At 38.7% G+C, this 57,268-nt stretch overlaps 4 protein-coding genes across 10 annotated transcripts; 2 read left to right on the top strand and 2 right to left on the bottom strand.

The window, feature by feature from the left end:
• Positions 1-7,765: 7,765 nt before the first annotated feature.
• On the bottom strand, positions 7,766-18,513 carry RB195_017222 (uncharacterized protein; the record flags this gene model as incomplete). Of its 2 annotated transcripts, XM_064184121.1 has the most annotated exons (13): positions 7,766-7,875; positions 11,002-11,091; positions 11,153-11,242; positions 15,106-15,281; positions 15,425-15,543; positions 16,403-16,462; positions 16,522-16,611; positions 16,951-17,048; positions 17,145-17,208; positions 17,254-17,451; positions 17,659-17,994; positions 18,279-18,442; positions 18,504-18,513. In XM_064184121.1, the coding sequence occupies 13 exons, from the start codon at positions 18,511-18,513 to the stop codon at positions 7,766-7,768; spliced, it is 1,605 nt and encodes a 534-aa protein (XP_064040001.1). The 2 variants fall into 2 exon arrangements, with proteins under 2 accessions (XP_064040001.1, XP_064040002.1); XM_064184120.1 differs by lacking the exon at positions 18,504-18,513 and having other exon boundaries at positions 17,145-17,451; positions 18,279-18,440.
• Positions 18,514-20,371: 1,858 nt separating this feature from the next.
• On the top strand, positions 20,372-31,904 carry RB195_017221 (uncharacterized protein; the record flags this gene model as incomplete). Of its 4 annotated transcripts, XM_064184118.1 has the most annotated exons (29): positions 20,372-20,384; positions 21,414-21,540; positions 21,598-21,773; positions 22,768-22,908; positions 23,837-23,924; positions 23,993-24,075; positions 24,162-24,211; positions 24,731-24,828; positions 24,894-25,073; positions 25,228-25,306; positions 25,604-25,708; positions 25,853-26,020; positions 26,071-26,244; positions 26,335-26,508; positions 26,589-26,665; positions 26,774-26,834; positions 26,900-26,971; positions 27,093-27,197; positions 27,622-27,707; positions 27,944-28,052; positions 28,110-28,197; positions 29,205-29,234; positions 29,656-29,975; positions 30,259-30,395; positions 30,458-30,614; positions 30,828-30,956; positions 31,013-31,111; positions 31,184-31,312; positions 31,602-31,904. In XM_064184118.1, the coding sequence occupies 29 exons, from the start codon at positions 20,372-20,374 to the stop codon at positions 31,902-31,904; spliced, it is 3,558 nt and encodes a 1,185-aa protein (XP_064039999.1). The 4 variants fall into 4 exon arrangements, with proteins under 4 accessions (XP_064039999.1, XP_064039998.1, XP_064040000.1 ...); XM_064184119.1 differs by lacking the exon at positions 29,205-29,234; XM_013436566.2 differs by lacking the exons at positions 20,372-20,384; positions 21,414-21,540; positions 21,598-21,773; positions 22,768-22,908; positions 23,837-23,924 and adding an exon at positions 23,584-23,654.
• Positions 31,905-32,245: 341 nt separating this feature from the next.
• RB195_017220 (uncharacterized protein) lies at positions 32,246-35,212 on the bottom strand (the record flags this gene model as incomplete). Of its 2 annotated transcripts, XM_064184116.1 has the most annotated exons (5): positions 32,246-32,800; positions 32,860-32,922; positions 33,913-33,998; positions 34,057-34,070; positions 35,058-35,212. In XM_064184116.1, 5 exons carry the CDS (start codon positions 35,210-35,212, stop codon positions 32,246-32,248), a joined length of 873 nt encoding a protein of 290 aa, XP_064039997.1. The 2 variants fall into 2 exon arrangements, with proteins under 2 accessions (XP_064039997.1, XP_013292018.1); XM_013436564.1 differs by lacking the exon at positions 33,913-33,998 and having other exon boundaries at positions 34,057-34,146; positions 35,063-35,212.
• A 9,171-nt stretch (positions 35,213-44,383) lies between these two features.
• RB195_017219 (uncharacterized protein) lies at positions 44,384-56,572 on the top strand (the record flags this gene model as incomplete). 2 transcript variants are annotated; one of them, XM_064184115.1, is made up of 26 exons in its annotated part: positions 44,384-44,533; positions 49,238-49,345; positions 49,451-49,471; positions 49,505-49,536; positions 50,731-50,939; positions 51,018-51,144; positions 51,201-51,312; positions 51,504-51,603; positions 52,084-52,211; positions 52,525-52,566; positions 52,627-52,630; positions 52,715-52,861; positions 52,976-53,068; positions 53,224-53,325; positions 53,536-53,637; positions 53,718-53,829; positions 54,124-54,232; positions 54,624-54,765; positions 55,096-55,146; positions 55,210-55,277; positions 55,346-55,531; positions 55,643-55,757; positions 55,821-55,905; positions 55,960-56,072; positions 56,156-56,319; positions 56,375-56,572. In XM_064184115.1, the coding sequence occupies 26 exons, from the start codon at positions 44,384-44,386 to the stop codon at positions 56,570-56,572; spliced, it is 2,820 nt and encodes a 939-aa protein (XP_064039995.1). The 2 variants fall into 2 exon arrangements, with proteins under 2 accessions (XP_064039995.1, XP_064039996.1); XM_064184114.1 differs by lacking the exons at positions 44,384-44,533; positions 49,238-49,345; positions 49,451-49,471; positions 49,505-49,536 and having other exon boundaries at positions 50,753-50,939; positions 52,525-52,630; positions 55,096-55,277.
• Positions 56,573-57,268: the final 696 nt, after the last annotated feature.

The following is a 57,268-nucleotide window of genomic DNA, read 5'->3' as shown; positions in this document are numbered from 1 at the left end:
CACCAATCGATAATTGATTAGATATGAACGTGGTATTGATTTATTGCCGTGTCGATGTATTAGTATAACTGCACTGAGATGAGGATGAGTAGGCGACAAGACGCGATCGCCACGTTCCAATTAGATGCACACCAAAACCGCACAACAAACACAAATGCACGGTAAGAGGAGCGCGAAAAGACGGTGCTAGACGAAGAGACGCAGACATGCGGTGACTTTCAAATCACCGCCCATCACCCCAGCAAACTGGACAGGTGGAATGAAAACATACGAAGCGGATGTGCGCGGCCGTCGACGACGACGACGACGACGACGACGGAGACGATAGGTTGACAAGGTAACGGTACGCGTAATTATACCGACAACAAGAACTACGTCGATCCCTCCTTTTTCCGCCTTGGATGGCATCATAATGGGATTTTTAGTGTCGCGGATGCGTCCAGAAAAGTATGAGCTGAGATGAGCGACTTTACATCGGAGGTGAACATAAATAGTACAATTAGCAACAGTATTCTTACGATATCTGAAGTCATCTGAAAACGAAAACCAATCAATGGAAGTGAATGTGGTTTTTGCAAAGAAATTGTCATTGTCAACGACAATTTGTCATACTTTTCTGTGCCACAAGGTTGAACTGAAAAGTTTCAGTTCTCCTTTATAATAAATCAATTCAATCAATAATTATTATAGATCAGAATCAACATCAATTTGCACCACTAATTGTCAACTGATGCTACTTACTACTTTATAGATAGTCTGTGCAATTTAATCTCACCTTACATTTTCGAGGGATGAGTTTACAGTAACCTGAGGTGAGCTTACACTAATCTAAGGTGAGCATGACCTGAATGATCAGACCTGTCGACAATTGAGGCGACCCGGAGAAAATCCATGTCTCAAATTGATGCTAACTATTTTTCCCACAGAAAATTCATGGCCCGTAGTAAAGAAGTATTTCTCACAGAAACTCATATCAAGTTCGACTTACGTGAATACTCCAAATTTTTTTTTGTCATCAAATTTTCCACATTTTTTTGAGTGTTACCGTATTTTTTCGTTTAAACTCCAACTCGATATGGTTGGAGTTATTCTTTCGTTGGCGAAGGTTTATATTTGAGTTTTGTAGTGTGTGCTGACAATCCAGCAAATTGAGCCGAAACTTAATCGATTTCAACTGACAGCACATGCAACAGTTTTTTTTTTCTTAAAATGATTCGATGTTGTTTATTTCCAAACTGATCAAATTAGGTAAAAGTCAACTAATTTGAAACGTTGTTCCCACGCAGAAGTTTTTTTTTCGAAATAATTCAACCTTATTTATTTCCAAACTGACCAAGATGCATGGCAATCGACTAAGAATTGTATAGTAATCAATCAATATGAAAAGTTAGTCTTATGATTTAATTAATTAATTAATTAATTGAAGGTGAGCTGATACAGATGTGAAGAGCAATGGGGACAGCACAGCTGAAAGAATTCGGCTGGATGGATTCGACAGTGTGTAACTCAAAGAGGTCGGCAGCGTTTAGTGATGCATAAAAAGAGCTGGTAGGAAAATTGAGGTAATAAATTAAAGGTGTTATGAGGTAGGCAGGTAGCAGGGAATGAGGTCTGTTCATGAAATACCATGGAAGCTGAATAGATGACGGCGCAAGATCACCACACAGTTACCGTAGGACTTTGTTGGAGAGTTCAGGGGAAGATAATTAAGGGGAGAAGGGAATTGACGGGAAATGAGTGGAGTTTGGAAAATACTTGGAATTCGTCTGAAGTGAGCAACTAAAACATGAGAAATTTCTCCGAATATGTGACCCGAAAGTAAATGGAAGTAAATGGAACCGCAATCGGGTGAATCGGTTTGCATGAATCGTTTTCTGGGCAAATCCCATTGAACGTCGGTGAACTGTCACAAATACTGTGACGCTTGACAATCGAAGCAATCGAGCCGCTTGCAGAAAAAGAAACTGCACATCTACGTCGCGCATTAAATCTTTTTTTTACAGTAACCCGGTATGATCCCCCCTCCCCTCCCCCCACCGAAATCGAACCTACAGCCATATCATCATCATATATGGCAGATATATGTACGTTCACGTAAACGTCCCTAGGATGGGGCTCTTTTTTCTACGAACGAACAGGTTTTCTCTGCTGGAGACGAAAACGATTAAAGGAAGAGGACGGCCACAAAGTCAAATATATCAAAAATACACGACGCTGTTGTTTTTAGGAGTGAAATTGAGAACTTCCCAGGAATGGACGTGGTCAATACAGATGATGTCACGAGAGCGTTGATACTTGAAAGGATTTTCCGATATTTGCCGTCAGCTTAAATGGGAACTGTGTAAACAAAGACAAACACCAGACTTCTGGAGCTAAGAATGCACTTTTCAGCGAATCTCTGACCATAGAAATAAGGGAAAGAAGAGGGATGCTCGCTCGGGAGTTATACGGTAGCACGCTTCGTTCTGCATGAAACTTATAACCATACTGATACCAGTAGACAGGTAAATACCAATAAAGAAAATATGAAACAAAACAAAAACAGAAAAGGGGCATTTAATTCAATAAATTAATTCCCCGATTTTTTTTACTACGTCACTATTTTTCGCTGTGAAATAATTTGGAAGATTTGACCAACGACATAGACGAAGAATCCGCCAATTTAATTGAAATAAAAATTAAATTATAAGCATAAAGAATAAATAAAAATAAACTTAATGAATTAAATTAATTTGATCGAAATTTATTTCTTTGGTCGGAAAGCACAGAATTGATCGATCGCATCTGCTTGTGTTTACAGTCAACCACGCCACCTCACTTGTCATTGGTCCTTTTCAACGCCGACCAATCACAGACAAGCCAATCTTGGTGGTAGTAAAATGTTTCTTTTTAGACGTGAACCTGGCCAACTATTCAAAATTTTCCATAACGAGTATGAATTAGTGGTATATTGATTATAGGTACGATTATATTGTTGATCATATTGATTATATTGATTTGTTTGATTGTATTGATTATAGAATGGATTAATCAATAATCTAACTCCGATTTCATGACAAAGAAATGGAAATGGAAGAGGATCCAAATAGCCGAAGATAAAACTTGTGCGTGTGTCTGTGTTTGTCCTCATGTTTTTCGCGTAGTAAAAACACACACACACATACGAACCAGTTAGTCGTTCCGGGACCATCATGTCTAGCACGATAAATCGTGTTACGGTGGCCACGAGAAGAATACATTACCATAACGTACTAATACGTTCTACATAGGCTTAAACTCTTAAAAAAAATACACCAAGAACATTTTGTAGCACGGTGAAGCGCTCTCAAAGAAAAAAATCCTGAAGAAATTTTTTTTAGAGGAAATTTCGAAGAAACTCTCCCAAGGATTTCAAGGCTGAAACTCGCTAGCGATTTAGGAATACTTTAATGTTAGCAACTTATGAAGAGCATAGAGAGGAGTTTATAAAAAGGGGCGCCGAGCAATGGGCCGAGAAGAACCTCGACCGATTTACGGAAACTTCTCAATTTTTTCCATTAACCAACAGAAATTTCTAATTTTATTCTATGCAAGGGCTTATTTTCTGTAAAAGGTTCTTAAATATTTGATTCTAAATAAATAAATAAATACTTATAGAATAGAACTTTTTTTTTACTTAAATAGTCTTTTTCAAGGACTGAACACTTCTGCGACGAGAGCAACCTTTTCCAGTGTATTCACTTGCGAGGAAAATTTTCTCGATTAACCTTAACTAAGTACACATTTAGCAGTAACAATGATAAATACGTGTACTTTTAATGTTTTTTTAATAGACAACAGATTTAATTGGATTAAAAAAGGTGAAAAAATACTGCTGGGACCAAAATTGGAGTGAAAAAATTAAATATTAAACTCCAGAAAAAAAAATTTAAAAATACTGTAAAGAAAAAAAAGAGGAAAATTCTAATCTGTGTAATATGAACGCTCGGAAAAGTTCACATAGCAAAGTACTAGTAAGTGATTGGCCCAGCATAACAAAATGAGGGTTCTCGGGCACTTAACACACTACCTAACAACTCATTTCGTGATAGAAACTCCGTGGAAGTGGGCGTGGCAAAGTCCCATTAGAGTTGATTAATCGCGCCGAACAGCAACAACCGCAGCCGCAAGCGTAAGAAAAATTGAGGATAAACGGTGTGCGCTGCACACATGCTGAACCTCGATGACCATGCACAATACCCGTGCGGATTCGGTCGTCGTTGCGAAAAGTTTGCGCAAGCAATTCGTCGACGCGTCCAAAGCCTGTCCGCCTTGAACAAACGGATGCCCCCAGCGTTTGTTGCCACCCCGCACTTACGACCAATTTAACCGCAAGAAATGAGACAATTGTCGGCATAATCGGATCGAATTGATCGATAGCAATCAATAAAACAAAAAATATAATTATAGATAGAATACTAGTAGTAACTGTGAAGAGCACTTAGACTTAAATTCACATAGTGGGAAATTTGCAGGATTCTTCTTTCTTTTTGTTTTCTTTTTCCTGCTCAAGACAATGGAAAAAGTTTTATGCTGATTTTTATTACTAATAATATTACTAATACTAGTACCATAGAACTGTTGGTAATTCGGGTCAAATGATATCTAATAACTGAGAAAAAACCCTCGGGACCCCTACACACGAAGATAGCGAACTGATTGGAGTCACTTATGAGACGCAATACATCACTGATTACTGCTGGCACTATTTATATTTTATGTTATTTATTTATTTCATGTATTTATTACTTATTTGAAAATGCAGCTCCAAGGAAATTTTAAAAAATATCTCAAAATGAAAAGAGATCCAGGTGTTTCAATAGAATGAAAAAAAAAACGTAAAAAAAACAGAAGAAATGGAAACAAGGGCCGTGGGAATCAATTTGCACACTTCAAGAAGGAACAAATATTCCTGGAAAAACCCATTATTCTTTACGACTGGACCCTGATAATCATGTAATTTCAACTTCACGAGAAGACGCAGAGGAAAGAAGGTGTGCAGAGAAGTAGAGACTGCATTGATTTCTTCTCTTATTTTTTTGATCATCTCTCAATAATAACTACGCCGCAACCTGCAACTTTGCCACGTCCCGTGTCACTAAACGGAAGGCTTCCCAAATCTTGTCGAAGCGTTACACAGAAAGGAGAAGAACGTAAAAATTAGCGCACAGTTACACATTCTTTCATTTTTCTTTTTTTTTCCCCTCCTATCTCTTAGAGTTTTTCTTCAAGCAAAAAAAAAGTGAAGAGAGTTGCATAGAAAGACGTTGAACTTTAACGTAGTGAAAAAAAATTCAACTGTAATTTTCCAAGGACACATCCGTTTCTACGGTTCATGCGATTCGAACGTTTGTTACAATGTTAGAACGCATCAATTTCCCATAAATCTATTAAAAAGTGGTGGATTTTTGTCATTCTAGAATACACTACCAATACATGATCAATCAATACTGAGATCAATAACGTACCAACGTGTAGAAAAGAGATTACAGATTACACTATGTAATGCGGCAAATGTGCTGTTCAAGCGATAAAACTGATAAACACCACCACCATCACCGGAGATGGAGTGACTGAGGAGAAGAAACGGAACAAATGGTGTGATAACAGAAAAATCCTACAAAATATTAGACTAACCGTCCGGGAAACATTACAGTATCAATGCATGGAATATGGTCAAAATCCGTAGAATCATCAAAGAAGATATGGAATACGTATTGCAGTGAAGTCAGCGGCGCAATCCCTGGGTCCAAGGAGACCACCAAATCTGCGAGCGGATAGATCAGATTGATCAATAAAGCGGGGGAACCAATTGATCTCATTGATCAGTTTGATCTATCTGCGTCATTTCCATCAACCTCATCCCTGATTTTAAACTTGAGCTCAACCATAAATGTCTGGAAGAATTGGAATAGGCATCAAAGCGCTTCAGGACCTACATCGCGCGAGAATAGATTAACAACCCCAGGAAACTAATAAACCAGGAAATGTAAATTTAGACCTCTGCAATTTCTAGAAATCGCCAAAGAATGCAAATGCTACATATTGCACTTAACTGAGGTGAACAACAACTAAATGATGCACTTTAAGGATTTAAAAAAGAACAGCAAAAATTCTTTAGTTACGGTAACTCCCAAGTAGTAGAAATTCCTAGTCTTCAAAGCTCCAAAGATTAAGAAAAGGAAAAACTAGCGGCAAGGCAAGAGAAAAAGCGAAAAAAACAAAGAAAAACAACAGTAAATCGAAAGAAAAGAACCGTAATCGAGAGAAGACTACTAAGGAACTTTCACATGTACTTTCGTCATAAATCGATACGAATCGCTCGATCACATTTGGAAAAAGTGTGATCTGCACTCGATCTGCACTTAATTTTCGCTATCGTAAACTTATCACGTTCCAGAATTCCACCATTCACAACACATCGAGGCAAACCTTAGTGTTCTTGCCGGCTGATTTGTATTTGAGGGAGTTTAGATTCAACGAAAAATAGAAAGTGATCAAATCTAGGATCCCTCTAGGATGAGAGCGATCTGCTACAGTTCAATGGTGTATCCCATATAAGAATCCTCGAGCCCTTTTAATGAAAAAGTGTTGAGCCAGGATCAGCTGGAATGAATAAGCACACTAATATTGTATGGCTCAAAGAATTTCAAAAGAGGAAAAGAAAAAATATTCTAACGACCATAATGGCCGTAGAAATCAACACATTTCTGGCTACAAATAAGGATTGGAGAACTTCGCATAAAAGTACGTCTTACTGCAGGTGAATATATGAAATGACGCAAAATTCGTGCAAGAAACAAGCAAGAACCATGTGCTCCACAACTTTTCTCATGCCTTCAAGCATAAATATAAACGCTGAACATTAAAACAAATAGTTCTTCATTCAGCAAGAAACGTCGTGAGTGCATTCATTACGTTATTCAATAAATTGCTTTCCAGCTCCTCACAGTATTTTCAATTTTTTTTCTTATTCAACAAGGAAAATATCTAAATTAAGGATCTAGCCACTAAAGAAATACAAAAAAAGGGCAGTCAAATTACTGTAAAAGGTGCTGAGTTACCGAAAACTACAATGCTCGCCACAAAAATGTAGCGACTACGCAAATAAGACTCAACACTGATACGAATCGCAACCGCATGGAACACCCCATCGTTGACGGGGCGGAGGCGGTCAGCCGTACGCAAATACGTCATTCAGTACGGTCAGACGCAACTAACATTCTTGGCTCCACCCAATGACAAAAATCTTTTCCAGGATTAAAAACATCAAGATCTAACTGGGTACTAATAGTTTCATTAAAAATCTCAAGGTAACAACAACAGTAACAAATCGATATAGTAACATTAAGTAACACTGAATATCCATGTCATCACTATACTACTAACAATCGATGAAGGTGTGTTTGGATGGACAAAAAGAGAATAGAAAGGAAAAAAATTTGGTACAAAAACCACCAAAAAAAAAAGAACAAAATTGAAGAAAAACAGTGGAAAAAAAACACCAACCGATACAATGGCGTGAAACACACTATCATGAGCTAGGGCTACAGAGACATTTTTCCACGTGGGACCGTATCACAAACCCATCCGCACAAAATGCCTTATTTCTTCACACGTTTACATAACTGAATCATCGCAATGCTCGTAAACCTCACATATAACCACCATAAACGTGCGTTTCACGTCACGTCAACATTCGAAAAATGAATGAAACTCGTACAATCAACGCTTGACCACGCCCACCCTAAAATTTGACTATCTTTCTCGGCTTTTTCCGTTGTTCTTTGGGCTCCTCATCCGGGATATCGTCCGCATCCGCTGATGACATCGCTGACATCGCTTTGATTGTCACTTCTGCAAAGAAAAACATCTTATGAATGGAAAGTGGATTGTACGCAAAGGAAATCGTCGAGAACAAATTATGGCGATCTTGTGATCGAATTAAATCGCATTCCCGCCTTTCAAGAGTCTCAGTCCTCTTGGATCATTATTTACACACTTCTCAAGTGCACCTGATCAACAATAAGGGCAACAAGCTAACGGCCGAGCACCTTTAATCAATCCAATGCGGTGTGTAATTATCCGGGTTAAGTGAGGTCAGTCGAGGTAGAGGACGGTCCAAGAACACCCAATGTCCATGTTCTTCCCGGCAACAAAGAAACTTCTCAAATTCCGGTCAACGAACAAAGAGTCCAAGTTTATCCGACACCATCTGACATGCAAATGTGTGCTGTTCCTCACGCCTTGTGAATATAACTTCACAAACAGGGCCGATTAACTGCAGCTGTGCTGTATTTACTAACGTTCGTTACAGGACAAGTATGTTAAAAGTATCTTAAAGACTCGATTTTTTCTTTCCCGAATGAAAGATTCTAAGATTCTAAAGATTAAAAGTTCCAAGAGGGACAAAAACTTAAGAACAAAATCCCTAAATCCGTTGTCGAAAATGCGAAACTCAAAGGTGTCTGAATCTTTTCTGCATTTGCAGACTTTGAATTTGCGACACGTACATATTAAGGAATTGTCAATAATCCATAGTGATCTATTGAAATTGTTCATTAAAAAAATTTACCAGATACAAAAAAAAACCGACCAAGATACCCCCTCTCCCAGGAAAAAAATCCCGGAGTCAGGGAATAACTTTTAATGACTGCTTGATTCTTTAAAATACCAAAATAAAAATCACCATAATCAGTAGCTTTAGCAAACTGCTTAAACAACAAAAAGCTACCAATTTCAGGCACGTCACTTTTCATTCCATGCTCCAGGAAACATCTGTGATGATTTCGATCCTAATGAGTGAGTCACAAGGCATTTAGACACAGCTGCAACCGCGTTGATGAAATTTCAAGCAACAGCCGATCTGACCGTGTGCGCTGCTATTTAACCCAGTAATGAGCGAAAATACTGTAATGTACAAAACAAGCACATCAACCAAGAAGTACGGTTACAGAACCCACGAGAATTTCGATCCATGTTGCAGGCTGCCTGCGTGATCATGGACAAAATTATTGATTAACTGGCTGATGTACTGCAAACATCTATGAACACTTGCGATTTCTTTTTGAAATCACCATACGATGGTTGCGGGTGCAAACGAACATTTTACTTTACTTCTCTCGTGTTTGAAGGTGAACCAGTCTTTCAAGAGTTCCACCTTTACCGTAATTCTACTAATTTTCAAATTCTATTTCTTAGATATCTCATCATCTTTTACTACTCTACCGCAACTGGTACCTTGATGCAGGCGAACCGCCGTCAATTAACGGCAACTCTAACAAAAACGCAATAAAACAGCGCACACCACGTACTCGATCTTATCATTACCGATGACCTCGGCAGGTTCGCCACTGCCTGCTGATCCTTCTTACAATTTGGACGCGGCATTGACAATACATGTTAGATTAGGGATGCAGTAATCAAGAGTAGTCGAATCGGGTATAGACCATAAAATTCGCCTATTCATTCGGAGGAACACGAATCTTACCGCCGGGGGGTCATCGTGAGCGGATGAGTCATCCACGGCACGATGTCGTTGAGGGCCATGAATAGCGCCATGTTAGGCGTAACGCGATCATCATCGCGAAGATGGTGGCTAAACGTACGCAAAACACGAAAGATAAGGATGTGGAGGGACCCGCTCCACAGCACGTCAAATTATATGAGGGATTGCCCGCAATTGCAGACATCCTATTTATTTATTTATCTTTAAACTAATTTGTTTATTTATTCATTTACTACACTCAGGGAGTGCCAAAGAGAACAAAACAAATGCTTAACAAACAGTACCAAGGCAGAGGAGAAGGCAAGGGGTTAGTTAAGTGTTGAAAAAAAAAGAATATTAGAGGAAAATCCTTTTTGGATTCATCGACATCATTCAATAGTATCGGTATGCCTCTCGAATCAATTTTTCTTCAAATTTACGTAAAATATGATGTGAAGTACGTAAAATATGACGTGGAGACAAATACGTGAAAACACAAAAATGAAAACAACCATAACCTCAATAATCTTTGCAACTCTGAATGCAGAGTTTATTTCTCCTTCAATGGTTCATGGTCAAATCTCAACAGGAGCCATAATTCAATAAGAAGATTTAATTACATTCATATCTTTCGCCTTATTAGGATCTTGGATAACTACCATTTCTATCACTATTTCATATCCATACAGTAAAAAAAATGCAGAAGAAAATGAATGTAACATATATTGACTAGTTTCCTTCAAGTAGCGATTGTATTTGCATGTGCACTCTCTACATGCATGCATAAACACCACTACTCTAATTTTGCGCAACATTTACACACACCATAGAAGCGACAGTCTCTCAATACCCGAAGTATAAACACACAAAATGTCAACTTTGCACTCAGATTCGAGAAACTTGCAAAAACTTACTCTTTCGTAACTAAATAAACATTCATAGAAAAAGCGTTAGTTTCCCAGCAGAAATTACTTTCACTACTTTCTCGTCTACCTTCAAACTCTGTTTACATAGTCTCCTCTATATTCATCTGCTTGTTTACCTACGAAACTTGTTCAATAGAAGGCCCAATGACATGAGCAACTAAGAAAAAGTTCGTAACTCTCCGAGAAAAAACTAAAACTCGTAAGAGAATTCTTCTCGTACTTACTTTTAACAAACAATTATTGCCTCTTCCGGTATACATATCTCCAAAAACTCGCAAACACCCATCGTGGCAACATCGCTCGCTAACAAATTGCTGACAAATACGTGTAAACGACAAAAGTCAACTATAACCTCAATAATCTTTCAAAAAAAAAAAACAGAAAGAGCGCATATTTGGCAATCGTTTCAGCATTATAAAACTCCTTAAGACACTAATTACTGTACAGTAACAGGTTCCAGTCTAACCGATTGATGATTACCTCTACTCTACCTGGAAAGTATACCGTATACAAGCCATAAACACAGGTTTCGCCGCAGAAATCCACAAACACTCCACTGGATCAACTCACTTCGTTCATCCTTCTTTTGCTTTTGCGCTGCCAACTCGGGACAGTCGCGTTTCAGATGTTTCGTCGATCCGCATACATTGCAACCGCCACCTATGAAAGAAATCCGGACGTTCAACGGATAACATGTATGCTATGAGAAACGACCACCCACCGTCCGGATAGATCCCATTCGCGTTCTTCTCGCAATCTCTTGATAGATGGCCTTGTTGTCCGCAAACAAAACAGGTAGCGTAGGGAAATCCTAGAAAAAAAAAACAGAACAGCGTTGAGAGACGAAGAAAGTGGAAAGACATAACATGATGTTCTATGGGGGGATGTAAAAGGAATAAAACAAATATAAAAAGAAAGGGAAAAAGAGAAATCAGGCAACCGACTAAATAAATGGATGAGAATTGCTGAAGACCTAATAGACTGAAACTGTGCATCTTAAAATATTTCAGCATTGGGAATTTGAGAATGTCAATGCTTTATTTTCATGTGAATATTGCTGCTGTAATAAAAAAAAAAACTCACTAGCTTTCACTGTGCAAAAATTAAAAATGAGAAAAAAAGACCACAGTGAGGAAAAGGTGGGTCCCACTTTGAATGCAACTTCCTAGCATCATTACTGACCCATTTTATAAAGCAACCAATAGCGAAGATGCACAACGAATCACATTTAAGTGTCGCTTGAAAATGTACTTCTAATATAGACTGTTAAAAACTTCCTCATATTTTTGTCCATCCTTTTGTTTACTGGTGTTGTGAAGTAGTCGTAATATAGCGAATGAATGAATGAATGGTGGATGAATGAATTAATGAATGAATGAACGTGATTTTCCGACGGTTCTCTCCTTCAAACAGTCCCCCCTAATATGTAACAACAAACAATCCCAAAGAAAATCTTATCTCTAGAACATGTGGGTGTCCTCCATTCACGCTAGAAAAGAAGAAGATAATAACAAAATTCGCAAAAAGCCACACTGATCACGCATGGTCCAGAAGCCGTCTAGAACACTCCATTACATCCTTCAAAAATGTGATCCCATACTATATGTATTGATGTGTATTTACGTATGGTGTGAAATGTTAGTTTTCACCATTCTTCTTTTTGCGCATACTTCTTCTTCGAGCATCCCTTCACAGCCATTGTAGAACTGGACTCATACTACAGAACAGAGAGAGAGAGAGAGAGGGAGAGAGAGAGAGAGAGGGAGAGAGAGAGAGGAGGGGAAGGAAGAGGAAGAGGAAGAGAAGGAACATGGCGGGAGTAAGACGATCCTATGATTAAAAATAAAGCCTTGGCTTTTTCTACTTTTTTCAGCAATCTCCCTTTTGTCATTTAGCATAGATTGAAAAAAATATATATAAATTACCAAATATAGATGTATAGAGACATATTCATCCGACAGAGCAGTTTAGATGAGCTCGGTATGAAGAAAAGATGACCTCCTCCTTCCTAGAGTTTATCCAATTTCTTGAAAACAATTTTTTGAAACTTTAGAAGTTTTCCACATAAAATAAAACTAATCTTTGTTTAAGAGTGATGTCTATGTAAACGAGATTAGATCAGCAATTTCTATGCTGCTTATTTAGCATGACAATGTAATACATTATCCCACGAAGAACACACACAGAGCACGTGATCGTTGGGGACCTTTCAATTTTCGTTTCGTGACAACCGCAAACAGATCCGTGCCGAGATATATAAATATATCTTCTACAAAACAAAGAAAAAACAAATGAACATTCTTCTTTCCTTTGCAGAACCACCTTGCACTATCTGTTGATAAAACCACGATATGTTTGCTAGCCGCGATGACCTTGACGCAAGCCAAGTCACTTGCGCACTGAAACAACATCATTCCCTCATAGTGTCCTTTGCTCCGAACGGATACCCGATCTTAGAATCAGATAACCGCAATCACGGACCTCATTCGATCGACCAAAAGGTTCGGCAGCGATCAACCATCTGTAGCCATTCATGCACAACATATGTGACAGTCGTCTCCCTTATCGGGATGTGAAAGAAATTCCCAGGCTGCCAACAATGATTCAAGAAATAGAAAACACCTATCCAATCGATTGAAAGCAATATCAATAAGGAATTTGCTAAATTCATTGGAGCTGTTTGCTGGAAGGATCAACCTCTCTTCCTTGATATCCGTTGCTTTCATCGAGATAAGAAGTTTTAAATCCAACCTCAAAAATACTGAAACAGGATTCAAAAAAGAAAAGTAACTCCATAGATTCTGGTCTTTTAAAACCCCACATAACCTACCATAACATTTTCAAATCAGTTCAGGATCCAGTAACCAGTCTCATTTGTCTGATGTCAGTATTAAATGCGCAAAAAGCGACGTATAACCGCTAAGCGACCGCTGAAGAAATCCGACAGCGCCTCGTAAAACTGTTCATTTTGGGGGGTTGGAGAACAGGTTCCATGCGACTGCGCTAGCGCATTACATAATGTAGAATCGGATTAACGAAATCACTACGACAGTGACACCGGCTTCTAGCATGCGCAGCTAACGTCGGATAGATTTACAACCGGAATTGTTAAGATGCAAATGTTTTCAAACCAAGGGATCGTTACACGCTTATCTTGTAATATAACGCAAAAAGAGTTTTTCTTTCGAGCCTTTGCAAATCATTACAATCAACCTCAAACCAGAATTTTCCAGAAACCAGTCTCTAGATGAAAAATAATCACAAAAGATTGGGTTCAACATTTGTCTGAAGCTACTGTTGTGAATGATCGAAGCTCTAGACTAGGAAGATTCCTTGTCACTAGTTCCACGTCACTTTTTTTAGTGATCTTCGGGAAAAGTAAATTGCTGGGAATCACCGTCAAAAAATTTTAATCAATGATAAGTTAAAATTAACGTGACCCTTATTTTATTTATCTTTCGAGCCATGAACTGGAGCCATCTCTAATTCTAACCAGACATTGTAGGTTTTAGGTTAGAACTGGACTATGCTGAAGACCACAGGATCACCGAGGAGAGGGTAGCGTTATTGCAATTGTTCTTAAAGCCAACCAAACCAGAAAATGAACCTTGCAAATGACATCTCTAATGTTTCGCTGAACATTGATCAGATGCTATTCCTGGGCGAGAAACACGGTTTCGAATTCTTCGTCAAGTTGCTACTCTCTAATTTTGTAAGCCATAAACTCGACTAAAGGGTGAACAGCAAACGCGGGGTCGTTTCCTCTACCGCCTAGCAGGCCGCACCTCTACTACGAAGTGCGTCTGAAGCCAGGATGTGGAAAATATCTTATACTTCCAAGTGATGGAAGGTTTCTTACCTTCTTTTCACTATAAGAATATATAGTCGGGTCGAAACGACATGAAGCACGCACGCAACTGCGTACGCAGCTTCTTTCGAGTCGCTTCGGTGCAGCGTAGCGCCTAGGAATCTGGTGAGGCCCTTGCTTACACCACCCATCGCTGCAGTTTGGGACAGTCCCACCTCGGCTCCAACTGCTGTCTTCACCGCGCCGTTTCGAGCTCGTACGCAAATGCAGCGCAACTACACTCATAATTCATGCCCTTTTAACGCGACTATACATCTGTAAGATGCGACGTGGCGACTACGGACGAAAAATTGCAGAAAACCTTATAAAAAGGAACTGCGCTATACCTATACCGCTATATCGATCAATATCAATCGAAAATGAATTTCCAGTGGCAGCGATGACTGGTTGTTTTCTTCTATGTTTCGAGAACACTGCACATTTCCATGCAAAATGAATAAAATTCGGTCAGAGTTACCAGAAGAGAAATGATAGAAGTTTGTCCAGAACTTGTAGAAGAAACACACATCAAATTGACATTACAAAATCGTTCCCGTCAGATGAAAACCGATGTTTTCTCATCAATTCACATGGTCATGGCATCAAAACCTATTGTATATTAAATGCGAAAATGGTTGAACAGGTACGCTGGCAATCATGGTTAATAGAAGTGCAAAAAAAATGAGTGAAGAGAAATTGGAGAGGATGAATTCTCAAATGAGGTGATTCACGCTTATAATGTTGATGAGAAAACAGAAATGAAAAAAGTGAAGAGTCCTCAAGCAATAAGAACGCACTCAGTACTTCCATGAACCAGAATTCCTTACCTTTAATATTCTTTCTCGGACATTTGTATATATTATGCTCCGTAGAACCACATTTGAAGCAGATTCCATCGCCATGCATTCCGGACAAATTCCCGACAGCATGATCATCCTCACCACGACTGGGACAATCCGCTAAGACGTGACCTTGTTTACGACAATGGAAACATGCCTTATTGCTGGAAGAATAAATGACTCAACACTGAGAAAAAAACAGTAAAGCAATGAAGATAACAACGCAAAGGAATAGCAGTACTTAAAGAACAACTGCAGCAACAGCAAAAATACGACCAGTTGCAAAATAATACTGCGAAAAACTCACATCTGTTTCGTAATTTGTCGACCAATTCGACGTTTTTCCCGAATTTTCCATCGTTTTATGATTTCGCCAGCATCTGTACTTCTTATTTTGCCTTTTCGCACAAGATCAGTAACAGTTTTCTGAAAAAAGCAAATCATAGAGAAAATCATTTCAAAAAAAGTCCACAATGTTTAGAAGGTTGACTTAGGAAGGACTAAGAATTGAATGTTGTCAGCCAACAAAACCTCATTTGATTATGAACCTATCCTCATTGACGAAAATAATGTGACTTGTTAGGTTTGGGAGGGAAATTCAAGCGACTTCTACGCGAAGAACAATGAGTTTTATCAGAAAGAAACATATCGCGGAACAGACACTCACTTAATTTCTAAAGTCGGCGGAAAAACAGCTTTTGAGCAAGAATCTTCAAGTCTAGTAGAGTTTATTTTAAAGTGAAAGAGCACTGCTAATTGATACTATAAATTGCTGGGCACAGACAACGATGCATAGCTGGCGTTGTCTTTCGATACAATAGAAAAGATCCAGTTCATCATGTCAATAAGCTGCAACACGCTACACATCCGACCCTGAACGGGCTACGAAACTCTGCCTCTTCCGCCAAAGTTCTCGGTCCTCTCGCTAACAGATTGCCACTTCTTCAAACACTTGGACAACTTTATGGACAAGAAGTACCCCATGAACCAGGACCAGGTCGAAAATTCCTTTCACCATTTTGACGAGTTCAGAAGCCCTGACTTCTTTTGGTCAGCAATTAATTCACTTGTATCTCGTTAGCAAAAATGTGTTGAAAAAAATGGTTTTTATGTTTAATGATAAATCTACTCCGAGTTGAGAAAATTTGTTTATAAGATATTGGACAATGACCTGCAATAATTGTCGAACAGCTTAATAAATGGTCAAAAACTTCATCCAAACAGCAATAAACGATTTAAAAAGTAAAACAGAGGAAGATAAGAAATGCTAAATAACCAAAAATACCTTTAGTTCTTCTAATGTTCCTTCCATTTGAATAAGTTTCTCCATGTTTTCAGATTGCATCTAAACAAAAGTCAAGTGAGATTAATGTCACATTTTCTGGAAGAAAGCTAGAGTCATACCTTTCTACGCTTCTGTTGCCGCCACATTCTTAGCACAGCCATGAGTTCACCTTCCTCGATTTTTCCTTCTTGAATGATCATCTCACGCGCCTAAAACTCAAAGAATGAAGAAGGCTCAACGATTACCAAGCGTTCAAATCTTCTTGATGCATTTAATCAAGACATTCGAAAAAAAAACAGGAATCCAAATTGAATTACTACGGGGATGATATGGTCTTTTAACTGCAACCTAGCAGTTCTACAAAGGTACAACCAAATGGAAGGTTTATGATATAGCATGAATTTTTCTCTAAAAATCCACAAAATTCAATCACAAAAACTTCAGCTGATTTAAAAAAGCCAATATTCTCCATGGACATTCACACTCTTACTCGTTGCAGAGTACAGCAAGAAAAAAAAGAATAACATGACAGAGGTGATAAATTGTACCTCTCTTTCCTTTTTGACTGAAGCCAACCGCTCCAGCAACTCCTTGTACCTTTCCGAATTCTGCAGCTGTGAATTTGGAACCGAACTTGATTGTTGGTCTAGAGGACAAAAGTAAAGTAACGATGATAGTAATAATGAAATGAATGGTGAATCACATAAGAAAAGGAGACAATGTCATGTAATAGAAAGTTAACCTTCTCCAGAATCCTCTGGCTGTCTCGTGGAACCATTCATCATCATCATCGCCGTCGTCTTCCTCTTATTCATCTTCTTCTTTGTTTCAGCAGTATTTTTGTCGAGTACCTTCTTTTTTTCCTCCTGTTCTTGAACAACAACCTTCTTCATTTTCTTCTTTTTCTTCATCTCCTGTCCGAGTAATTCCGTGTTTTGTTCCTCGTTTACACCTTCCTCCTCTTCGACGGGTAATGACGGCTCAGAAGAGGACTGTGCAAGTTTCTTCGGAGAAATGTTAAGATTTGAATCACCGCTCTTTTTCACTTTCTGAAAAATAAAAGGAAATTAACAGCAAAAAATGCAGATGGTTCATAGTGTACATTTGTGTTATTTGTTTCTTATATACTAAGACCATACATATATGGATAACCTTTAAATATTAAATATGCATTAAATAAATAAATAAATAACACACAAGGTTCTAACAACAAAACCCAAATATGGAAAAAGGTCTTCACGAAAAAAAGAGCAAACCTTTTTCTTCTTTTTCTTCTTCTTAGTGCCCTCGCTGCTTTCAGCTACATTCTCAGTCTGAGCCTCAACTGCTCTCATCTCGACTAGTTGCTTCAAACCGTTCGTAGCAACCTCTTCTACAGCAGCTCCCGTCATCAATTTTTTCTTCAGTAATTCCTTCTTCTTCTTTTTTAGAGCCGTTGGAGTGGATGGTTGCTGGGACTCCGAAATCTTTTTCTTCTTGGGTACGATCAGATCTTCTAACGAAGCACATTCTTCAAGCTCACGAGCAGCTTTCCGCTTCAGTTTTTTCTTCGAAGATACCACGGTTTTCGGTTGAGGTTCCTTGGGTTCTTCCTGAAGAAAACAAAATAATTCCCAGAGAATAATTAGCTATAAGAGAATGAAGGAGGAAGGTATACATATGAAAACACCTTCTATCTAGTCTCAATCTCACTCAAATAAATTGTGATTACAGCTTGCTTTGCTGTATATGGCCAAATAGAGCAATGCGAAAAAGTTGGAACGATAAAGTTCTAGCAAACACTCGAAAAAAAAAAAAACTTGTTAGGGCTGTTTTATAGTCCCAAGAAAAAATCCAAATGTTCAAAATTGGTGCATTTGACACCGAACAAACTTACATTCGTCTTATCTCCATTACTATTTTCGTTTTCTCCCAAGATGTTCTTCTTCATATGAGCAGACTTTTTGGATAAAATATGTCCCGCTTTCACATTCTTCTCCTTATTCTTCCGCACATCAAACTCAAAATCCGGTTCAATCCCACTGTCTTCGACTGTCATACCTAAAATACGATCGATATCTAGGAGAATAAAATCTTTGCAACTAATAATCCAAAAAAAAACCTAGCCGCATAGATAAAACCACAAAAAATACTCGAAGAAAGTGGAAATCCGGGCGCCAGATTGAAGGATATCATCGCTGCATCGGCACTGGGTCTCGCGCAGATTTTGACGTCTTCAACTTCTGGGGCCTTGCCAAGTCTGACGTTACTTTTCTCTGGATGTCACTCATGAATAGTATATGTCCAGTTTCGGCAGGTGTTCTAGACTATTCTGGCTGCTGAGTGCCGCATTAGAATGCTGTTCTTCACCGTCAAATTTATTCTCGATCTCTATTTCATTGTATGGTCGTCATTTATTGTAGTGTTGCGTCAGTTATTTTTCCTATATTCTCTCTGAATATCCACAAATGAATTGCCTCACTCTATTAACTCAGTCCAAAAGTCGTGTTTTCCTACAGTGGTTGATTCCATCTACAAAAATTGGGTTTTTCTGCATCTTGCACTTTTTCTACATGCATAAAAATGAACTCTTCGTTTGTAAGTCGTAAATTAATAGTTCTATTCCAAGTGTATCCTGTTGCCTTTCATCAGTAGTTTTCACAAACCTTCTTATCATTGCCTGATAGAGTAATTGGAGACGAAAATACTCAAGAGAATTAATACAGTACTGCTTGACAGACCTTGAAAATTATTGTGCTGTGTCAAAACGACCTGACACGTGGTGCAATTGCGTAGGAGATTGCGCTCACAGGAAATACTCGCTAAATCTAGCTGGCCGCGCAGCCAAGTGAGGGTCCCACCGCACCATTTCGAGCTCTCTTGCGTAGGTAATTGAACTGAGAGTTTGATCCGATTGTATGCTATCTGAGTTTGTCAATTTCTTTTTTTCATGTGTTGCGCGCAGAAATCAACTACATACGAAGCATCTTACTTTTATTTTTCCGCAAAAGATAAGGTCGACGACTATTAAAGTTTTACCTAATCTAGTTGAACTTATTGAACTTTGAGTCAGCTTGCTTAAAAAATTGTTCGGGGGAGGTGGCATTCCTCGAAACGTTTGAAGACCGTAACTGAGGAAAACTAACGATTCTGCACAGTACTGACTTCATCTTCAATTTTTTTTTTGCTTTACGTGCCGAAGAAAAACTTCACGTACGAATAAAATAGGATAATTGAGCAACTTTTATCTAACAGTTGATGCTGACCAATCCTTTGAAGATCGGAAGCGTCTATAACAATTTTTAAGTTGTAAATTTCAAACCTGCTTTAGTTTTAGTTTCGCATATTGGGCGTAGTTTCATAGTCTGCACTGAAAGTATTACAGATATTGTGTCTTGAGATATTTGGCTAATCACTTTCAACTCAGAATTGTCAGTATTATTGCATAGTTTGTATTCTTATTAATAATATTTGACTTGTACTTCCTTTATTAATAATATTTAGTCAATATTTCTCAAAAATACGTAATTCAGAAAGTTGAAGGAAATGTGGCGTACATTATTTTCAGAACTTTATTTTCAAAGGTAACGTATGCATTTGAGGAAATTGGAAATATGTTTAGGTTGACTATTGATTTATTGAGTAGTGTGAAATATATTATTAAATAGTGTAAATACTTCAAATATGTAGTAGCTAATATCCTACATCATCTTATCGCTAAAAAATCCGGATCAACTATGTTCCATTCATTCATTCTTTTTATAGTTGTCGTTTGACGCTCAGATCATCTCAGTGTACTGACTATCTATACACAAATAGTGGTCAATGAGGAAATCACGCTGTTGTGGTTCAAAGAACCTAATGGACTGCTGTTAAAAAAATATGCATGTGGTGTAACCAGCGATTCCACTTGATCACTCTCAATGTGTCAAATAACGCTAAGAACATCGGCAAGCAGCATCGAGCAATTTCCGCCAGCTCTATTCCGAGATGAGAAAAATATGTGAGTAATCTCTTGTTGCATCCATAGAGCTGACTGAAGCACTGCCGAAGCTGTATAAACAATGTAATGAACAGGACTAGCTGATTTAATATAGAATTGAGCAACTTCTCTTGCTTAGGATCCTGGTTGGTTTGCTGAATTTGTTTATTATGTCTTTGTTTTATATCATTTTATCTTCATATCTTCGTTGAAAGATAGACAATTCGAGGAAAATGTAGTTGGGGAGAGGGTAACGCACTCAAGCGCGCTCTTTTTTTTTTTTTTTTTGAAGGCTCTATCTCGGTTTTTTCTTAGTAGCTTTAGCTTACATGTCGTAGAAAAAAAAAAAAAAACTAAAACTAATGCTTGGGTTTTAGTGAGGCAACTAACTTAGGTATCCACTTCCAAAAATAGTAGTGCGCCCCCCCCCCCCCCCAACTATATTTTACGCGGCAATTCTTCCTGGATTGATGTTAGAAGAGATTCTCTGCTCCTTTTTTTCAGTAAAAAGGTAAATTTCTGATTGCTTTTGAAGGATTCTTACGCTTTTCACTAATTACGAAAGTACAGCTGAAAGGGTATGGAATGTCTCTTGTAACAGCCTTCCAGAGCTCGCATAGACAGGCTGTGCATTCGTAATTAATTGCTGACGTCACATGGCATGTTTATCCGAACCACCAAAACATCGGTGTCGCATTCAGCAGGTGGCTTCCAGCACCGCTTTGATTATCTCCTAGAAAAATCGTGTAGTGGGGAATTTATTACTAAAAGAAGTGCTAACGTTACCTATAGTGCTTAAATATGTACTGAAATTGGTGTAAGTAAGGTGGTGTAGTAGTAGGTGTAGTAATCTTTTTGAGTGTAGAATGAATTTCACGGTTTTTCCTTTATTTTCTTCTTCCTTTCTTTTTCTCTCCAGTCATTATCCAACAGAGAACCAAATGTCGATAGTTGCATTTGTTACGAAACGCTATCTGTTTCTATTTTTAGCTTGCCGCTTTACCATCACTACTCTTTCTTGTTCCTGTTTTTCATAATTTATTCCTCTAGGGCGCCATATGACGAATACAACATCAAATAACGAATCGAACACATACTCGCAGCTCGCATCGACAAAAACACCACCAACAACACCGGTAATTCCGCCGGTGTCTGTTGTGCGCAACGGTAATCCTGTGTGAGTTTTCGCTCTCTGTTAGGAACTGCAAAAGTAAATATCCTACTGCATGTTCAGGCTTTGTGACTGCGATGTGAGATCGCAGCTCGAAGAAGAAGCAATCGCAGCTGTTCGAGAATTTTCATATGCCGTGCACTCAGTTTGTATTTCCGAAATGCTCCCACGTACCAGTGAACTACTTTTTTTGAACCTTACAACATTGGAACAGGTCACATACTGTATTGAGTTGACCGGTGAGTTTTGGTTTCGCCTTTTCGCGTAGTTTTGGAGGTGCAACACTTTTTACACATGGAATACTGGGTATGTTCAAGAAAATAATGAGTTTGGTTTGATAAAAGTCGATTTATTGAACGTTTTTGCAAATATACCTAGTAGCCTTCAAAGTAGTGCCCTTGAGCAACTATACGCTGCTTCCGGCGGTTCTACCATTATGCGAAACACTTTTCCTCCTCTGGAATGTCCTTCAAGGTAGTCGTTTGAATCTCTTTATTTCTGGAAGGAGATTGTTCACAAAGAGTTTGTTTCCGCCGCGAAGATCGTACCGCTATTTTCTACAAAACTGTGCTAGAGGGGTTGGAGAAAAGAGTCACCTGAGGCCGTCCGAACATTGTTGATCGTTGGCGGCCTCATAACGACGATGGTCCTTCCCACACGGTGCTCTTGGTGGGGGATTTCCTAGCGAAGAAAAGTGGCAATGCTGCCGCAGCCTCCGTCAGTCCTGGTTTGTCTACGCTTGTCTTCTTTTCGCTTGTAAAGTTCAAAAGAATTCTGACAGGTAAACGTTTTGAGCATGTTCCTGAGATTAAAGTGATACGAGTCTTTCAAGGACATTCCTAATGAGGAGTTGAAAAAGTCCTTCAAACAGTGGCAGAACCGCTGAAAGCGATTGCTGAAGAGGACTACTTTGAAGACTGTTTAGTGTTTTTGCAAAAATGTTCAGAAAATCGATTTTAATTGATCAGTCTCATAACTTTTGGGACATACTTTGAATCTTCAATTCCAACATCTGGTTAAGAGCAGATGTTTTACACTATACCCTGTGGTTCCTCTGCATTTCACGTCCTATAAAGATTTTTGCAAAGTAGACGTCATATATTAGAAGTTCTGTAATTTTACGGGGAAATAGTTGCTGTGCCGCGACTTTCTCTTGAATGTGTCACCAGTCATTGATACTAGGAGTTTACTGGAAATCACTTGATTTCTTACTAAATTCACCTATTTGTAAAGGAAAAGGCTGGCGAATTGCAAGCAATCGAGCCGATTGTATGAATGGCGATTTCCGACAACTGCATATGCATACAAAGTACTTCGAATCGCTGAATCAGCTGCTCGATACGGTATCGCCGTCCTATCGGCAGCGATTCGGAGGTCAGCTTATCGACAAGCTGAAAATTCTGCAAAACGAGAAGAATTAAGTGGGGATTATCGACTTGTCTTCGCGCTGTTAATGTAAATATAGAATTTATTAGAGATTCTTTCGAATTTAGTGGTCATTTTTGCTTTTTCTCCATGTCTATATTTTCTCCTTGTTTTTTTCTTTATAATTATGTGATTATTTTCTAATTTTAGTTTAGTGTTGGTTTGTGCAGCTGTTTTTTTTTTGTTTTGTGCCAGCTGCAGAATGTGCTTTGCCGTCTTGTATCTCCGTAATTTACCTCTAAAAATATTGTAAAAACTCTACTTGCTAGGCTTTCGCAGCTCGACACTGTTGTTCGGTGATCAAAGGCACTTGTCATCCAATAAGTAGTCCAACAACAAATGCTTGTGTCTAAGATCTTGTTTATATGTAAACATATACTTTTTCTTTGTTGTTTAGCAGTGATCGCCTTCTCTTGTTATCACTGGGATTATTCGTAGCAAATTTAGGCTTTTTTTTTGGTAATGTAGAGATAGCTATTTTTCACAAACTCTAGTGTTTAGTGCATTTTCAAGCACTTATCGAAGATTGTAAAGAGAATAGAATCTCGAAATCCTGTTTCGAATGAAATATCATACAATGTGATGTAAGCTCCGTCTTTTTTCTTTTGCTCGTGGTCTTCTAGAATGTGCTATCGATTTCTCAATGGATGTTTTACTTGTCCGTTTTGTGCCCGATGCTTAATAAAGGTTTTTAGGTCATTCTTCAAATATTTCCGTAGTTACGTTTCGCACACTACCACAGTATTTATTTTTGTTTTCTGTCTCCGTGTTTATCATAGTTCAACGGTGTATTTGAATTTCACTAATGTTGGTTTTTTCTGTTTGCTCTTCAGCACCGCACCAACGAAACATCTCTGTTTTTCTGATCGACCTTTAGGGAATTTGAACTTTGTTATCATCAGCCAATTTTCTTGTTGTTACAATGCCATCATTGCTTTAAAAAAACATGCATTTTCTAGTTTTAGGTATTATTATTAGTATGTCGTATTTTAACCTTTGGTGAAAGTATTAATCTTTTCTACTTTTTCCTCAGAAAAACGGGTAAAATGGGTGATGTTCGATGGCGGATGCTGAGTTTGGCTGCCGTGGTAGTGTGGATGATCGCAATGCCTGTTGGTAAGAAATAGTATTTTCGTCCATGAGCACGTTGTTCTTCTTTTTGTTCAAAATTAAATAAATGATCGTGTGATAATTTTTTTAAGACTGTTCATTTGGTGCAATGTCAATAGATTTGGGCAGTCAGTTCTTGAAGGTAAGCGCTTAATTGTGTTTAATTTTATGTTGTTCTTTTATGATTTGGGTCGTTTATCTCTTCGTGAATATCTTCTTTTGGCCTCTTAGAGGAAGTCCACAGCTATTTGATTGAATTTATTGCAAAGTCCATACGTTCTTATTCTTTGTGTGATTATTTAATTTATAATCTAGGAGTTATCAGGATTTCACTTTGAAATTTCTTTCAGTGAACGCTGAATCAAGGTCGTAGTTTTTGGATCGTTCGAGTTTTTCAGTTTTTGAAAAAAAAAATCTGTTGGTTTAGTGCATGAGAAATCTATTTATAGAACTTTGCGTTGGATGATTTTTGTCGCAGCTTTAGGATATCGTGCAGTTTTGTGAGGTTTTAGTGTAAAACTAAGGAATTAGATTCTTTGTTCCGACTAGTAAAAGGTTGTTGTGCGATGAACTTACACATAATAAGAGAAATAGTAGTCAAATTGTTGTCTGATAGGTTAGCTTTTGTACTATAGCGCTAAAAACGTTTTGGCATTTATAGGTGGGTCTCATAAAACCTGGCGTGCCAATGGAAATTGTTTTGAATAAGGAGTCGCATAGAAAAACACCAAATCTGCTGTCTATTCGTAACGGCGAAAGGTTGGCGACACGATCAGTTCCCGGTTCCGAAATTATCCTCAAAATTTCATTTTTTTTTCATTCAGACTCTTCGGTGATGCTGCTCAAGGTATTGCTGTACGATATCCATCCAGCGTCTATGGACATCTTTTGGATTTAGTTGCAAAGCATATTGATCATCCATCTGTAGAAATATTTCGCCAGCGATTCCCTCATTTGAAAGTTCATAAGCATGTCAACGAGAGTACCGTGGTGTTTCCTATTGGGTAAGTCTAGAAAATCTCTAAAACTTTCCCGAGACTCGAAAGCATTTGGTTAAACTTAAATAATTACTTTAGGTTGTGGGATGTAGATAATCTCATTCAAACAAATATCTAAGTATTAGCTGTATCTAGACAATTGAATTTCTTTTCACTTTAGAGAAACAAATTATCCGGTAGAAACGCTTCTGGCAATGATGCTGACAAATGTGAGAGAGTTCACTGAAGCCTTTGCTGAGGTTCGGTGTTTTTTTTTATTGATTGTCGTTCTTTCATAAAATTTTCTTCCTTCCTCCATTACATATTCTTTTAATGATTTTTTTTTCTTATTATGTTAAAGCGTTTCTACAGATGTGTCAAACCCGACAGCGTAAGTTTGCCCAATTTCTTTTTTGGATGACTAAGGACATTCCTAACCATCTAAGTACTGTGGATGATGTAAACAGTGAAGCTTATCTAGAATTGTCTTTTTCAGTGCTGTCAACGGTTAATATGTGTTCGTTACTTTTCATATATCTCACTGCTCATCATTACAGATGAGTATCCGTGATGTTGTAATCAGTGTTCCTGCGTATTTCACTCAAGCAGAGCGAATGGTCATTGAAAAAGCTGCTGAAATAGCAAAACTGAATCTACTGCAGGTAAATAATTTTATTATTTTCTAGTATCTTTTTGTGCTGTTTGAATCCTTCAAATCCTATAAGCTTAGTGATTTTTCTTAATCTTCCATTTGATTGATCCTCACTTATTTTCAAATCTGTTAGTCATGTTCTTCAATTCTTTAGCTGATCAATGATGGGACCGCGGCAGCGCTAAATTACGGAGTATTCCGGAGAAAGGAGATCACTGAAAAACCACAAAGACTTCTGATATACGACATGGGTGCTGGTAAAACTGTTGCAACTCTTGTAGAATATAAAATTGGGAAAGTGAAACATGGAAAAGAGCCAAAGGTGAGTCGTGTTCTTAATCGTCGAAGAACCCACAAAAACCGTACTTCCAGGTGACTGTACTCGGAATTGGATTCGATCGGACATTAGGAGGATTGGAAATGACTTTGCGGTTGAGAGATTTACTAGTTAGGAAGTTTAACGAGCATTATAAATCCAAGAAAGATATTACCAGCAGTGAAAGAGCTATGGCCAAACTATTCAAAGAAGCGGAGAGGTTGAAACAGGTAGAATAATCTCTTCTTTCGAGCTCTTCATGGTGATGCATGGAATTGTTGTTTCTTACTTTCACTGAGCTAGTTATTTCCTCTTTTAAGGTCCTCAGTGCTAACGTGGATCATTATGCTCAAATTGAAAGCGTTCATGAAGATATAGACATGCGAGTGCATGTAACTCGCGAGGAGTTCAACAGCCTAATCAGTGATCTATTAAGCCGTATGACAGTCCCAGTTGATCAAGCCCTTAAGATGGCCGAGCTGACTTTAGATCAAGTAAATTCCTGGAGTTTTGCGGCAATTGTTTTTCTTGCAATCCTTTGCCTGTAGCAGCTACGTGGATTTTCGAATTCCAGGTAGATCAGGTGGTTTTGATGGGAGCGGGTACTCGTGTGCCGAAAGTGCAAGAAGAGCTGCAGAAATTCATTGGAAGGTATATTATTTTTCATTCTCAACATAGTAGTTAGTAGTTCAATTTAAGTTGTTTGTTGTTGCTTGTAAATTAAGCAATTTTCTTTCCCCTGCAATATTATGTTTTTAGTAAAGAGCTGGGTCGCTTCTTGAATACTGATGAAGCCATAGCGATGGGGGCGTTATTCCAGGTGCATATTTAACCAGATTTTTCTTTGTGATCTCTTTTTCTTTCAAGTCGCGTGTTTTCTTTCAGGCTGCTCATTTAAGCAAAGGTTTCAAGGTGAAGCCATTTGGTATCGAAGAGTTAGTGATTTTCCCTATACAGGTGAGGTCATGTGCCGTTTTCATTCAGCTTTTCTCTTGAAATTCATTCCATTCTTAGTTGTTGGTAACGTAGTTGCTCCTCATATGTTGGATTATATATGCTTGAATAGCAAGAAATTCAGGTGAATTTCATCAGTAAACAGAAGCAGGAGAACGGAGAAATTGTTGAGAAGCCGATCACGAGACACATTTGCCAGCTAAAGAGTAAATATCCAACAACCAAAAAGGTTTGATTAATGAATTAAACCACTTAAAGGCATCACTCCACGAATCTGGGGTGGTGCGGATTTTAGGTGGAGAGTTTCTATACGGAGAAGTACATTATGCAGAGGAGAGTGCTTCCTTCTATTTCTTCCTAGTGACCGTAAAAAACGGGCCGGAAGATGCGGCGCCGCAAAAGGTTGGGGCGCTCCAATCGAACTCGTGGAAAATAGCGCGCCGAAGCGGTCGAAGCCGTATCTTCCTGGTCGTTTTTTACGGCAATTAGGAAGAAATAGACGGAATCACCCTTCTTTCCATAATCTACAACTCCGTATAGACATAACCCATCTGAAACCCGCACCACATTCGTGGAATGATGCCTTTAATTGGATACATTTCAATTACTGTTATCCTACTGCTTAAGATGCATGTGGAGCATATTACTTTCAGATAATAACATTTACCTCATACACTGACGACTTCTCATTTGATCTCAATTATTCTGGTCTGAAACATTTTAACGAACAACAGATTCGGTAAGACACTCTTTTTGCTACAGTTCCTGACATTCCTAAATTGAAATGGATTTATGCTTCTCTTAATGGAAGAGACTTTACCTAGCTTAGCGCTTAACTTTAAAAAAATAGCTTGTTGCTTACAGAGAAAGCGGCTGGTTTGGTTAGCAGTTGTCAAAAACTAACTAACTATCTAAATAGCCAGACACATATAAGGGCTGTCCGAGCAATGAGAACTCCTTGAACTTTTTTTCCAGAGAATTTGACTCTCTTGTGTCTCATCTCACTACGGTATCCGTATCCGGCGTGGGCAAAGCACTTGAAGAGAAACACAAACCGGAACAGACAGAATTTGTGGGAGTGAAGGTGAAAAATAAGAACATTCTGAGGTTTTGTGATCCAAACGGATCATTGCTGGTTTAGGTTGCATTCCAACTGGATTTGTCGGGCATTTTAAGGATTGAAAAAGCTGAAGTTGTAATTCAGAGAAAGAGCCAAGGAGTGGTAGAATGTGAGTTCGTTATGAGTTTATCCGTGTTGCAATGTTCTTTTGTTCCCCTTCATGCAATTAATACAAACGATATATTTTTAAAGTAGGCATTGAGAGATGTCCTGTGTTAAAGTGAGCGCACTGGGAAGTTTTCGATGTTTGGCTGCCCCTAGTTTTCCGTAAGACTAAGAAATAGCTTGTGTGCATTGCCATGAAAACCTGAAATATCTGTATAGGGTTGTTTACATGAAGTGTGACGGGCTATGGAAAATACAGGTATGCGTTGGACCTAAGAAAACGCTTAGGACATTGACTGGACCTTCCAGCAAGACTGGCCGCCAGCCCATGGTGCAAAGAAGACAGTGAGCGAGAGCGGGGTGAGACCAATCTACCTGGTTTCTGGACGGATACATTTAGCCGCCAAACTCACCCGATCTCAATCCTTTGAATTTTGCTGTCTGGTCGGTGCTAGGCCAAAAAGCCTCCTCTTTCAAGTACAAGTTATTGGATTCGCTCAAAAGAGTTCAAAAGAAGGTATGAAGCATGAAAAATAATCACGCGCATCCGCAAAAATTTCCTGAAGAGATTGGATGTTTGTATTGAAGCTAGAAGCAATAATTCTGAATGTGATCTGTGAGATCTTATGTAGAATTTTGTGACTATTGTATCCAAAAAAAAAAAACTTCTATTTGGAATGATTGGTGCAAAGTTGTGGGTAGTTTTTTGCGTCACATTTCATGTGGACCACTCGTACATAAAGAAATCAGGCTCAGGATCATAAACTTATAGGCGTACTCTATGAAACACCTTAAACCCGTATCAGTGGTAAAAGCCGCGCAAGATGTGTTTTATTATGCCGACGTAAGTAGTTGTTTTGTCGGGTGAAATGATCAGATGCCTTCGATCTTCCTCATAACTCGATATCGAAAGTTTCCCAGAATGCTGCCATTAGTCACCTTTATTATCTGTTTACTGATCGTATTTCTAATATTTTGTTGGCATGACCTCTTCTACTTCATGTGTTTTAGCTGGTGGTGATGGTGCTGGTTTGCTGTCATGTGAGTAACCATGTTCATGATAATTATGCTGGGATCGTTGATTTCCACGTATTTTGTCCTTTCGGTTTCTCTCATGAACATCGCACTTTTCCTTCACGGACTTCTCTGTTTCTATTCTACGTTTTTTTATGTAAAAAATCCTCCTGGGAATACCTTTATGAGTTTTTCGTATTTTAGATTTTCTTACACACTTTATTTTATTTGCATACGATTTACACGCTTTATTTTACTTCTAACTCTGGTTCTGAGACCATTTTTGACAAATGTTGCTTCCCAGAGCGGTGGTTTTCGTTCATGATTCGTCAAAAAAAATTGCATGCAATTTTCATTTGATATCGAAAGAAATTCGTGCAGATAACTGTTTTGCTGTTTTCCTTTCTTCCTCCATTATTCTTACTATTTAATGCGAATGCTTTTTTAGCAATCACAAAGACTATTTCTGGTTTCTTCTCTTCGAAGACGGAAGAAGGAGAACCTACGGAATCAGACGATAAGAAGGATGATGAAGCTGCGGAAACTGTAACGACGGAAGAAAAACCCACGTCTGCTGAAGATACTCCATCCAGCGATGAGGAGAAGACAACATCAGAGGAAAAGGAAACGAAAGCTGGAGGAAAGGACGAAGGAGAGAAGAAAGAGCAAACAGAAGAGAAGAAGGACGAAGAAAAGAAGGAAGGCGAAGATGAAACAAAAGAGAAGGTTTCAAAAGAGAAGACAGAGAAGGGGAAAGACCCGCAGAAGGTTGGATGCTTTAATGCGTAGAATTTTTCGTATTTCGAGAGTTTTACATTGAATCTTGACGAATGCAGCAAATATCTATAGATTAGATCTGAAATGCTAACAATTACTAAACAGTTTTTCCGCTGCTTTTTAGAACACACAGCCAGACTAGATTTTATTAGTCATAGCTCTCCCTATTTGAATACGATGGAGATTAGTTGTGAAAATCATGCGATTCTAATTTTAGGTGACCATTCAACGATTATTCCAGTTTCATTATAACCTGAATATATTAACATTTCAGAAAAACATAACAGAAACTGCATCAACAAAAGAGAAGAGCAAAATTCCCGAAGTTTCCAAAGTATCTTTGAAGACGAAACAAACGTACACTACAGCTCATTTAATGAGCAAAACGGATGTTGCTGAAGCAAAGAAGATGTAAGCACTATCAATAACATTACCATGCTTGAACGATAATGAAAAAATGAACGTGACTATAGATTGGAGCAATTTGAAAAGCGTGAACGAAATGCTCGTGAACGTGCTGCCGCCGAAAATGAGTTGGAAGGCTATGCTTTTGAGGTTAGTCAGCTGATGGAAGAGGAGTCCTATATGAAGCACTCTACAGAAAAGGAGAGGAATAAGATTACTGAACAGGTTGGTTGCTGATGGTATTTTGTGCTAGGATAGGCAAGGAAACGTTTCCTTTCATTTCTCTGTTTTGTTGTTTTTCTTTTTTTTTTCTTTTTTTTTTGTTTTCTTTGTTTGTCTGTCCAATAACATACCTTTGACAATTCTTTGGATTGGATTACCTTTGCAGATGTCTTTACTCTTTGGGAGAAATCTTTTTGTAAAATACTTTTTTCAAAGGTTAAACAAATCCGAACGTGGCTTGAAGACGAAACGACACCGGAAACGAAAACATCCGAGTTCACTAAGCGTCACATGACTCTCAAGGGACTCGTTCGACCGATAAAGAAGAGAGTCGAAGAAGAACAAGTACATGATTATTTTTTATTCATTTTTATGGTTCTGAAGAAAGTTGATATATTCAGACTCTGGCACCAGCTCTGAATAATTTGGAGTCAATGTTAAACTCTTCTAAAATAATGGCGAAAATGGGTGGTGACGACGAAAAATCGCTATTCAACAAAGTGAGCAGATTTATCGTTTTATTTGTTGATTTTTGTCTGAAATTGATGAATTTCATCGGAACATCTCTTTAGTCCGATGCTGAAGCGTTTGGAAAGAAGCTCGAAAAGTTAGAGAAATGGCTTAACGAGGAAAAGGAAGCGCTTGCGAAACGCCAACCGCACGAAGACCCTGTCCTGATGACGAGCGAAGTGAACACTAAGGTGAGCATTTTCATTTATGTGACAAGATAATTGGTAAATATAACAGTAATTATAAATAGGATGTGATTGAGTAGTTCATCTTTGGGGGATTTTAAGACGATTAATAGACCACAGTAGTGTTTACATACTGTTTTTGTTAGAGATACATGATTTTTGTGTGAATCAGAAGATAGGAGTTTGAGTAACATTTCCAGAAGCTATGACTGTTTTCTGAATAGCATTTGCAAAATTTTTGACTGTTTTCCTCCACATTTTTTCTAATAGTTTACGCATATCCTTCTATTTTCAGCTGAAATACCTTGACCGTGAGCTAAATGCGTTCATGAAGAAAATGAAGCAGACCAGGATTAAGGATGTTGAGGAAATGTTGAAGCAAAAGGAGGAGGACAAAGAGCAGAAAAATGAAGAGTCAAAAGAAGGTGGAAAGAAAGACGAAGAGAAGTCGAAAAAAGAAGAGGAGAAGAAAGAAGATAAGGCTTCGAGGAGCGAAGAGCAGAAGGAGCAAGAGAAGGCGAACGAGACACCTAAGGAAAAGATGACCGAAGAAGTCGTTAATGACACGAAAAATAAAGCGGATAAGGTAGAACTGTAGGTTTTTCATGGCTAGCTAATTATAGGAATTATACTGAAGACCCTCTATGAGGTTGCGGGATTACTGGTAACAATTAATTTAGCTTAATCGTCTTCATGTTTTCCCTTTGAACTTTTTTTTGCTTTTTTTGTTAAAGTGATGTCATTGCATTTGATATCTCAGAGCTATGCAACCAGAGCTATATAAGAGTTCACTGTGAACCACTTCGCGTTCTGTGATCAATAATTTATGGATCGGCTAATATTTCGTTGTGTGGTTCACTGGTACAAAAATGTGTGTGTTTGTGATCTTGTAATTTATTGTTATATTTATTTGCTTCATAAATATTACATCAATATCCATTAGTATTTTTCAAGTACTGAGTTCTGGTCGTAATACGTGTTTCCGGTGGAAAAATCCCAGTAGTACGAAGGTTGGCGTTGTTGTGTAGGTTGTAGAGATTGTTGCCAGTAGTACTGTGGAACGTGTTGTTGCTGTAGTCTTGGCTGGTAGGAACTGTATTGAGAGCCGGGCCAATAGTACTGTCTCGGGAAATTGTTGCCGTAGTACTGCGACGCAGACGAGACGCCACTATATTCGTAATCCTGAGGATATTGATTAGCTGAGAGGTAGGTGAGTTGAGGTTGATATGAGCGCTGTTGTGAAATTGCAGGGAGGTATTGAGGCTGATAGAATGGAGACGGAGGATTGGATAATGTTTGGTGATTAGTAGCAGGGTTCTGTGGATCGGAAGTGAGTCTAGTGGAACTGGCTGGCGGGTATTGAATATCACGATAAGTGGGCCTGGTTTCGACTGCCAATAAAGCTTGTTGAATTTCCTCTTGCGTTGGCACTTGCATGAGGGCAAACGGGACCAGAGCAGGGCTAAGGAAACGAGTGACGATGTTCGAGATACGCTGAATTCAATAGATCAATAAATCAATACTTCGGAAGTAGATATCAAAGCGGAACAAACATGTTTGATAGCCGTATAGTTGATTCTCATCTTCTTCTCGAGAAGAAAGATGATGTTATCGAGCTGAAAAGTGCTATTTATGGTTTAAAGGCATTACCCCACGAATCTGGGGAGGTACGGATTTCAGGCGCGCTCCAATCGGACTCGTTGCAGAAAATAGCGCGCCGGAACGCTCGAAGCCGTATCTTCCTGGCCGTTTTTTACGGCAATTAGGTAGAAATGGACGGGATCACCTCTCCCTCCATAATCTACGATCCCGTATATGAATACTCCACCTGAAATCCATACCTTCTCAGATTCGTGGAGTGATGCCTTTAATAGTTTGATTTCTGAATTGTAAAAGTCATCGAAGATGAGATCCACAAGAAAAGAAAACTAATTTCTGGGAAATAAAATAAATGAAAAATTCGAAAAATAGTGGGTAAATAATCGGAAAATGAAGATAAGAACCATCAGAACTTAACTAAAATCTTGTTTCTGGAGTCTACATGAAAAAAAGGAAAACTTGACCATTCCAGGATAATTACAAGGAGATCGTTCCTTGTTATGCGGGACAGGAGTTCGGAAATGCATCATCCACTGATTGTGCGAAAAATTGTACGAAACGACGTTATAATCATTTACTTATGTCTTGATACAGTAGGGCGGACATACCACTAAGCTGGATCCCAGCGGAAGTCCGATGATCGGCCGAAAACGTGTCAGGAACAAGGAATAAAAAAAATTACAACGCAGAAATTTCAGAAATTTTGTCTTTTTTATTGTTTCCTGTAGACATTTCTCTTCAATGTTTTATCTTGTTCCTCTTGATTCTTTTATGATCCTGTTTTTAATCCTATAGAATGAATTTCCGAAGGCTACGCTTCTTTATTCGACGCCTCGCACTTTTTTTTGTTATATGCTCCAGTTGTGAAAGATTTCCACCACTAAATATGTAGTTCAGAAAATCCTTTTCTTAATTAATTTTTTTTTTCTGTGACAGGTCTTTTTAAAGCTCCGGGTCCGCTCCGTCGAGTGAGTACAAGCCGTTTTTCGTCAAAAGGATGGACGTACAAGAGAAAAAGTCCCGAGAGCAGATGATTTCCGTTCGGGACCTTCTTCCGATTGCTTCTGAGTTATTAACAACTGAGCACGGTGCCCTATATTATTGAAATTTATTGAGAGAATGGAAAGTATTCAATAGAATTATTTTCTAACCTTTTGTTGAAGTTCTGGATCTTCCAACCGATGTATCGCGATTTCAGCTGGGATCACCCGTAGTAGAAGAACCACCAGCCGTGTTCGAATCTGAAAGGAAAATGAGTTGATAGACCGACGAGAACTGTTCCCCTTATTAGTACCGAGAGGTATTTTGTTGAAGCTTAGTCTATACTCCTGGTGCTTCTAGATAAGACAATTTTTCATCACTCAAATGCAATATGAGTTGATAAACCAGCGAAAACTGGCCCCCTAAACTAACGTGGTTGGCCTCTATTATGTGCTTGAAGTCGATCTTTCATGTAAAACAGTAGTTTCAAGGAGTGTTTTACTGACGGTGAACTCGGTGTAACGTCAATTCGCTACGGGACCCAGTCGTTTTTTTTTGCAAAGACAGTTCCAGTGCAAAAATGAGTATAAACGTATTTTCATCGAATGATGCTTTTGTTGGCAGACGATTTTTTATTGGATATCAATGTATCCAACCAAGGCGCATTTTTTCCCCTAAACCACATTTATCCAACTGGGAAGATTCTAGTGGATACGGTATTAGATCACTAAGTGACCGAAAGTGTATATGGTAGACGAAAGAATAGGAAAGAATTTAATATTTCTATGTCTTAGGGCTTCTCCAGTTTGATAGCAGTTGCAGAGCCCTTGGCAATAATTTAGTTCTGCTGATACTGCGGTAGTTCCGATGCCAGAGGAAATGTGACGATCGTAGCCAATAAACGTGGACCTTATTGATATGATTCAAAGAAAAATCTAAAAGGACCGCGCTGATTCTACGACTATCTTTCAAAAGCTACAAGTAAGACGTGAAGCTTCGGAACAACCGCAAGAGAAAAATTGCAGCCAGAAAATAAAATAGAAAACATATGAGGAGAAATTGTGGCTAAATGAAGCTGTATTGTTCGGAGAATTTTGTAGAAAAATGGTAAGAAGTAGCCTTGGGGAATGAATAGTGTTTTTCTATAAAGTAGTTGTGCAATTGCACTGACCGTACCTTTGAGGTTATTCTCATTCCGGAGTCATTGAATTCCCGTACGAGTTCATCAGCTTCCGCTGTTAAATTGTCCATTTTTGCGGCATCCAACGCACTTGACTGCGCTACCACCGCTGTGACAAGGACGAGGAATACGAAGAGGTAGATCATATTCTGAAACCGTAACAATCAATACGTAGTGATTCCACACAAGCTGGAAAAGACGCAGAAGACTCGCAGAAACATTGAGAACTGGATCTCTTGGTATTATGAGTGTCGTATTGTGCAAATTATAGGCCAAAAACGTTTTTTTCTCGGAAGTTTTTAAATTTTTGGCAATAGAATTTTAGATTTGACGTTAGAATTTTAACGTTCAGGATTTCGGGCCACATTTTTTTAATTTCTGATCTTATCAAGGAAATGCCCCTGCTAGAAGAATAACGATATCCCTTCGTCTATCTCTAGAGTTTCTGCATAATTTCAAAACGACTGGGAATACTGTCAAACTTTTTTTTTTCATATCACAGCAAAGGGATTTTCTCCATTTCTAGTTGGAGTATTCTCGATGGATATTTTAATGGTTTTAGACTAATTTTCAACTATTAACAACGCTTGAATCCACCTAGAAAATCTGGAAATCCATTCTAGAAAATCCATCTGGCGAAGAGATAAAGAGGTTGGAACACTTCCTCAAGAGTAACCGGATCTGGAGAGAACACATTAATCCAGACAGCTCATTTGAAAGCGTTGAATTTTTTTGAAACGCTTGATTTCTTTTCTCCAAAATCGCTAACAGCAGACTTCAGAGAGGAAGATTAACCTTAAAAACTATCCTAAGCATATTTCTTTGTTATTTTGCTATTCATACAAATCAAAAAGTAATCGTCTGCGCCAATGCCTGAAGATTTCGCATGGTTTTCGTAGTACATGGACGGTGTACATGGATGGGGACCTGTTCGACCTGTTCATAACGTGCTATTTTGGAAATGTTTTGATGTCGCTTTCTATCGTGAAAATCGCATTTTTTTGTAAGAGAAAATCTCCAGTGTTCTCGTGTGGCGGACATTTGTTTCATCTCTCAAGTCTTGCTGGTTTTATCATTTAGCCTTTTCGGTTGATTTTTATAGAATTTACAGCCGAGGCTATTTTTTTTAATTTATTTTTTATTTTTTATATGGGGCAATATCGGAGAGTTCCCAATCTTCTCAGCGAAATTTTTGGAGTGGGATTTATGAAACGCTACTGGCACTGGCGGACTTTAGTTTTGAGCAAATTTCAGGTAAAACAGCTTTATTGATCCATTGATCCTCCAGTTAACTTAAGAGGTAGCAATTCAAGAAGCGAGACACGAGAGCAGGGTCAAGCGTGGTGATGGTACACGACGCTTTTGAATACGACTCTCCTTTTTTTTTCTTCTCCTTCTTCTCTTCCATTCTCCTCCAATGTTGCTGCGATAGTTCTCTTTTCTTTTTCTTGCACATAGCTGCCAATTCAATATATTGAAATTTTCATGTGTTTCAAGAAAGAAAACTCGAAAATTACCCTAGGAACAAACGGCAAATGTGAAATTCGTTAGCTGACAAAAACAAAGAAACATCAAGTAATAGAAGAGGCAAATTTGCTGGAATGTTGTTGAAATATTGACGTTGAAACATTTTTATATTTATTGCAAAATCTAAGAAACATTTTAGAATACTGACTGAAGCAAATAATACGAAACAAGAGAGAGATGAGTCAGATGCATAGGCCGAATTATAGAAGAACGACGAAAAAAAAAGCCGAAAAAAAACCGAAAAAATCAACATTTTGTTTCGACAATGTAATAATGGGACGACGCAGGTTCTCCACCCCCTTGAGTCAAATTTTTGCAGTAGAGCTTTCAACAATTTCTAGAATATGAAGAATTCAATTCAACGCAATTTTCAGCAGGTTAAAAGTGGATTTAATAGAAATTTACTGACTAAAAAAGCTCGGATTCTGTGCAAATTGTTACGTCTGGAAGATCACGAATAATTTTGTAATAAGAAAAGCAAACGAAATATTCTTTGTAGTTTTCAAGAGAAGGATGTTCGTCCTACAAAACAGTCTCACCGCTGTTTTTTTTTGCAACTTACTAGTTCTTTTCCACCAAAAATACGGAAAAAAACGAAGCCACGGAAATCGCCTTATATAGCATCTCATAGAGAAAATCCTCGGCTGAAAAATACTGGGAGATGATTTGATTTACAATAATTTACTCCAAGTTATCAGACTTTGTCAACATCACACACTTTTCTCGGGACGGAGTTTTAGAAAAAAAAAAAACCACCCGTATATTTAGAAAGAGGGACTAAGAAAAGCTGCATATACAGAGTTACTTCTTTTCGGACCGTCTGGTCCTCTCAAAATTCAGAATTCAGAAAGAAAATTTTGAATCTTGTCTAAATTTAAAAAAAAAAAACTAGAAAGTTTCAAGGAAAAAAAACAGCGGTATGACTACTTTGTAGTGCACATCTTCCTCTATAAAGAATGTCTCAAGGTATTTCTCTAGGTCCTCTTAGCTCGAAGTTATACCTCCCATACCTAACACGCCTGAGCCTCTTTTGCCAAACAAATCCATTACATTCACTTTTAAACTGCCGAAAACTACTTATAATTGAATTCTTCATCTTTTAGAAGTGGTTTCGAGTTTTTATCTTCTTTGCAAATCTTACTATCTACAATTGAATTCTTTGAATTCTATGAATTTTTTGAATTAAATTACTAAATAACTACTAAAAATTTGGCTCAGGGTGTTTATCCTGGTGGTCCCAGTGTCACATTGTCAACATATTGTGCATTGTCAGAACGAAATGTTGATGCTTCTATATTACTGTCCTGCGCCTGAAACTAAATATAATATTTTGTAGTGTGGGTAGTCATTTAATATTATTTATTGCAATTTTGCTATTATGTATGTAATTATCTAATACTACGTAATGTTTTGTCCTGATTATTATGCTATCCGGCATTCACTGCTGGACCCATTGGACCCTCCCTTACGACCCATTGCAACCCCTTCCCTCTATGAAATCCCATCCTACTCTGCTTGAGAGTGCTTCTACGAGTTGATATTTTCTTTTAAATCGGTGCTATCATTGAAACAATTAGTCTAGAAAAGCTGAGATGATATTTACTTTATCCAGGATTTGCATCATGGCGGAAAACTAGGATAATTCTTCACTCGCCTCTTTCTCGGCGGGCAAGCAGACGGAGCATTGGATTAAAAAAAGAGCAAACTATGAAGAATAAGATAAGAAGAACAAATGAAGAAAGTTTGCAGAGAAAACAGTTAGTCACCTGTACTTTTTGAATGAAAATTTTAGGATGTGTTGTAGAACGAGAAACGTCTCACTATCGATAATAACAACTTTCACATGATTGAGGGAAAACACACACACACAAACACCCAGAAGGACGCGACCAGTTTTTTTTCCATACAATTCAGGGTTAACGTATTATGCGGGTCAAGGCAGTGAAGGTCAAGATGAGTTGAATGGTTGGCGAAGTTGAACGAGGAAATTATTGTTTACGCACTAAAAGTTGTGTCACGTTATGATGAAAATCATGAAAGGTTGCCGAGAATTTGAGGAAGTTCAGTAACTGAATTTTTTCTAAAAGAAACGAATTCTAAAAGGAACGAACTCAAATGACTACTGAAGATATGATTGTAGTGTTTTTTTTTTCAAAAATTTTAGTATAAAAAAGAAGAATCCTTCTCTTTTGATTTATGAACCTAGAACCTCAAAGAAAAACCACTCATGGAAAAGAGATCTAGCTGTTTCTAAAGAACTAGAATAGATGTCTGGTTTCCACATATGGTTTAAGAAAAATTACCAGATAATCATCTTTTCCGATACTGTCAGGAGACTATATAAAAACTTCCAGAAACTCCTAAAAATTCTGAACTAGCATATAAAAAGAGTGGAGCAGAGTTTTCTCTGAAGTCCGAGGCAGTCTAGGCAGGATTTTGTAGTTGTGAAGGAATTTTCTTAGGATTTAAAGCTAGATGTTGGAGAGTTGAAAAAAGTGGGTCGAAAAGTTCTAGTAGAAGATTCAAAATTTCATATTGCTATAATAATTCTTGGGAAACTTATTTTCTAGATATTATTGATTCATGGTACATTTTATGTGTATATATGTATTGCTGGATATCCATCAGATCCAGTGGTTTCCTGGGAGAAGGGAATTCTCTGGGGATTTATGATAGCAGGATTTGTGAGAGATGAGCAATGTTTTAAATGAGGTGCGTAAATTACACTACATCAGTTTTTTCTTTTTTGAAAAAGTTAGGTTTGAATTTTTCCATAATTTTTGCACAATAATCATACATTTGGTATAATATTTCATATTAATTATAATTATTATGTATTAATTATAATTAAATAACAATGAATTGTAATAGTAATTTCCGAAGTAACCATATATTGAGATAGTAGGGATCGTTAGATGTAGAAACCTGTAACAGGTTCTAAAATTTGAAATGATAGCTTGGTAAAAAAAGCAACCCGGTGCTACCGTCACAGAGACTATTTTGATACGATGAAGGTTATCGAAAAATTGGGACTGTTTTGTTGGGATTAACCAGTAGCGCATTACGGTATTATGAAGAGTTGTCAATAAATTGTATGAATATGTAGGTCACGACTATTCTATGATATAACTGAAGTGACTGTAAGCAGTGCTGACGAGTGCGAATTTGAGGAGTTCATGGTCATCCGTTGAAATCGACACGAAGGAGCACATTAGATGAAGATTTGAACGAGTTGACCCCGAGGATCACATGAGGAATGAGGTTAATCAGTTGAAACGACCATGACAGCGCTTCGAATACAAAAACAAAAAGAAAAGGCACGGTTTTTTCTCCAACCGGGAAAGAAGGACTGTCAGAGAAGAAGAGGGCACATACTCTGCGTCACTGACTTCCTCATAAAAATCGACCTAAATCACATGACCGAAACTATTTACTGTGTTAAGTGCAATAGTATATGTGCATTGGCTACTGTAACTAAAGTGTTATTTAGTTAATGTTCGACTAATCAACGAATACTGTAGCACAGAGTTCGCGACTATACTCGACTGGAGCAAATCGGACAACTGTAACAATCAAGCATTGGAGGGGGCGGGGCGGGATCCTCTAAAACACCATACTTCTGGGTTTTCCATGAACTACACTAAAGATATAAACTATTCATTGTTTTTGTTAGTATATGCGAGAGTAGCGTCAGGCGTAAGATGTTTATGGTAGTCACTGGGCGCTGCGAGCGACAAGCTCGAACAGAAGTACTCAAGTAGCCTTTTGTGAAGAAAAGGCCAACAAAAACAAGCAGAAATTGAAAGAATGAAATGAAAGACTCAGATTAGGATATGGTGGCCAGGTGATCACAATGCGTTATGCTTCCTCAGCTGCACGGCGTTTATACTAGTCGCTGGGACGCTGCGAGCGACAACCATAGACAGAAGTACCCTAGCGGCATTCCGCTTATGAAAAAATAAGCGGAAAATCAAGCCAACATTAAATTGTGAAATGAAAAGTCTTAGGTAGCAGTAAGTGAAAAGTCTGGAGTTTGGCCCGGTAATACAGTGCGTTATGCCTGACGCAGCCGATCGATTATCGATCAGCTGAGCGTTTTTTTTTTAAACAAACGATTATACGACTTATTTGAAATACCTGATGACAAGAACGAATGATCACATGGACTGTCGAACAAATTGAATTACGAAAAAACACGCAAAAAAGGAAAATGAAATTTACCGTGGCGCGCCCAGCTGCCAATTTCTGCACCAACGCGAGGATACTGTTCATTGGTGTTGAACGTTGTTGTTGAAATAAAGCGAAACTGAGTAGTATACGTATATTTTCACACTTAAGAGCACTCTTCACAAGGCCAAGCCTCTTTTTTTCCCAGCATGTAGCACTCAAACCTCGTAGAAGCCATAGAAGTACCTAGACGTCCTTCGCCTCGACACCTCAGAACAAACAGTTTTTTTCTGGTGCAGAATGGTTTAAGGTCGTAAATCTTCGAATAAAAACGCGTTCGATGACAAAGATTTGATTTGACCTATTTAGAAAGAAACGTAAGCCGCATTTTGACGATGCTGTACAGTACCTTAAGAACGGTAAAAGGGGGCCATGGGAAAAGGGCGCAGCAAAACAATTCGGTTTTTAATTTTTGTCCTAATTTTTTGATATAACTGCGTCGCTATGTTATTGTTCATTGAAAATTGAACTATGCTACCAGGTCAAACTCACTTTTAGGATTCAAATTCATGGTCACGAATTTCTTGCTTAGTTACGGTTTAAATAGTATGATACTTCTCTCTATTTACTTATTTGTTTATCTATGACAAAGATTCAGCATGGAATGGATGAAAATGAATGATGAACTAGACTTTTAATTTTGCAAATGTTTAATAAGGTAACCATGATGCCGTTGGACTCTCTTCCACAAAACCCATAGCAGGGTCAAAATGACATGAAGCCGCGTACGCAATTGCGTACGCGGATTCTCTCAAGGCGCTTCGGTGAAGTGTGGCGGTAGGAGCGTGGTGAAGCCCTTCCTGGCATCACCCATCGCTGCAGTTTGCGACGGTCCCAACTCGGTCCCAACTGCTGCCTCCATTGCGTCGTTTCGAGCGCGTACGTAAATACACCGCAATTACATTCGTGATTCATGTAACGTCTTGACCCGATTACGCTAGCTTCTTCTATGTCCGCAGTTACGGACAACGGCACGAAAATTATCGTATTGATAAATGTTGGAAGAATCTGTCCGACTTTACCCATCTTGACATTACTCATGTAGTGATAGAAGGCTGGTGGTACACGCGACTAACGCGTCCTTTCTTTTTTTTTTTTTTTTTTTTAGCAATTACAATGGTGGGAGACAACTCGTCAAAATTGGAGGTGTGGCGTACACCTCGCTGGTGTCTCAGATTGCTTTGGTTGGGAGAAATGTTTGCGTTTTAAGCGAGAAAAAAGTGCGTGGAGGTGTTTACATGATATATATGCTTATATTGGTATTTCCGTTGAGAACGGAAGTTGATGGTATGGAAGATAAAAACGCTTTTGTTTGTATTATTTTAGAAGTTTTCTGGAAAATATCGTAGCACCAGCTGGCTGTCGCGTGAGTGTGTTCACAAATGATGCCGGCGTCACTTCTTAGTGACAGTTTTGGCAGACTTCCAACCTTCTTCCAAAATAAAAACACAGTAATAGCAGAGAAAATTCGAGAAGACGTTGATAACATGCCACAGACACGACCGGTCGAGAGGTGCTGGGAGCATTGAGAGGAGATTAGCCTGTTTTCGTGGCTCGCGTGTCAAGGCGCAGCGTGACATTGCAACTGGTGCATTCCTCGAATTCTCGACGTATACGGTACTGTCCGCAGTCGGACGAGTTTTCCGTATTAAAGACATTTGTGCTGGCGGTCTACTTAGAAAGTAGAGTAAAATGAAGAAAAAGGGTCTATCAGGGGAATTTTCGCTGCTGAAAAGCAGGAAATACGAGATGGTCAACATGAAACGGGGAAGATTAGAAAGAAGTTGAAGTTAGAAATTAGAATTTAATTTAATGAGGAAAAAAAAAACGGTGAAAGAGGAACGAATCTGAAGAGACAGAATCTGTATTAACACGGAATAAACATGAGGGGATAAACTTGTGGGCGAAAAAAAAAACTGGAAATACTTCTGGATAAAATTGGTGAAATGTGACATGTGTACGTAATCACAAAAAAACTGGACTTTCAAATGTTGTGGGAGTGGCGTACCCACTCGGGAAAAATTGTTCCACGCGTTTAGATTACGTTTCAGGAATTAACTTACTCAGGCTTAAAACATCTATCGCCTATCCACTCTTTGTCTTCAAAAAATCGAAAATCGCCAAAAGACTTGAACTTTGCGAAGAAAATTGACTACCCAGAGAAAACCTGCCATCACTGGGGATTATGTCTTTATGGCGCATTACAGAAAAGGCGCTTATTTTGACGGCTTGTTTACGAACGCACAGTAATGGTCGTTTGCCTCGCCGCTCATATGAATAGGCGGAAAGTTATGAAAAGAAAATCGGGGAGGTCATTCAGCTGATCTGTGGACGCAATTTTAATGGAGGGACAATCGGTACATTCGATGATGGATACGGGAACTAACTTAACTAGTAGATTCACAAGGTTCCTTTCTTCGTAGTTTTGAGACCAAAGAATTGTTAGAAGTTCATATATTTTATCAAGAAAAAAGGTTCTATTTTCTATTTACATCTTTCCAGACAATAGCAATAAAAGTGGACATCACTATGAACATTGTAAAATTATTAGTTCCAGTAAGTAGAATGGGACCTTCATCCTCATTTCCGCTTCGGATACTTCGAACGAACCATCGCTCTAGTTTTGGATTGTTGTCGTAAATTTTTGCGTAGTGTCATTGCGGCGTGTGGTTAGCGTAGCACACAATATCGGAGCCCATACGCTTACTATAAACTATCCGCGACAAAGCCTTAATTTTGCAGCGCATAATTTCTGGACAGTGTTGCATTAATTGGTTTAAATTAGAGAGAATGCAGCGTTTAAATGTGATAAAGGATCCAACACCTATTTTATTGGTGTATTGATTGGAACTAGTAAGAATAAGTAAAGATTTCTTATGGACTTTTACTTGCACTTTAGACTTTAGACTTGACGGATCCAAAACTTATTTGATTGGTGCAAATATATGCAGGAATTCGAGAAGTTTTGCTTTATTATCCTGAGCGTTTTAACTCTAGAAAATTTCTTTCCTTCAAGCATGTCGTCACGGGGGGAAAGAAATACTTCTGCACTTCGTTTCTCGGGTTTATTTCAAGAGCCAGTGACCTAATCCTCGAATTCTCATCTTTTCTCCGTTCACACCCGAGACCAACACTGCTACTGCTGCAAACGGACAATATTATGCGTTTCTGAGCCCACATCCAATATTTATTTATTTATTTATTTATTGGTCCGGTGTAGTGTAGTGGTTAGAGGTTCCGCTTCCTGCACAATCGATCGGAGGTTCGAATCCGCCCTAGTGCCAACCAAGCTCTTCTGGGTTCGATAAATTGTCTGGGAAGACAAAAACACTTACTTGACACATCGACCAGCCACCGCAAGTCATTGTATAAGCCAGTTACACGTTCGTAAACATCAAACGATTCTGAATTGAAGCGAACCTGATGGCGCATCCCAAGCGGATTGATTGACACCAGACACTTTATCCTTTATCCTTATTTATTAACTATGCTCAACGGGGTGCCAAAGGATGAGGCAAAGATGAATATAAATAAACAACAGGAAGTCCAGCAACAAGAATAGCATGGCAGTGATTGGTCACGTGAACAGTCACCTATATACCAATGTATCTATCTTTGAGAAGATTAGTATAGACGACGACGATATGCCATCCACATCGTTGCGGGACCTATCATTCCGTCGGGCTGACGTTTCCAATGCTGAAAAGATTGTAGTATATGAATTTTTGTTGCATGGAACACTTATCATCATTTTTTTTTCTTTTTTTCATGGCCTTTCGTCGGATTAACATTTCCGACGTAGAAATGGTTGTATGTGTATTTCCTCTGTGTGGTGCACTTATTCTCATTCTCTTTTTTCTTTCTTTTCTTTTTTCTTTTTCCTTTTGACTTTCTCTTTTATTTTCGTTCTTTTCAAGTTTTGTGTAAAATGTACTTAAAGGCATCATCCCACGAATCTGAGGTGGTGCAGATTTTAAGTGGAGTATTCGTATAAAGGATGGGAGACTACGGAGGGGAGGGTGATTCCTTCCATTTCTTCCTAATTGCCGTAAAAAACAGCCCGGAAGATACGGCTTCATTCGTTTTGGCGCACCATTTTGTACAAGAGGTTCGATTGGAGCGCGCCAGTCTTGTGCGGCGCCGCATCTTCCGGGCCGTTTTTTACGGCAATTAGCAAGAAATGGACGGAATCACCTCCCTCTCCGTAGTCTCCCATATACGAATACTCCACCTGAAATCTGCACCACCTCAGATTCGTGGGGTGATGCCTTTAAGGAAGAAGGGCGGGGGTACTGAGCCGCGTTCTTATTTCTGGAAGAAAATAATTAAATTGGTAGGTGCTCTAAGACCCAAACATTTGTCTTAGAGGATTTATGACATGTATGCTAATGATACTAAGAGAAAAAAGGAAGTTCGAGCCTCCAGAGATAGGAACGCGACTACCCCACCTACATTTTCCAATATTTATTTATTTATTTATTATTAGATAACCCAACCTAGGCACATAGATGGGGAAAATGTCATGTCGTTGGGGTGGGGGGGACTCAGTGGCGCCCTTATTTCCTGAAGCTCTAACTTACTTTTTTCGCTTAGTAACTTAGGTTACATGGCATAGATCATCTAAGACTAATGCTTAGACCTTAGGCGCCCCCATTGATTTGATTATTTCGAGAAATAAGGGCGCCGCTGAGTGCCCCCCCCCCCCCCCCCAGCGACACTATACCCCATAGATCCACTAAAGTGGATCCAGTTGAATAAATAACTGATTGTGGGTGTATGCTCTGAATTGGTCACTTTGATGCATATGCAGGGTTCATTGGTGGGTCTCGCAAAGAACACAAGGAACTACTGTCCGACGAGTGCACTTAGTATAATCACTCTGCGGTGTACTTTCGATTGTTTTTCGGAGAACTATATGGATGAGCGTTCCGTGTTCACCATCACTCTACGTCTCTGACCGACCCACCGACCCACCGACGGAGTACAACCAGTTCGAGTGCTGTGGAATCGGTCAACTCCGGCGAACCGCTGATAACCGATGTTTGCTCCCCTTTGTCTTCGTCTAAAATACAGTGCTTCTTACAAATTCCTGATAACTGATTGATTTTTTGATTTGATTGTATTTGATCTATGGCTTTTTTTAATTTTGAGGACGTCCTGACATTTCATACATTTATTGGTAACAATACATTTTGTCGAACGAACATTCTAGCACTATGAAGAGTTCTCTTCTAAAAAGAGGTGTTTTTGATCCGTTTCAAGGAATTCTCCCTCCTCATTCGCTTCACTTTTTCGCTTGATATTTTAAATACACCACATTTTAAGTATTAAATAAACAGAATAGAGCAGAAATGACCTCGGGAGCAGATTTGAATACAAGTAAGTGTTGTGATATTTCATTTTAAGTTGCAGATTCGATGCGATCGTGCAATATGTAGATACAGTTTGGTCCTACGGTCAGCAATGAATGAAAGGTCACAAGTTAGGTAGAAATGTGTTTTTGATCACTTTAGTCGTTTCCTTAGAGTATTTTCCTTCAGAAATGAAATTAAACCTTTTGTTCATTCACCTGTTTACTGTTTTTTTTCTCGTCGTTTATTCTTTTTTCTTTGAGGTGTTGTTCTTTGCAGTTGAAAAAAGGGCGCCCACTAGAAATTTTTTTCTACACTGGGAGTTCCCCGACAACCAGTTCCTCTTGTGCATCGATATTTCACATTTGTAATAAACTACCACATTTGAAAGGAAATTAAAATTATTGATATTGGCATTTTTATTAGAATAACTTGCTAGACCAACTGTGAAGCCCCATCCATCGAGAATCCAACAGATCAAAACGAAATTTTATGTACAAAAGCTGCAAAACGTCCTGCAACATGAGTAAGCCATGCGTCCGCGTTGAACGCGTGCACAGAGCTCACTTTGCAGTATGAGAAAAACTCCCCGGAACCCTATTCTTTTTCTTTTTAAGGTTTTTTTTTACTTTTTTCCTCCGTTAACAGTACATGAATATTCTTAGGTAGTTTCAACAATGTTTATCTACATTAGTTTCGTCTTTATTTGAACATTTGTTTAGTTTTTATTTGTTTTGCTGATAACGACGCCTCTAAAATATTTGTTCGTAAGGATTCAATTTCTGTTTCATTTTTCTCTGCAATTGTACATATGGTAGGGTCAAACGACGAAGCACGGCGAAGTTGCGTAAGCGGATCCGATCGAAGCGGTGCGGCGGAGCGTAGCGTTTAGATTCTGGGAGAAACCCTCGCTGACACGATTCCTTGCGTTATTTCGCGTTGGTCCAATTTCGATTTTAACCGCTTTCCCCACCGCGCCGCTTGGAGTGCAGCCGCCTACGCAGCTGCACCGTGCTTCATATCGTTTTGAGCCGTTTGTTGCGTTTGAAATCCTGGTGAAGTCCCTCAATCCATCGAAGAAGGGCTACTGTGCAAACAGTTACATCACAAAAGGCAGAAATGCATTAACTACGAACTGAATTCTTTAGGGTGTTGCACTGAAATCAGGAGAAACTTATGAACTAGTGAAAAAAGTTTTTTTTTCGTTTTACAACTATGAAACATGAAAATCGTGCCTTTAAAATAGGGCAGAAATAAAATTCCTGCAAACTAAAATCTTGGAGGACCTCAAGAAGCAAAACATAAGATATGACGAATGGAAAAGCACTTCATTAAGACTATATAATATTCGTGCGGTATTATACCAAAAAAATGATGAGAAGCAATAACAATATAAACAAAATTTTATGGCATTATGGTCAAGGGAGTTTTTTGCATACTGTAGAAAGAGCTCAGTGCAAGCCATCTTCACAGACGCATCGCGTTGTCCTGTTACAACACGTCTAGCGCCGTCTGTGACGCGTACAGTACCATAACTAAGCAATTGACCTCTGTACCACGCAAAGTGGAGGCATGAGTGACGAGTGACGCAGCTGCTGAGATTTAAAGGCATCGCCCTACGAATCTGAGGTGGTAAGGATTTCAGGTGGAGTATTCGTATACGGGATCGTAGATTATTGAGAGGGGGTGATTCCGTCCATTTCTTGCCAGTTGGCCCGGAAGATACGGCTTCGAGCGCTCCGGCGCGCTATTTCCTACAACAAGTTCGATTGGAGCGCGCCAGCTGTGTGCACACGCCGCATCTTCCGGCCCGTTTTTTACGCCATTTAACAAAAACCATGGACGGAACCACCCACCTCTCCATAATCTACGATCTTGTACACGAATACTCCACCTGAAATCCGTACCACCTCAGATTCGTGGGGTGGTGCCTCCAAAGGCAGCATATGACGAAACTGGCATAGTTGGGGCACCTTTGAAAAAAATATCGAGTTAAAGACGTAGATTACGAATATAGGCGTTGCACCGCTCCATTTTCCTTAATTGTTCTTTAAAAAACAGCCTGGGACACGACTTCGTTCCTACGAGGTAGGTTGTGAGGTACAGGTAGGTTCTGTGCACTAGCCGTACCCGTGAGCAAACGAACGAAAACCAGTGAGGTACCTCCCACATCCAATTCAAGTAAAATTAACGAATGGGCCCTTGAGAAAACCGGTGCGTGCACAAGTGTGGCACATTCTGACGTACGTCGTAGGAATCTGAGCGATTCCCACGCCGTTTTTTAGGACGGCTAGGAGAAACTGAGCAAGAGAATGCTTATATTCGTAAAATACTAATCATACTTTATATTTTCCCGCAGGTTCTGCCACTACGCCAGTTTTGTGATACGCTGCCTTTACACTAATTTATATTGGCCAAAATTCAGTTTTGATTGTTTTTGCAAGATGCATTGGTTGCTTACAGTCCAATCTTGATAAAGTACTTTTTAACTAGTATTTCAGAAAGGTGCATGTTCCAGAAATAGCGTGTTGTGTTATTGATTATTGTGTCCATTCCAAAACCAAATAAGTGTTTTTGATTGGTAGATTCGAAATAGGAAGGCAATCTACAATTTCATGCTCGAACACTCAGCAAGTTTTATAGGATCTGGAAAGCTTCTAGAGATAAGTTAATGGATCAGATTTTGCTTTCTTCCGATAAAAAACCTTTCTTCTACACCGCCTTTGAAAATTAATCTTTCTTCGGTTTGTGGAAGTGATGAAGAAGATTTCACACAAGTGCACTTTTGCTGTTTAAGTAGCACTTCGGCTAACTTCTTTTTTTTTTCTTCCTTTTTTTCTGAAGGAGCTACGTAAGATTTCTCTAGTGTAATTCGATCTTCCGTCAAGCACACTTTTCACTGAGACGTGTTGAAATTCTAAATGATGTTCATTTTTCTTCACTGCTATTCGCAATGCATTGACTTCACATGATGTTACTTAACATTTTTCCTCCTATGTCTTTGTTCATCGCATTACGTTTGTCTTTGTTTACGTCAAGTCGATAAACATATTTTTCTATTCACAGCCGAATGATGCAGTTCTGATCCTCATACGTGTGGAGGTTCATTTTATTTGTGGATATACACGAAGTGGGTGTATCTGGCCATTTTGCTACGTTGTTCCTGCTTTCCTGGTAACTCTCTTTCACTTTGGAGTAGGAACATACTTTTTTTGACGTCTTAAAGGAGAAATTTTGACAAATTAGTTAGCATAGTACCTAATCTAATTTATTGTTTAGCTGTCGCCGTTGCCTTTTATCGTTTCATCTCAGCGGCAAAAATTGACTGGTTAGCTGTGTGAGCAGCGAAATTTTCCTAAGCTAAGGTAAGGCTATGTTTTTTTTTTTTTTTTTGATGGATGTTGTTATCATGGGATTGATCTATAATCAGTATAGATGAACATATTTTGGTGCTCCTTTGATCATTGCGAATTTTGGAATTCCAAATTATTGAATTAATTAATATCATCCCACAGAGGGTAGTCAGTTTACAAACTAGTGTTTTCTGTAAACTGTCTCAACCGTTTCCCAGTTACAGTAGGATCAAAATGGAAATGAAAGGGAAATTGACCTTCATGCAATGGTGTAATCGATTGTGCTCGAACTGAAACGGTGCAGCTTTCGGTATCGATCGATCCGGAACCTTCCCTGCTGCAATCGGACTGCAGAGATGAGTAAGATAAGTAAGGTCCCACATCGATCGAAACCGCTAGCTCCACCGCGCCACTACGAGCGCAGTCATTTACGCAACTGCAATTGTCTTCAAATCACCTAGTCGCGAATGTACGCGCAAAAATTAGTTATATGGCATGGTGCTTCTTAGTGGCAAAAATATCAATGTTTATGACCTGCAGCAGACAGATAACGTATCATCAACATAGGAATTAGAAAAGCACACTTTAACCAACTTTCATTGCATTCTGAAAGAGCTGTCGTGAGTTGCTAGACAACGCGACGCAGGATGCCGGGAGAATATGCTTAGATGCTCGATTTTCTCAAATTTTTCGTTCATTTGCAGTTTGACTTAATCTTTCTCATTCGTTTGATATGGTCGCGTTTCGTTTTGCTTTCATCTTACTGTGTTATTTAAGATTGCACTGATACTGTTGGCTAACATTTTCATTGCACTTGTTCTAGCTAAATCGTACCCTGTCCATAACTTATCAATTTTTTTTTTGCAAAAGCGTAACGCTTAAGATAGAAACTTTGAAAAATCAGGCGGCTTTTTTTACTGTCATCCAAAGGAAAGGTGGACTAAAATAGACGGCTAATGATTTGAAGTGATAAAAATTGATATTTCAAGAATCGTACCAACAAGGAACTGAAAGGTTACGTTGAGGTTTTTAATTGATTAACATTTTTTCGGAAGATTTCTCATTTCTTTTCTTACAGGAATTGTCCACTATAAACTAAAAGATGTACTTTTCTTAACATTCCTGTAGTGGGTGTTACACTTTACTGAATGACAAGCAGACATGAAAGCCGTTTACATATTTTTTAAATAGTTTTACTTCATTCAGATCGTATTCTTGTTTCCATACAATGTGGTTATTCAAACGAAATGAAGATACTGCTCTGATGCCCGTAGAAGAATCATTATCCGAGAGAGAATTTGATAAGGAATATCGTGCTAGACATTGGTTCGTCATAATCTCGTTCTTGTTAGCGCTAATGGCAGTATCAATATATCTGAATAATATTCTACCTGATCCTCTACCTGCTTCTCAAGGTTGGATTTTTTTGTTTGTTTCCGCCAATAAATATTATTCTACTTCAGCATTGAAATGTTTTTGAGTATTTTCTTCAGATAATAGTCGATTTTCGGAACTCCGAGCTCGTAGACTACTTTTTGAACTTTCGAATTTTGGTCCAAAACCAGCAGGTTCAGAGGCTTGTGAAAGATATACAAGAGGTCATATATTGCAAGAGTTAGAGTGAGTCTGCTGGTTTTTTCCCCGTCACATTTTCGTTCGGTAGTTTCGTTGTTTAGGATGATTAAAGCGGCAGCATCCGTAAAATTCGAAATAAGTAGTCAGAATCCAAGTGGATGTTTCGATATACCCAAATTCGATACGGATGCGTTCACAATTTGCTACCGAAATGTAAGCCCTTATGACTATAACCTGTTTCAAGTTTCTTTTTTTAAGAACACATTATTTTGCTCTAGTTTTTTTTTTCTAGAAGTTCATTCAAAATCATTCTTCATGTTTGAAGATCTTGATGTTATTTTAAGTCTTCTCTCCTCTTACCCAGCTAATGTTAAGGATATCGAGCTTTGAATTTTGCTTCCTAGGTCTCGAATGTGGCTGTTCGTTTATCAAAAAAGGATACGAAAGAAAATAGAATAGCTATTCTCTTGAACTGTCATTACGACAGCTGGCCGACAAGCAGCGGTATGTTCTGCTCCAGAAGATAGTCCTTTTTTCTTCGTTGATCTTAAGTTTTCTTCGTTCAAGACTGTTGTAGTTAAGAATGTGCATCTCTTCTTTTCTTTCTGCTCTGCAATATTCTGGGACGTTGTGATCTTAATAGACATAGATTGAAAAAAACCTATTGAGTCTCCAAATGAACTACTCATAACGTCACCTTATCAGAGGAATAGAGAACGGCAACAATGTCCCAGATGCTTCTTTGGTCGGTGTTCGTAGCGAATTGTGTATAAATTGAATTGTGCCACTTAAGAACCTCAAAGCATCTGGAGCATTAGAACTTAGTCTTCGCTATGTTATTATTTTTTAGTAGAGTAGAGCTTAGTGAAAAACAGATTTGAAATAAGGTATGTTCGTTTGGGCGAGTTCGGATCTTTAAAACATTTCTGGAAGGGTCCGAAGACATCCACTTCACCTCTGTGCAATCGTAACGCTGCAATCTAGGTGGCTCTGATGACCTGATTTCCTGTGCCTTGATGATGGAACTAATTCGCTTGCTTGCACATCAGCCAGATACTCTGAAATATGACGTCATTTTCCTCTTTAATGGAGCTGAAGAATCAAGTTTGCAGGTGAATTTTCCTTAGATTGAAGATTTCTTAAAGTTCCGATTATCGCACCACCGTACTTGTCGATTTTTTTGTACTCCATCTACCGCGACTTTGATTAGGTAGTTAGAGTTGAGTTGTTATGATTGATTATGGAGCTCCTATGTTAGTATGAGTACATTTGAAAGTGTAGAAAGAAGTGAGAGTATTTGTCAAGTAAAAAAAGAGGATGCGTTGCGACACCAGCGTCGCGGTCACCCAGTTCGAGTCATTTGGCGCCGACTCTACGTTCTGAGATCATGCAACTGTTGACCGAATAGTGACAAAGATCTTCTAGGGATCGCATGGCTTCATCACGCAACATCCATGGCGACATGTGGTTCGTGCATTTATAAATCTAGAAGCTAGTGGAAGCGGTGGACGGGAACTTCTTTTTCAGGCTGGTATGTGCCCCACTATGATGGTATTTCTTCGCAAAGCGATATTATTACGTTAGAGTGAATAATAGTTTTCGAAGTTTTTTTAAGGTCCATCAAATCGGTGGTTACTGAACTCATACCTTGCTGCAGCAGTTCATCCACATTGTTCTATCATTGGTCAGGAGGTGTTCCAAAGCGGGGTGTTTCCTGGTGACACAGATTTTAGGATCTTCAGAGACTATGGAAGAGTTCCAGGTAATTTTTTTTTAATGAAAAACAACTTATGATTTGCGTATGCAAGAGCATAGAACGCCAGGTTTTTTTTCGTGTCGATGGTAATTTCCAACTTTCGAGAGTATTTCATCGTAGGGCTGGATCTTGCATTTGTGCAAAATGGCTACTGGTGGCATACCGAGTTTGACGAGGCTCGTAGAGTCACACCTGGGTCACTTCAACGGGCCGGTACTTTGTTCTCCTAGAATAATTAATTAACTGTTACAATTTTTGAGGATTTGTCCACATTTTCTTGATTGTTTCTTTATTCCTTGGGTAACAAAACCCTCGGATACATTTTTATTTCATAGCCAGTAAATCAGTAATATTTCATTTTGTTCCAGGTGATAATATTTATGCTACCCTGCTACATTTGTTACAATCCCCCTATTTGGAAAATCCAGCCGAATTTGGCGATCAGAAAAATGTGTTCTTCGATTTCTTTGGTTAGTTTAGATGTGAAGTACTCTGTGATGGGGGAAAATTGTAGATAGAATTATTTTTACTTTCTCTTTCTCTTCTCCTGCGTTATTTCAATCGATGCCAACTTTCTATTGAACTTTTTTAACTTGGGGTTTATTCTGGTTATATAGCTATTAGTCGTATTGTACTAGCAATGTATACATTCCATTCCCACAACTATCAGAAAATTATAGGACTCTTCGTGGTAGTCTATTCTGAAGGAGTTGCTAACGCAGTGCATGCGATATTAATTGTAGCTGTTGTGGTCTCTACAGCAAATCACGTTCGAAAGCATTGTAAGTGTTAATACTCTAAAAAATTATTTACTCAGTTTGTGTTCCCAAGTTGACTACTTTTGTTCATCGCTTATATTCAGCGGATGTTTATAAAACAGCTGTCACCAACTACATCTTTGTAATTCTGTCCATGACTGCCGTGACATACTTGATGACACATTTGACGCTACTGATTTGGGGTGCAATGCCTTGGTTAGTAAAATTTTGGATGTTTTCAGTTTAGAAGCAACTTCGAATGAAGTTCTTTTGCTTCAATAAACCTTGTTGAGTTTAATGAATAAACAGCTGTATGCATCATTTCAATTTGAATGAATTTGAATTCAATTTTTTTTCTAAACATTGCTATCAGTAAAATAGTTTCTTCGGCTATTCCTTTTTTTCGATATTTGCTCTACAGTTGCAGAGATTTTCTTTGAAGTTAGCCTTAAAAGTGATTGGAAAGTGTATTGAATTGTGGGAATATTTGACGAATGGAATTCTATTCAGGTATTCAATTCATGGCCTAGCTGTGTTGATCTACGGAATACCAACCTTCTGGGCAGGAACAAGCACGATGACGTTTTTAGCCACTAAGCTTGATCCGTCGAAGAGAGAGGTGACCGGTCGTATATCATAATATTTTCGTTACTTTCTGCAAAACTTAACTGTTTCGCTCAACTCTGAAAGTGTGCTAGTGTTAAAGAGATTTCCAGTTCTTCCAATCCTAGCATGAGGGAATTTTTTAGTTGCTTGAATTTACTAAGCGACGTTTCTCATACACGTGTAACCGGGTCAAACGACATGAACAACGATGCAGTGCAGCTGCCGCGCTCGAAGCGTAGCGATTAGAATCCAGGTGGGACCCTCGCTGGGAGATCATTCCTTGCTTTATTTCGCGATGGTCCCACTTCGATTCCAAGTGCATCTCCACCGCGCCGCTTCGAGCGCAGTCGATTGCACAATTGCACTGTGCTTCATTTCGTTTTGACCCGACTATGTATGTTTAGGAGTCAGCAGCGGCCATCGAAAACGTGCATCTAGTCAGTGTAGCCGTCATTCTCTTGATGCTCACAATTAAAGGCGTAGCGAGCGGATTCATCTTTGCATTTATGTTATTACAAGTCATTAAGGATGTACTGCCTTTGACAAGTTCGTTTTTTCGTTTTTCTTTGATTTTTTTTATTTGAAGAGGTAGATTAATATGGGGAGGGGGTAGAAATACCGATGGATCACCTCCAGCCTCTGTTGTGAAATAGCTTCAATATGTTTCTTTATTTCCGTTGATTGTACTTTAACTGGGAGGTGAAGTGGATATATTGTCTTGACGCAGTGATAAAAAAGTAGTGGAAAAACTATCCGCCCGTTCTTGGGGATTTATTCAAAGGTATTAAGTGCACCAGTTCCCAGTTCATCACTTGGTAGCCATTTCTTCTTTTCGGTCACTTTTCTTCTTTTTTTGATAATGTAAAGGTCTTTCAGCTGAATGGAGAACTGTGATTGTTCATCTAATTCTTAACATCCCAAGTTATGGTATGATCGTCTACTTGTCTGAACTATTTCTATCAATTTTTATCCCTATTATGGGAAGGATAGGCTCAAATCCAGAAGTGTTGGTCGCCATTTTCACCAACATAACCTCCTATGTTGTTGTGCTTTCCTTGGTTAGCTTACTACCTGGATCCATGAGCAGCTTCTTTGAAGACATATTGAAGTAAACAACCATATTCAGCTGTCAATACTGACACTTACTCGTACTAACAGAAAACAAGAAGAGACAACTTTGAGAAATTTTGTTGATATGATTGCCGGAATATTAATTGCTGCTGCTATTGTTTTGTTAATACTCTGTCGTCTTCACAAATCTCCCTATAATCATTCTGATTCGTATCCGGTTGCAAGACGGATACAGCTGTTCGTGAGTTCCTTTTTCCGTATTGAGGATTTGAAGTGTTGGGTGAAGCTTGTGCCCTTTGTATGATTTGTGTAACAGCGATATATTTTTCAACATCTCTAGTTTCTATTTTAGCATGTTAATCGTGCTCTCTACAATAAAGACGATGGGGTGAAGGTGCGAGATTCGGTGCTGTATGTAATTGCGCAAGACTACCGTGGCGCTATGGACATTCCATTTGTCGATGAGAGTATGTGTAAAGTTGTAAAATTGTGAGCAGTGTTTCTGTTCGTAAGAAAAATGTTGACTTCAGATTACACAATACCAAAATGCCAATATGAAAACCCGTACTGCGAAATTCCTCTGTACTTCCCTACTAGGAGTCGGATACAGGACAAGTTAGTGGAGATACCCAAGCGACGAAAATATAACGATCCAAGATTGCTTTGCAGGCATATTCGATACAGATCATTTGATGATAGGCCGGATATACCAGGAACAAAAATTAATATGGTTCATAAAGAAGAATCCGGGAACAGACTAAGCTATGACTTTCTGATTAAAGGTGTGTGGTTTGTATGAAGATACAAACCAAAGGTATAATTACCTTTGGTTTGTATCTTCAGTGAAATATATAAATGTTTGAAGGTAGTGGCCAAATTTCTGTATTTCTTGTACCGCAAAGTGGTTGGCAAATCGCCAATTGCTCAATATCTGCCCCAAAAATGGAAACAGACGACCACCCCCTCTTCTTGTTTCTGACGTGCAGTGGAAGAAATTGTGGTGACTGGACATTCAAAGTGACATTGAAGGTATCAGCATTGCTTCCAGTTTTCTGACCTTTTGTTATGTTTTTACATTTTTCAGCATCCAGGCGACCCTGTGAAAGATGATGAGACACAATTACTTATTGGAGCAGCCAGTCACTATCTTCATGGACCAAACATGCAGTCGTTCACGATAAAACGTATCCTCGCTGAAATTGCAAAGAATCGACAACACGACCCTACATGGTCAACAACAGCAAGTGCATGGAATGTTGACATGATCTACCGATACTTTTGAGATGATACGTGTATTAGGTGCAAATTTAGGAATATGTAACGTTTAACATGTGTAGATCATTAAATGTTTTCAAAATTTTTTGCCAATAGTGAGCGTGCTCGATGTATTAGTATCGGGACTGGTAATCGATTGTGGGTGTAGCACAGTCGGTAAGTGGTTCAGCTGCAAAAGTTTGTGACCAAGCAAAATTTTGAGTTATCGAAGCTGCAATAGTTGATCACACTGGAAAAACAATAACAACAATGTGTTGCGCTTACCGATCTATTTAAACGTGAAAATTGTGCATCTTTATATCACGTTCTCCTAACAGCAATTCCCCTTCTCCTCAACAATTGGCTTAGAATAATGTGCTAATATAAAATAACACATGATCGTCATCGTCGCATCAAAGATAGGGTAAGGTAAGATAAAGATAAGTGGTGTGCCTCGGGTCTGGTCGAAAGAGGAGCGGCGCGCACCGGTGGATTGGACGTGTCGACTGCCAGGAGGGACTTGCGCTTGGGTAGCCACCATATGGTGGCTTAATCCCTCCGAATCCTGCGGACTCGTGCCCAGGGTCCCATCTCTCTGCAGCGATTCTCCTCATGACGTTCTCTAGGTTGCCCCCTCTCCCTATTCCGCTTACCCAAATGGATAAGTGGTACAAAGTGGCATGATATTCGGCGGATACAACAGATGTTCAGCGGTATCGATCGG

This window comes from Necator americanus, chromosome II (genome assembly GCF_031761385.1).
Source record: "Necator americanus strain Aroian chromosome II, whole genome shotgun sequence".
Lineage (NCBI taxonomy): Eukaryota > Metazoa > Nematoda > Chromadorea > Rhabditida > Ancylostomatidae > Necator > Necator americanus.
This window is presented reverse-complemented; position numbering and strand designations above follow the sequence as displayed.